This window comes from Bidens hawaiensis, unplaced genomic scaffold (genome assembly GCF_021521415.1).
Source record: "Bidens hawaiensis isolate Kalapana, Puna unplaced genomic scaffold, B.hawaiensis_p1.1 tig00014140_1, whole genome shotgun sequence".
Lineage (NCBI taxonomy): Eukaryota > Viridiplantae > Streptophyta > Magnoliopsida > Asterales > Asteraceae > Bidens > Bidens hawaiensis.
In genome coordinates, this window is record NW_027492217.1 from 235,402 (window position 1) to 307,490 (window position 72,089).

General features: G+C 35.7%; 2 protein-coding genes and 1 pseudogene across 3 annotated transcripts; all 3 read right to left on the reverse strand.

The window, feature by feature from the left end:
• Positions 1 to 14,118: 14,118 nt before the first annotated feature.
• On the reverse strand, positions 14,119 to 26,894 carry LOC143545979 (uncharacterized; annotated as a pseudogene). Its single transcript, XR_013137536.1, has 4 exons — positions 26,849 to 26,894; positions 26,639 to 26,728; positions 16,338 to 17,389; positions 14,119 to 15,769 (listed from the first exon to the last, which is right to left on the reverse strand). The product of XR_013137536.1 is annotated as an uncharacterized LOC143545979 (transcript).
• Positions 26,895 to 27,789: 895 nt separating this feature from the next.
• Positions 27,790 to 53,064, reverse strand: LOC143545994 (vacuolar-sorting receptor 1-like). The gene is made up of 12 exons (XM_077037753.1): positions 52,730 to 53,064; positions 50,845 to 51,528; positions 50,646 to 50,734; positions 49,988 to 50,057; positions 31,020 to 31,103; positions 30,789 to 30,865; positions 30,607 to 30,688; positions 29,355 to 29,437; positions 29,208 to 29,274; positions 28,910 to 29,038; positions 28,657 to 28,763; positions 27,790 to 27,965 (listed from the first exon to the last, which is right to left on the reverse strand). Exons 1-12 carry the CDS (start codon positions 53,028 to 53,030, stop codon positions 27,867 to 27,869), a joined length of 1,872 nt encoding a protein of 623 aa, XP_076893868.1. The 5' UTR covers positions 53,031 to 53,064; the 3' UTR covers positions 27,790 to 27,866.
• Positions 53,065 to 60,943: 7,879 nt separating this feature from the next.
• On the reverse strand, positions 60,944 to 68,841 carry LOC143545993 (phospholipid-transporting ATPase 1-like). The gene is made up of 7 exons (XM_077037752.1): positions 67,225 to 68,841; positions 65,453 to 65,768; positions 64,197 to 64,857; positions 63,452 to 63,575; positions 63,155 to 63,374; positions 62,076 to 62,534; positions 60,944 to 61,234 (listed from the first exon to the last, which is right to left on the reverse strand). Exons 1-7 carry the CDS (start codon positions 68,564 to 68,566, stop codon positions 61,042 to 61,044), a joined length of 3,315 nt encoding a protein of 1,104 aa, XP_076893867.1. The 5' UTR covers positions 68,567 to 68,841; the 3' UTR covers positions 60,944 to 61,041.
• Positions 68,842 to 72,089: the final 3,248 nt, after the last annotated feature.

Here is a 72,089-nt window from a genome sequence, read left to right on the forward strand (position 1 = left end):
ATACTATAAGGACATCTTCAATGGAAAAGAACGTCGTCATCCCCATAACACATTTGTTAAATAAGCCTACAACCGCCCCCCCCCCCCCCCCCCCTCCGTCTTCCTCTTTCGTATGATTTTATATATTAGAAAAACGTCTTTCTATGATTTTATGTATTAAAAAAAAAGTCATTCACCTCCTCCCCCTTCCCTTGTCTCTTTCTTTCAAATCAGCCCACTCTCTCTTTCTCATTCACATTAGCTCAAAAACATTAAAGTAAAATAATGTGCCTTGGAATACTGTAATATGCTAACAAGATTAATTACCATGCAGTTAAAAGTTAATCGATATATCATCAAGCATGCGAATTTGGGTGTGAAATCACCAAGCACAAGTGTGAAAATGTGAGAAATGAGGCATGGCAGTGGAGTAGTAGTAGTTGGGAGTCGGGGCCCGACTCTTTTATGTAAGCATTTATGAGACAATTATTTCATAGGCCCTACGAGTAGTGCACTGCCTTCAGAATAAGTCCACACCTAGCCTTCCCATTAATGTAATATTTCTTTCCAAAACAAAATAAAATGATAACTTTTTTTTTTTCGAACTATAAAATAAAATGATAACTAGATCCATATATAAGATTTGCTGTATGATATTAATAACATGCTGTAACACCTTATTAGCTTCAATTGGTTCATTTCGTTTGCAGTGACAGTTGATGAGAATAGAATAGGTTAAGTCATTTGGGGATAAGTTGTAATTTGGTAAATTGGAGTAGAATTTGAAGGCGAGATCTGTTTCGTTAGCTGAAACCATGGTCATGAAGGGTGATTGAACTCTGTTAGGGTTTGTATTTTATTACCGTGTTTGATTTTTCCGGCGAGTTTTTGGGCGATTGGGGTTTTGGTTGGTGGGTGATGGGTGAGTTTTGGATAATGTTTTGGTGGGATTGATGGGGTTGAAGGAGGGAGGTTGCAGGTGAAGTGGAGGTCTTGCTGCCGGAGAATTCATGGTGGTCGGAGTGCGGTGGATTGAGGGTTGAAGATATGTTTTAAGGAAACTGATACATGTTTTTGAATTGAACATGAAAACATAAAACGAGGACCCGTACTGGTTCTCATATTGCTGATATCGGTTCTTTACGGTACATTAGGGATGAGCAAACGATACTAATAACGGTATTTATCGAATTTTAGTTTACATTATCGATACCGAACCAGCCATTTTTGATACTGGTAACAAATTTTTGAAAAAATCAAGATCGGGATTTTTGGAATCGATGTTTGATACCGAGCTCATCTCTACAACACATGCACTTACATCATGACATAGATAAAAATAAACATTAGTGACAATTAAAATATTTTAAAAATAATATAATTTTAAACTTAAAATAATATTGCATTTATAGTTTTCACAATGTTCTATAAAAGATTATATAAGTGATTGTTTCTAAACTAGAACTAAATTGATGACTCTTATTTTAACCTGCACACAATGATTCAATGAATGTTATAAAAGCATAGTAACTTAATAACGTCTTAAGAATTAAGATCTCAAACAATAATGTAGAAATACTATCCTATTTGAGCCAAAGCCAATACGTTAGACCTATAAGCGTTAAGTTCGTATCCCTACACCTACTGTGTATAGAGCCATAGAGGACTCTCGAATAATAGGGGTGGATCGAAGGAAGTTCCCCTTTAGCCGAACTCGGATTAAATAGCTCATCGGCATATTTAATTTGATTCAATGTCTCTTTAATACGTTTTGTGTAAAGAGCAAAGTCTCATTAAGAGGCTAAGGGCGCATTCGTTTCATAGAATGGAATAAAATTGGAATTGGAATTTGCATAGGATTTCGAATTGGAAGAAACTGGATTTGGAATATGAACATGCCAATATGAATTGAAATTTGAAGGAATTGAAATTTAATTTCATTCTTGATATGTTCGTTTCACAAATGAATTAGAATCGGTTTTTTTTAACGAGAATAACGGCAGAAACATTTTAGTTTTTTTAGATTTTTTGTTTTTTCTTTATATTTTGCGTTATGATTTTATTATTATTATTTTTTTTTGAATTTTTGGGTTTTCTATTAAGATCAAAAATCACTCAAAAAAATATTCAAAAATAATAAAAAAAAATTCACAACTCAAAATATAAATCGAAAACAAAAAAAACTAAAAATGTTTTATTTGTTTTCTCGTTAAAAAAAACACTCAAGAGAAGATTCCAACGAATTAACTTGAAATCCTCCATCTATTTGAAGGATTTAGAATCCCTTTATTTTAAGGAATTTGAAGGAGTTGAATTCCAATTCCAATTCTAATTCCTTGACAATCGAACACATCAAAATGAAATTAAGATTCCAATTCCAATAAAACGAACACGCAATATCATGGAATTTTAATTTCAATTTCTTTGAATTTCCATAAATTCTGTGAAACGAATGCAACCTAAGAGTTTCCATTGAGTAGCTGGCCTTGACAATCGTTATTTGACATACAAGGGATGTCGTGGTCAATGATAGAATTGAGTTTTAGTATAAGTAGGTGGACTTGCGTTTAATTCCAACATGGGAAGTAAGGGTGGCAAAACAAACCCATTTGGGTTGTTTTGGGTCAATTTGGATAACTTTTAAAATTGAGATAGGTCGGAATGGATCAAAAAAAAATTTGCAAGAAGGTCAAGATAGGTTGGAAAAATGCTTGTGACATTTGGTTATAGGTTATATATGGGTTTGTTTATGGGTTAGAATGGACTAAAACAAGTTTTATCCAATTTTATTTCAAACAAAACCCAAACCGAATAGAAACCGAGAATTCAAAACCGAAATCATTGAAACCGAACATATACCGAAACCGACCGAAATGGAAAAAAAAAAAAGCAAAACCGAAGCGAAAAAAAACCTGAAAAACTGAACCTGAACTGAGACAGAACCAAGGTTTTTTTTTTATGACGAGGAAGACGGGGGAAACATTTTAATTATTTTACTTTTTGCGTTTTCGATTTATATTTTGAGTTATTAATTTTTTTGAAGTGTTTTTGAACCCTTTGTATTTTAATCTTTACTTAGTTCAAGATATGGGTTAACTTTACCAGTCTTGACCCATATTCATCATAAACCGAATGAAACCAAGAAATTGAAACCGAACAAAAACCGAAAACATTGAAACCGAATAGATACCAAAACGAAAAAAAAGCAAAAATGAACCGCAAAAAAACCAAGCCTGAACCGAGACAAAACCGAGTTTTTTTATTTTTTTTTATTTTTATGAATCAAGGACAATGGCGATGACATTTTAGTTATTTTACATTTTGTGTTTTTGATTTATATTTTAAGTTATTAATTTTTTATTAAATTTTTTGAATATTTTTTTTGAGGGGTTTTTGAAACCCTTTGCATTTTAACCTTTATTTGGGTCAAGATGGATTAACTTTATCCATTTTGACCCATACCCATCTTAACCCTCTATTTTAAAAATCCATCCTCACCCATACCCATCCTGACCCATCACCCAAATCCAACCCAACCCACTCATATTGCCACCTCTAATGGAAAGTATAAACTTACGGGCCGGGCCCCAAAGGGAACGTGACCCAATTATGAGAATTTGTTTTTAGCATGGAGAGGTTGTTATAAACTTAGTGAGTTGCATAAAAGTCGTGCATTGTGATATGTATTAGTTTGTAACTAGCCTATTATGCACCCATTGGTGTATTATACTCTGGTTTATGATGGAACAGTCATATGCCATCTTACATGTTGTAAGGCAATTTCTTTTTCTTTTTTTATATGGTTGTCTCATTTAGCTTTATGTTGATATTGTGTGACTTTCATAGGGTGTTTATTGACTTTCATATTGTGTGATATGGTTCTACCACAGAGGCAGTACACATCATAAGAAGATTGATGGAAAAGTATAGGGAGAAGAAGCGTGACCTTCATATGGTGTTTATTGACCTAGAAAAGGCGTACGACAGTGTGCCACGCCAAGTGCTTTGGGAATGCCTGGATGGTAGAGGGGTCCCGAGGAAATATATAGAGATAATCATGGATATGTATGCCAGGAGTGGTACAAGTGTCTGTGCACCCGTGGGGGATACTGACCTCTTCCCCGTGGAGGTAGGCTTTCACCAGGGGTCAGCGTTGAGCCCATTTCTTTTTGCAGTAGTCTTGGACGAGTTGTCAAAGATGATTCAGGAGACACTCCCGTGGTGCATGATGTTCGCAGACGATATTGTGTTAGTTGCCGAGACAAAACATGAGACTAGAGGAGTGGAGAATAACCTTAGAGAGAAAAGGTTTAAGGATCAGTCGCTCTAAAACGGAGTACCTCCACTGTGTTTTCGGTGGAGTAAATGACAATGAGGACATCCAGATCACCATTGAAGGGCAAGTAGTACCGCAAATAACGAAGTTCAAATATCTAGGATCGTTTGTCCAGAGCGATGGGGAGTTAGACAGTGATGTGGCCCATCGAGTTCAGGTAGGATGGTGTAGATGGAGAGCAGCCACAGGTGTATTGTGCGACCGGAGATTCCCAACTAAACTAAAAGGAAAGTTTTATAGGGTCGCAGTTAGACCTGCAATGTTATATGGAACAGATTGTTGGGCCATCAAGAAGGCACATGAGCGGAAAATGGAGGTAGCGGATATGAGAATGTTATGCTGGATGTGTGGGCACACAAGGCTAGACCGAATAAGAAACAGTGTGTTTCGGGAGAGATTAGGTGTAGCTAACATATCAGACAAAATAAGAGAGTGGAGATTGAGATGGTTTATACATGTGAAGAGAAGGCAGACAACGAATCCTGTTAGATCCGTAGAAAACATTAATATAGAGGGGAGGAGGGGTAGAGGCCGACCAAAATTGACTTGGGATGAGAGGATTAGACATGATTTGCTAGAACTAAACCTCTCTGAGGACATGGTTGAGGATAGGAATTTTTGGAGACGTAGAATTAAGGTTAATGATTTTTAGGAAGAAAGTAATACCTTAGGGGCTTCTCTTTACTTTATTTTTGTTCACACGCCATTATGTTATTTTCTTTTCATATATTATGTAGTTTCTTTGTTGTATTTTATTTTTATTATTTCACTATATCTATATATTATTATCATTATTATTACTAAGTGTTATTATTAATTATATTACTGTGAATTTTGATTGTTTTTATATTCTCTCATACATATGACTTTTAGAGCTGAGGGTCTCTCTGGAAGCCACCTCTCTATTATATTGAATAGAGGTACGGTGTGCCTATATCCCACCCTCCCCATACCCTACTTATAGCTTTGCTATTGGTGGGATTTTATACTTGGTATGATTGATTGATTGATATTGTGTGCATTTACATTATTCGTTTTTAAGAAACTTTTTTTTGCAAAAGGATCTGCAAGGATAGCTCAATGAGTAAATCGGCATTAAAGCCTTTTGGCCAAGTTATTTAGACAATTTGAGATTAGTTGAGTGTGCGGTGTTATAAAGTGTTCAGACGAGTTAGTATTATCTAGCATGTTAGACGATTTAATTTATGAACTATTGATAAGACCGTATTGATAAAAAGAAAAAAAATGTACTATTTTGCTTGGCAGTTTCTATTAAATGAAAAACGGAAAATTGGATTTTAATAATCCCACTTAATGTCATTAGCCGATAATAATCCCAACTGAAAATATTCCTACCGATGGTCCCAAGTTTTAAAAATCTACTCTCATTGGACCCTGTTTAAAATAACTTAATGTCGCTAACTTTTTTATGAATTTCAACTGATGTTTTAGGAATTTTGGTTGGAAGTGGAATATGAATCGATTGATGTAAAGTTTGCTCGAAATGGTGCTCTAAACGACGAAACAGTGCTTCAATCTGGGTGTTTGAACTTTCGATTAACAAAAATTAAGCCTTTTAAATCACCGTTTCAATATAAGTTTTACATTAGTTGACTCGGAGATCAAAGACCCTAAAACATCAGTTTGAAATTCGAAAAATGCTTAACGTTTTAAGTTTTTTTAACAGAGTTCCAATGAGAGTAGGTTTTCCAAAATTTGTGACAATCAGTGAGAATATTCTTAGTTAGGATTATTATCAATTAATGGACATTAAGTTTTATAATCCAATTTACCAATGGAATACTTATAAGTGAAATGATCAATGTTGTATGGGGGTACAAACTCTAAAAATATATTACTTGCATAGTTGGTAGAGCCATTGATTGTTGTAAGGACATAAAGGCATTTCAAGCAACATTGAATAATAACCATCATTATAATCTTAAGAATTCCAAGTAGTGATTATGATGTTTGAACAAATGTTTTCATTAGAAGTAAACATAAAGAATTGCCTTTTCCAGCATAAACATATTAACAAACAATTTTCGAACTAAATGATTTTATGTTTCATTATTTATAAATTATTAAAGTTGTATAAGTTTATCAATACTTTTGACAAATACACACACACATTTTTTTGGATCAAATACAAATTAATTTAACGTGATAAATATGCGAATCAGATAGTGTAATTATGTATGCAAATAGTGTAGGTACACTACATACAAAACACCGAATACAAAACGAGTATTATACATAATTACACTACTTGTATATAAAATTATGTATACTATTTGATTCGCATGTTTAGTACGTTTTTTTAGTTTGTACGTTAACTTTTCCCCACACACATGTTTAGTACGTTTTTTTAGTGTGTACGCTAACTTTTCCCTACACACATGTATGTAATGTCTGATTCCTCTATAAAGTGTGTTTTCAATGTGTGAACCGTAGGATATCACCAACATGCAACACAAGTCTTTTGATATATTTTGATGTTTTAAGTAAAATATAACTCTAGTTATGAGGTTTGAGATTTGGTTTTACTCTCATAGGTTAGACGCACACATTGAAATCTTTATATTTTCAATGTGTGAACAGTAGGATGGATATCACCAACATGCAACACAAGTCTTTTGATATATTTTGATGTTTTAAGTAAAATATATCTCTATTTATGATGTTTGAGATCTGGTTATACTCTCATAGGCTAAGTGCACACATTGAAATGCTTGAAATTATCATGGTTACCAGATTCACAAGTCACAAGGGCGTTAATACGGGACGTTAGCCCCTTGGACGGTAGTCCCTTAGCGCCCTCTCACCCAAAAAGTGGGTGGGGTCAACTTCTATCCCCCGATCACATGCAAACACATAAATATTTTTCTTTTATTTAAATATTAGTTATTAAGTTATAATACGCTTGTTAAATGAAGAGTTATTTAAAACCAAGTGTCTACATGACGGGACGTTATACTAAAAGTTAATGAAACAAATATAGAATGCACCTCTACTTTGGTGTTTGAATAAACAAACTTATGCATCATGTGAACTGTATTAATAATGAAGATAGAATCACAGTTAATTCAAATATTTAATATTTTGAATTAATATTATGCTCAATTTATGCAGAAGATCAAGATTCTAAAATAAGCATTTGTTTATATTTATTATGTCATTTACTTTTACATATTCTTCTTCTTGATATTAGCTTGTAAATGTTATAAATCTTCACTCATTGTTATGAATAAACTAAGACTTTTGAATTCATTACTATCCAATTTCTAATATGGTATCACAAGCCACGATCTAAACTACCCTCCTTCTTCCTCTCGTTGCATTACATACATATATTTTTTTCTCCTCTGCTTCTTCACATTCAGAACATCACAATCCCACTGTCTCCGTTTCATGACTCATGGTGAAAGTAATAACCGTTCATGGGTTGGACGAAACACCACAACCCCAATTCTCTCAACCTCACAAGTTACATCCATTCCCTAATGGTAATCGGCCTTTCCTCGGCAAATGCCAATGGTGTCATACTAAAGGTCACACCCTTACCATTTGTCCCGTTTTCAAGAAGTTAATGCCCCACATTACCGTCCCACCTTTTATTTATAATCCCCCCACTAAAACTACACAACAAGCCAACATGATGACCATGCAAAATGATTCAACAACTAAATGGCTAATGGATAGTGGAGCGAATCATCATGTGACAAATGACTTAAATTCGTTGGTCAACCATGCACCATATGATGGAACCGAGGAGCTTAAAATTGGTGATGGTTCGTCTATTAAAATTACTCATATTGGTTCACTTCTTATACATACACAAACTACTACTCTCATACTAAAAAATGTTCTTTGTGTTCCTTCCATCTCTAGAAATATTATTTCCATATCTCGATTATCTTATGATAATAATGTTCTAATTCAATTTCTTCATTCTACTTTCTTTATCAAGGATCCAAGTTCGAATCTCTTACTTATTGAAGGAAAAGCTAGCCACGGGATTTATGAACTTCGTTCTACTTCTCGTAATCCTCCATCTACCTTCACAATCCACAAAACTAATTCCAAGTTTTGGCATCATAGATTGGGACACCCAAATATTATGATTCTAAAATATTTATCTTCTTTTGTTGATGGCATTTCTCATTCGGAAAATAGTTGTACCTCTTGTCACATAAACAAGAGTCATAAACTACCCTTTCATAAATCTACTTTATCTTCAAATGCACCTTTACAATTAATTTTTTCTGATGTTTGGTCCTCTCCAATCACCTCAATTGATGGTTACAAATATTATATTATTTTTGTAGACTATTTCACAAAGTATACATGGCTATACCCAATTAAAAACAAATCTGATTCTTTATCCACCTTTATCCGTTTTCAAAAATTAGTTGAAAATTTTTTTCAAACTACTATCAAACAATTTTTCTCCGACAACGGCGGTGAATATATTAAACTCTCTTCTCATCTTCAATCTCATGTTATCTCTCATCTTACTTCACCACCGCACACTCCCGAACACAATGGATATGCTGAACGTCGACACCGTCACCTTGTTGAAACCGGCCTATCTTTACTTACTCATGCAAAAATGCCCACCACTTATTGGCCCTTTGCCTTAACCACAGCCGCTTACCTCATAAATCGCTTACCCACACCCACTTTACAAAATACTTCCCCATTCCATAAACTATTCAACAAACAACCAAACTATGAAAAATTGCGAAGCTTCGGTTGTCTTTGTTTTCCTTGGTTACGACCATACTCTCCCCATAAACTACATCCAAAATCTAAACCGTGTATTTTTGTAGGATATTCCTCTTCTCAAAGTGCTTACTATGTACTTGATCCTATTTCTAATAAAATTCATACTTCTAGACATGTTCATTTTATTGAAAACCAATTTCCATATGAAAAACTTACCACCACTAAAGTCTCCTCACCCAATGCTACGGAGTGGCTTCCAATTGCTATTCCCATTCTCACTTCTTCCATAGACTCAAATTCTTCATCTTCTATAGAACCATCTTCTAATTACATCATCCCTACCCCTAGTCTAATAAGCCTACATACACAATCCATTCCCTCACCCGACCCCCACCAAAATTCCATCCAAAACCATTCCCAACCCATTACCCCTTCTGAACCAAACATTAATTCTCCATCTAGTCCAACTACTTCTTCACCACCCGACCAACATAACACCTCTAGCCAAACCACTGTTGTCCAAAATAATCAAGACCAAAATCCCCTTATTCAACCTACTGTTGCAAATAATACCAACTCAAACACCACAAATAATCCATCAAGCACCACAACTAATACTAGCACCACAACCACTGAACCTATACCTCAAACTCGAATACGTAAACCAAACCCGCGTTATTACAATCCTACTTTTCAACTATATACCGCCATCAACGGTCCAATTACCGAACCTTCAACCATTACCCAAGCCTTAAAGAACCCTCTTTGGAGAAATTCTGAGTGAAGAATATGAGGCCCTAATAAAAAATAATACTTGGACTCTTGTACCTTCCAACCATGCTTCAAATATTGTTGGCTCCAAATGGGTCTTTCGCACCAAGTATAAATCCGATGGTTATGTTGATCGTCTCAAGGCTCGCCTTGTCGCCAAAGGCTTTCACCAACGTCCCAGAATCGACTATGACGAGACGTTTAGCCCGGTCGTCAAACCCGCTACCCTTCGTCTCATTCTTTCCTTAGCCGTCTCACAAAATTGGAGCCTTCATCAACTCGACATCAACAATGCCTTTCTACAAGGCACGTTGTCCGAGAATGTTTACATGGCTCAACCACCCGGCTTCATAAACCCATCATTTCCGTCTCATATATGCAAACTAAATAAAGCCATATATGGGCTTCAACAAGCATCTCGTGCTTGGTATGAAGAATTAAAATCTTTTATCTCAAAGGGTTCCAACCCACCATCTCAGATCCTTTCTTGTTCATGCAAACTTCTAGTTCATCTCCCATATATATCTTGGTCTATGTTGATGACATCATCACCGGACCAAATTCCCTACTCATTAACTCATTTATTTCTTCTCTTGCCACCAAATTCTCCCTCAAGGATCTTGGCACCCTATCCTACTTTCTTGGTGTCAAAGTTCTTCCTCATTCTCACAGAATGCTTCTCTTCCAAACTAAATACATCTATGACATCTTACAACGAGCCAATATGAGTGAATGTAAGCCGATGATGACACCAATTACTTGCTCTGAGCCCGTCACCTTACATAGTGGCACACCTATTCCGTCACTCACAGAATATAGGGCCTTGGTCGGGGCTCTACAATACCTTTCCCTTACACGACCTGACGTGGCATTCACAGTTAATAAGTTATCACAATTTATGCATGCTCCCACCACTACTCATTGGAATGCCCTTAAACGTTTACTTCGGTATCTTCACGGGTCGATAAATAAAGGAATTTTACTTTGCTATAAATTACCATTACAACTTCATGCCTTCACTAATGCAGATTGGGCTAGTGACAAAGACAACTACCGCAGCACCACAGGTTATATTGTTTACCTAGGCTCTAATCCAATTGCATGGAGCTCCAAAAGACAACCCACCGTAGCTCGCTCTTCAACCGAAACTGAATTCCGGGCTGTTGCGTCTACAACCATTGAGGTTCTATGGCTAAAATCTCTCTTACATGAACTTGGATTCAAGTCTACCATCACCCCAACCATTTTTTGTGATAACCTAAGTGCCACTCAATATTCCGCCAATCCTATTTTTCACTCCCGCATGAAGCATCTTGCAATTGATTTTAATTTTGTACGTAAAAAAGTAGCCGATCAATCCGTTCGTGTTACTCACATTGCCGGGGATGATCAACTAGCTGATGCTCTTACAAAGCCGACTCCTCGTTCAAGATTTGATCTCTTAATGACCAAGATTGCACTAACTTCTAGACCGCCAATCTTGCCGGGGCATATTAATAATAAAGATAGAATCACAATTAATTCAAATATTTAATATTTTGAATTAATATTATGCTTAATTCATGCAGGAGATCAAGATTCTAAAATAAGTATTTGTTTATATTTATTATGTCATTTACATTTACATATTCTTCTCCTAGATATTAGCTTGTAAATGACATAAATCTGCACTCATTGTTATAAATAAAGTAAATGTTATAATAAATATAAACAAATGCTTATTTTAGAATCTTGATCTCCTGCATGAATTGAGCATAATATTAATTCAAAATATTAAAAAAATTTAATATTTTGAATTAATATTATGCTCAATTCATGCAGGAGATCAAGATAAATTCAAATATTTAATATTTTGAATTAATATTATGCTCAATTCATGCAAGATAGAATCACAATAAATTCAAATATTTAATATTTTGAATTAATACTATGCTCAATTCATGCAGGAGATCAAGATTCTAAAATAAGCATTTGTTTATATTTATTATAACATTTACTTTTACATATTCTTCTTTTTGATATTAGCTTGGAAATGTTATAAATCTGCACTCATTGTTATGAATAAACTAAGACTTTTAAATTCATTACTATCCAAATTTCTAATAAATTGGTCTTGTGCATGTTTATTCATTAGGCCCCTTTCCATTTAAAGCTTACAATACCATTTAATTGTACCAATGGCTTCAAATTTAAGCAACAATTATTACACCAACAAAAATACTATCCAAATTTAAGAGTACTGTTGTTAATTAACACGTCATATACTTCTAAATAAATATTTCATTTTTCTTTTTAAAAAAATGCGGATCCTAACTTTGTCGCATCATAAGGCATTTGTTTCGTTAACATTATATATAAGTTTTAAGCTACTCCACGCCACCTTAGAGCATCCTCAACCTATATTCTATCCTCATTCTTAAAATATAAGAAATTTATCTTAAAACACTAGTCCGTCCTATACAGGGAGCCACTAATCCACTATTCACCCTCTATACTCATTTCTTATATTTTTCTGTTTATGAGTATGTGTGTAGAAATGTTAAAAAAAAAAGCAATAAAGAAAAATATTTCTTATCTGAATAGAGATATGTATGGAAAATCTGATGTGACGTTTTTTATATGTTAACAAAATTTTAAAATAAAAGTTTATTTTATTTATATTTAAGGGACGGAGATGAAGATTCAAATGTAAATACTCTTGATGGGATATTAACATGAAAAATATCCGAAAACTAGCAAAGTGTACACTATTTATCTCACTATTATCCAAGTAACTATAAGTCAAGTGTACACTATATATTTATCTCGTTAAAACTCAAATATTTTTATTTTTAACCATGTATACTGTTTACATTTGATGTATATCTTTTTTATGCTGATTTGCATTGCTTAAATATATATACCATGAATATATATAAAAATTAGTGTATAGGTAAATAGTATATCTTCAATTTTAATATAATGTTCATGCATCATTGTTATTACATAAGTTTAAACTTAGTTGCTTTCTTACATAGAGAAAAAGTAATTTTTTAACGTGATTCACACACTTATCTATTTCCTACTCCTAAACAACTACAAGAAAACAATATACATCAATGTTAGGATTTGAATCATGGTCTTCTTCATACAAAGGCAAGAATCTTACCACTCCACCAAATCTGACAAGAAAAAGTAAATATATTAACGAAAATATGTGAGTTAAATTAAAATCGTTTTTAAACATTTATTATAATAAAAATACTTACTCAAAAGACGCAAGAGGGATGCAAGAAAGATGTGAGTATGCATTTAAAGTTCTCTAGTTGCGATGTGCAATGACAAAAGAGATCCTCACTTCCAACAAATTAAAGTTAGATTTGCTTGCGTTCAAATTCAAAAATACATTCATCAATTATCGAAATTATGGGACCAGTATTAAAGTTAAGTGGTCAAATTTCATATAAAACTAGAATTTTTTTAAAACAACTGTTTTTGAGTTTTTTCACATAAAATCTACCTAACGTTGCAATTGTAAGAATTTGAACACATCATTTCATTTTTTAAGGACAAACATCATACCATTTGACCACTCGGTCACGGGGAAAGCAGTATGTCTGTTGTATGCTATTAATTTATGGTTAAAATGTTAAATAATTAGTTATATTTAAATTGTATTTTTTGTAAAACTTTTCAAGAAATATGTATTAGTACGTACTTGAAACCTCAGTATTAGAGGGCATGATTATATTCTCTTCCCAAACCAAGAAAATATAATAAAACTATAACGATATATTTTTTGATTTATTATATCTAATTTTGTGACAAATCTACTCTCAAAAAATATCAAATGTATAAATGAAATTATTGTCTGTTAAAGAGTTTCTAATTATTTTTAGATTATCTGGAATTCGGAAATTATCTTGATCCTAAATATATGTATGTTTTATTGTTTGGTATTTCTATATTAGTAAAAGTCGATATAGAAAATTGATAAAATATAATATTTTCTTAGAATTTATACCGGATATTTCTTCCCTTTTTGTTCTTTATCCTTTATTTCCGGTCCCAGTAGGGAGTCAATAAAGAAGAGTGTACAGAAAAAGACGATGTTGCCCTTGCGATATTTAAACGAAAAAGAATAAAGATTAAAAAAAAGGATGGCGTTAATAAAAGACGAATTAGCCCTTTAAGTTTGTAACCTAGAAGTTAAATAGGAACAATTATAAACCGACAAATATTTTCTTTTTTCACCAATACAAATCACATAAAACATTAATTAAAACCAAAAAACAAACTTAAATAACACAAGTATGATATGATCCTAACCTATATCAAACAAAATCTACCACCTTGCCTTCAAAACACTTAAGGCAAAATGCTCTCACCAAAGACCCCATGTCATGTGTACCCTTTTAGATCACATACAACATCATACCACGCATTGATCTGTTGTACTCTCCGCATTAACAATCATACCCGAGACCGGTCGTCTTTGCCAGCAGCATTTTACCAATTTACCCTTTTCATTCTATCTCCTCTTGACCTTCAGAAGGACACTGAATCAACTCCAAAATCTTCACCACTTCTTCCATGTCGGGTCGGTTTGACGGTACCTGCGATGCGCAAACCAACCCAAGCTTGATTACCGATATAGCCTCCTCTGTCGGGAAGTCACCTTTCAACTTTCTATCAATACATTCATCAGCCCGACCGTTATCCAACGCTCCCCGTACCATATCGCACAAAATTACCACATCGTCCTCCATATACTCCACTGGCTTCTTCCCCGTAACGACCTCGAGCACCAATATCCCAAACCCGTAAACATCACACTTTTCGGTTATTTTAACCGTTTGACACGCGAACTCGGGCGCCATGTACCCGAGAGCACTTTGAATCTTCCCACTTAACACGTGTCGGTCTAACGACAGTAGAAGTCCCGCCAACCCGTAATCTCCGACTTTCGCTTCACCCGAGCAATCGATTAAAACGTTAGTCGATTTAATATTATAATGAATGACCTTCATTTGATGCAAATGAGCCAAACCCTTTGCGGTCCCGAGTATGATCTCAAACCGTTCTCTCCACGAGAGGGTATTTTCGTCATTTCCTTCGTGCAAATGCTTATACAAGCTCCCACTCGACACATACTCGTTTATCAACAATTGCAACGTAGGAGTCCAATAATACCCTTCAAGCAACACGAGATTCGCGTGTCGAATCGTCCCGAGTTTCTTAACCTCCCGATCGAAATCCTGTTGGCATTTTGACATGCTTGAGACATTTAACTTTTTTATCGCGACCGTCCGCCCATTCCTGAGAGCAGTCCAGTACACAACCCCGAACCCGCCCCGCCCGAGCTCGCACTCCTTATTAAGCAACGCATTGGTCCCAGAAACAAACTCGGCATCACCAGTAAACATAACAAGTTTTCCATAATCCGAGCTCGGTGAGCGTGTGTGACTGAACTCGTCTCCACCAGAAAACGTGAGCGCTACCGCAGCGGATCGGGACATCGAGTTCCTAACATGGAGGTTAAGAATTGTGACCACAATTACACCCAAAGCTATAAACACAGCAGCTGCAATAGCTATAATTGCAGATATACTAAGAATGATTCTTTTGTGACTCATGTTTAAAGCGGTTGACCCGTGGTTTGACCGAGACGGGTTCGGGTTCAGGACTATTGGCTTTGGGTGTGCGCCGGGGCACGATTGGTTGACTATTGACCCGCATAGAGACGGGTTATCATAAACCACAGAAAGTGGGATCGTGTTGAAGAAGCCACCAAGCGGAAGCTCGCCTTCAAAGTTGTTATGCGAGACGTTAAATGTCACGAGGCTTGAGAGGTTTGTTAGTTCTTTTGGTAAAGTTCCTGAGAGACGCTTGAATGATAAATCAACATACTCAAGCTCGGTTAATTTCGCGATGGATACCGGGATCGTACCGGTAATGTTGTTTTGAGATAATATCCTGCACGTGAAAAATAAAAAAAAATCAGTTTAATTAATTTTGAACACACTTTCAGATCAGAGGTGTGCACAAAACCGAAGTAACTGAACTGTAGCCCGAATAACTGAGGTAACCAAACCGAAATAATCGAAGCATTACCGGAATAACCGGCATTACAGAAATAACCTACCTAATATAAAAACCGATGATTTGTTTTTATTTTCTTTTTAAACTGACTTTTCGGTTCGGTTTGGTACAACTACAAATCGTAAAAACTGAACAGAAAAATCGTTTTAAAGTAATTTATCTAAAAATGATAATAAACTGAACCAATAAAAATCCGATGGTTTCGTTTTATGTTTTATAAAAAAAACATATTTTTTTGGTTTTTCCATCAAACAAAAATCGAAAAACCCAAACCGAATGACACTAATCGACTTTAAGTAATTTATAAGAAATTAATAAATTGTGCAACTCAAAATTTTTCACCCAAAAGATTTCAACCCCAGATGTTAAAACCAAAACCGATCCCATTGTAAAAACGGAACAAACCTAAACAGAATCATATCAAGTAATGATCAAGACTTACAGAGTGGTTAAACCCGAGCAGTTCTGGATCTGGTCCGGGATCGAGCCAGTCAAGAAGTTACTCTCAAGCCATAATTCTTCCAACGAACCCACACCACCAATCTCATTAGGAATGCTGCCATTGAGCCAATTATGGCTTAAATCAATCACACTCACACCTTTCAATCCACCCAAACTCCCCGGAAGCGAACCGATCAAACTGTTTCTCGACATGTTCAAAACCACCAACCGACTAAACTCACCAATCGACGACGGGATCGGACCCGACGACAAATTTGCAGACAAATCCAAAACTTCAAGACTGTCAAAACCACCACCAGGTTCACCAAACTCAACATTCCCCGTAAACTGATTACCCGAAAGAAACACACCCTTTAACCTTAAACCAAAAACCCAACGCGGAACATCTCCGGTGAACAAATTAAAACTAACATCAATAACCGAAAGGTTAACACATTTCGCCAACGAATCGGGTAAACCCCCGGTGAACTGATTCAACGAAAGATTCAAACTTTTCAACGATTCAAGATCACCCAACGCGTTCGGAACCAAACCCGTGAAATTATTAACGGAAACATCCAATATTTCCAAAACTTTTCAAACTTCTAACCCACACGGGTACGTCACCGGCGAAGTAATTCCCCCTCAGATTAACCACATTGCATAAACTAAGCTTCTGTAAAGACTCAGGCAATGTTCCCACCAAATAATTATTATTAAAATCAACAGATAACAAACACTCTCCAATTTTATCAGGCAACTCACCACTGAAATTATTGCTGCTTAAATTAAAAACCCTTAAATCAAATAAAGTTTCAATCTTTTCAGGTGGGATTTCACCATCAAGAAAGTTATTAGAAACATCAAGTGATCTTAACGAAGTTAACGACCAAATGTCACTGGGTAACACACCTGACAACTGATTTGACGAAAAGTCAACGTTTTGCAAAGTCAGACATGACGAAATTGAACTGGGTATTTGACCGGAGAGAGAAGAAGAAGAGAGGAGAGTGGAGACATGTCTTTTTCTTTTACTTTTTTCTCTTTTTATTTCTTCTCATATGGTCTCCTTTATTTTTACTTTAAAATATATATATATATATATATATATATTGTTTTTACCTTTCAAATTAGAAGTCCGGTTTGGTTTGGCTCGATTTGGTTTAACAGTTTTTATCCTTAACCATAATCATAATCATAACCGCTAGATTTGGTTATGAGATTCTGTTAAGCATAGCCATAACGGAACTTTGGTTTTGTTTAATTGGTTATGCTGCTTGATTATGGTTTGGTTTTGGTTTTATGTGGTTAATTAACCAAGCAAAGTTTGATAAACAATTAAATTAAATGAGCATGAAAAAATAATTGATGATATTAAATGAGAGTTGAATGAAGGTTAATATATACATATACTCAAGGTTTTTTTGTTATAATATTGACACATAGACTCAATTCACATATATACATGTAAATATATTTTCACCTTAACGTAACAATGTTTGAATTTCTTCGGTTTAATTCGGTTAATATTCTGTTATGAGATGTCCTTAATCATAACCATAGCGGTCAATAGGTTAAAATGCCTCTTTCTTATATTTCTTTCACTCTATAAATAAATATTATTTTTCTTAGTTATTCATTACATGATTAAAGTTTAAGAACTTATTACTTTTGGTTAATAAATAGTTAAAAGTAAACAGTATTTAATAACATGACAAATTGATACGTTTATTGAACTTTATCTTCTAGCATAAAAATTATGTGTATTTTTTTTTTGTTCTTTAATTGTATTTTAAAACTTTTATAACTAAAATATATTGTATTTTATAACTTTAACTTATAAAAAAGAACTAACATGCGGCCATTGTTTAAAAATAAAGTGGGAATTTGATTTTGAATTCATTTAAGAAAAAGGGTTGGAAAAAGTGAAGAGGGAGTAATGAGCAATGAGCGTGTCTGGTGGGACTGCATTAACTCCACCCCATTAAACTTTACTCAACCTCATTAACTTTTTTATATTATTTTCTTTTTTTTATTATTTTATTTACTCAAACCAAAGAAATACAACATGATTATATTTTTGGTTCTTTACACCCTCATGCCCATGCCTATTTGATTATGTTGTCAAAATATTCGACATAACATGCTTTCTATGTTTTATAATCCAAAAGTTACATTTTGTTTTCTATTTATAAATATTAAAAAAAAAAACATAACCATGAAGACAGTCTTATCCTGTGAAAACAAGGTTTTAAAAATTTAAATGAATGAGTTATATGTTGTGATGGATTGCCAGTTTTTAATGTTGTCACTCTTTAATAAATGTTTGATTATTTTGTGCCAATTGAGTATGATGCAACACATAAAAGAAGCCATTATTCAGATGAGTTATAAGTTTATTTTAAAGTATAAGGTTTGTAATAAATTTGTTCGTGCTTTTATAACTTTTTTAAATCTTTTATTTATCAATTTGGCATTTTAAATATAACACTCTGTGCTCAAAATTTTATGATAATTAGCTCAAAGTCTCAAACTCCCCATTTTTTTAGGAAACTCAAATGGTAGTTAGGCTATCAGGTGTTGACCTTGTTTTGTCGCTGGATTGATGATATGGCGGGCGGTGTCGGCGGCAGACATCGCCCCGCTGTTGACGGGCCGGGCTGCCCGGCGGTAAAATTATTGTAGAGAATTTGTCGATCAAAATGCCGCTCATCTTCTCCCCTTTAAAGCTTCTGCTTTCTTTTATTCTCTTTATAACAAAAAATTTAAGATTGGAAAATTTTAAGATTAGAAAAGATATAGGGAATTTTGTTGGTGAAGATAGATGGCTGGAAGAGTACAGGAAGAGAGATTGAGCTTTCTTTTATCCTTTTTATTATTATTATAAAAAAATAAGTCTTTTACACCTAATGTTATAAATTTAGTTTTGGTTATATTAAACTAATTATATATATATATATATATATATATATATATATATATATATATATATATATATATAATTTTATTTAAAAAGAAGTAAAGTGATAAATTGGTAACCATTTCCTTAATATTGTGGAAGGGAGTAAAGTAAAGTAATGTATGATGTGACGCTGACGTGGCTTTGTAGAGTGATAGACAAAATGGTATCCACATCCATTAGCCTTAGGCTGAGGGGTGTGGAGCGCGAGAAAGGGCGCGTGAGGCCATCCGCTCGCGCCCCGGGGCGCGAGAGGGGCGCGAGAGGGGCGCGAGCGCGGATTTCAAGGCGGGCGCAAGGGTGATCGCGGGAGAAGAGAGAGGAAAAGCTGGTGGGCCCACCCAAAAGAGCCGTTGAGCTCGGGTTTTTTTTTAAAAAAACCTTTACAAAATCCTATATAATACCCCTAAATCAACCCATTTTAATCATATCAAACACAACTTCAATCTCCAAACTCATATATAATATCCCAGACTCCTTTATAAAACCCAAAATTTTTTTCCTATATATAACCCATTTCATATAAATCAATTACCACAACTTCAAAAAAAAATCCAAAAACAACCCATCGTCCCAATTTTTTTTTTAAAAATAATGTCGTCGTACTCGTCTGATTCCGACTCCTCCGAAGAGGAAGATTTGCTTCTTCATGTAGGGGGAGTTTTGACCGCAACCGTGGTCAATCTCTTGCAAAATCAAGCCCATCAACCCCGACTCCCGAGGGTTAGAGCACCACCTCGTGATCGTGATTGATCGGGTGCTAACGATACTTTGATGAGGCATTATTTTAGCCCTCAACCGGTATACGCGGAGTCGGATTTTCGAACTCGTTTTCGAATGAGCAGGCAATTGTTCACGCGTATAGCGAGTGATTTAGAGGCACGGTATCCCTTTTTTCAACAAAGGGAGGATGCTAGGGGTCTTCCCGGTTTTACCTTTCTTCAAAAATGCACGGCTGCTATCCGTCAATTAGCGTACGGCATCTCGTCGGACGCTTTGGATGAGTATTTACAGATGTCGAAAAGGGTTGCACGTGAATCCCTTCATTTTTTCTGCCAAGGTAAAAAACATTAATTTACTTTTTATTAAATATTTATTACATTTTGTAATATATATTGTACGTAGGAGTCATATCGACTTACGCTCGGAGATATCTGCGTAAACCTACAACGTATGACATCCAACGCATATATGAGGTGCACGCAGAAAAACATGGTTTTCCTGGGATGCTAGGTAGCATCGATTGTACGCATGTTGGATGGGCTATGTGTCCAACGGCCTGGCGAGGTCAGTTCCACCGTGGTGATCATGAAGGGCCGACCCTCATACTTGAGGCGGCGGTGTCACAGGATCTTTGGTTTTGGCATGCTTTTTTTGGTGTTGCTGGGTCAAATAACGACCTTAATGTTATCGATCAGTCACATTTGATCAACGACCTTATCGACGGGGTTGAACCACCTCAATCTTTTGTTGCAAATGGAGAACTCTTCAGGTACGGGTACTATCTGGTCGATGGTATTTACAACGAATGGGCTGTGTTAGTTCAAGCTTTTAAAGATCCAATCGCCGACAAACGGAAGTATTTTACGAAGAAGCAAGAGTCTGCTAGAAAAGATATTGAAAGAGCTTTTGGAGCTATAAAAAAACAATATTATGTTCTGGCGAACCCGATACGTTATTGGACTCGGGAGAGGATAATGGACGTCGTCTACACGTGTCTTATCCTACACAACATGACGTTAGAAGACGAGGGCAAATCTATATGCCAAAACTACCAAGGTGACATTCCGCCACAACCGTCCACAATCAGTGATCAACAAAAACTTCATAACATAGCAAATATCAAGAGCCGTGAGATACACGGGGAGCTTCGACATGAGTTGGTTGAACATTTGTGGGCGAGGCGACCAGATGATCTTGTATTAGATTAGTTTTATTATTAAATATTATTGTTTGTTTAATTTTTAGTATGTTTTTTTTTTATTATGAATTTTCAAAAAAATGTGTGTTTTTTTAAATAATTTCTTGTTTTTTTAATAATACGTTTTTTTAATACATTTATAAAAAAATAAAAAAATAAACCGCTCGCGCCCCCTCTCGCGCCCCTCCACACCAGGGCCAGGGGCGCGAGCACCACAACCAACACCCATCTTATCAAGTTTCTCTCTCTGCCACACGTCACAATATTATTGGCTGGAGCCCCCACTCGCGCCCCCCACACCCCTCAGCCTTAGTGTTACATCTTTTTTTCTACAATAAAGTGGTGTATTTAATATTTATTGGTATTATTTACATTAATTAATATTATCTTTATTATATATATATATTAATCAATTATCTTAATTTTTTTTTGGCATTGTGGATTAACATTTTTTAAATGTTGATTATAGCAAGTAATAACTTATTAAATTTCTTGCTAAATTAATCAAATATTGTAATTAACTTGATTTTTTTTATAACTGATAGCTTAAGCATTTACTAATTCTACTTCAAAATACGTTATTGTACATTAATGGATTCGAACCCACAACCTTATAGGAACGGAAACTGCTATTTGAAACCTCAATCTTGTATCCTAGAAACGCTTTGATTAATTTTGATTTAATCGAGCACAATATTATATAACCTCAAATGAATATTTCATTACTTTCTTAAATATTCTTATTAAAAAAAGACTATCCAAAATAAAATAAATCTTACAACAAAGTTGTATTTTCATAGATGGAATTATTGGATGATGTGTGAAACATAAAACAAGAAATCACTTTGTTTAACATGATCCAAAGGGGTAAAAGACACAAAAGTGACAAACACAGTAACGAAATTACCAAAGCTAAAGTCAAATATAATCTCACTGCACATCTTTTGGTTGTTTCCTAAGTTACACCTTACCTTGATTCAACTATACTAGAAGCACTGTCAATTTTTTATTAACTCACCACAGTCTTATATAATCTCAAATGAATGTTTCATTACTTTCTTAAATGCTCTTGCCAAAAAAAATAATAATAATAAAAATAAAAACGAAACGAATATCTGAATTAAAATAAATCTTATAACAAAGTTGTATTTTTATAGATGAGATTGTTGGATAATGTGTGAAAAACAAAACAAGAGATCACTAACATGATGCCAAAGGGGTAAAAGACAGTAAAATGACAAACACAGTAACGAAATTACCAAAGCTAAAAGTCAAATAAAATCTCACTGCACCTCTTTTGGTTGTTTCCTAAATTACAAACGTATTTGTAAATGTGGTTTTTGTTTTTATTTGTCATTTTTTTCTTTGTGGTTGTTGTACTTGTATCTATATTCCTCCTATAAACAAATCACACCTTATTTTGACTTTTTTTTATGTTTTCAAGTACTCTTTGCCCCCCTTTTACATTTTTTATTTTATTTATTAGTTAAATTAATATTATTAAGAATATTGGGTTAGAACTGACATAGAAAATATATTAAAAAGCCTTTCTTGAAAAAACATTTAAGCCTATGTTATATACCTGTGTAAGGGAAAAAGTTTTATTTATTATCTTACTGGATAGTTATGTCTTTATCTAAACGAAATGTATATGTAAGAATTTTGTTGCATGGATGTCTAATTTAATCATAAGTCTCTATATAATGATAAAAAATAAAATCATGAAAATAATTGTTATATTATACTACTGCAGATGTTTATATTATTTGTGTGATCTTGGCTGCAAAAATACGAGTTTATGAAGTGTGCAAATTCAAGCGGTTTAGTGCTTGATTGTACATTGTCTATTTTCAATATGTTTGTGTATATATAATTTATTGTTTTGTTCTATCAGTGATGATTTTCACTAAAATTTCCTATGTCTTTTGTTTTTGTTTTTAATGTTGTCATTATTTTGTTTCTCTGTCAAGGTTTATATTTTGCTGCATTTTCTTATTTTTGTAATGTGTATATGTTATGTTCTTATTTTGTAATACTGTTTTCATTTACATATTTAATTCACGTATATTCTTGTCACACATCTATGTTGTTTTGGGAAACATGATTAAATATATTTTATTCTTAAAATGAAGCAGTAAGAACTAATTTGTTGTTATTATTATGTTTATTTTTATAGGTGTTTGTTGTTATTTTTTTGTATTTGCTAATTTTTTATTATGAGACATTATAAGTATTTGCTGACTTATATTTTATTGTTATTATTAAATTTTTTCTTTTGTTGTTATAAGTATTTGCTGTTATTATTTTGTTCTTGATTTTGATTCTTTTGTTGTAATTTTTAGGGTTTTTTTTTATTTTAAATCATTGTTTATATAGATTGGTATTGTAGTTGATATTGTTTTTCTTACGTTCTCATTTTTTAATAAATTATTATTATTTTCTACGTTCTCATGTATAAACCTTCCTCGTTATTTTGGTATACATTTATTTCCTAGTATTCTCTATGTTCCTTTTTTTATTTATTGTAGGTCAACCAGTCATGCTATTGCATTTAATGTAGTGCATTTATTGTTTCACTCCTGCCAATGGGACTCTCTTCATGGCATTGGTTATTCATGCATCTTTGAAGTATTCACACACCTTTTAACGTGGGGTTTCATACTATCGTATAACCCCTATACGATCGTATGTAGGGTGTGTAGATAACCAAAAGGTGTACGAATATCATATCCCTTCTTCATTTGATAAGTCATGACGTTATCTTACAAACATCATGCAACTTGTAAGCTATCCAAGAGGATTAGATGATGCAAATATCCTAACACGACAAGTGTTTGGGATTTCTCAGGACCGTCTCCGAGAATTTATATGCCTTGGCCAAGCCGAAATAAAAAGGCCCATAGACCCTAACAAATAACGAAATAATATAAGCAAAAAAAAATAGGCCCTATTTAAATGGTTTTTTTTTTGTTTAAACAATTAAATTTTTATATGAGCTTACTTGGTTATGATTTAGATTGTGTAAAAACTTTTTGTATAAAAATAAGCTTAAATTTGTATCAAGTGAAACTAGAACCTACAACCTTTTGGTTGGGAGTCATGCCTCTTCGCCACTAGACCAAACTAGTTATTGCATAATTAGGGTAAACATTAAATATACATATTTTTTTCATATATATATATATATAAAGTTTTGTGCCCCTGAAAACTAAGTACCCCGGCCGGTCGCCCGCTTTGCATAGTGTCCCAGCCGGCCTTGGGATTTCTTATGTTTATCTTCTTATGACTTATTTATAAGTCGCATTCTTGTGACTTATAGGAACTTTTTCACTCGTATATTAAGCAATTCCAAACAACTTTTTAACTTATTGATATGCTACAAGTTATAAGGAGGCAAAAATAAGAAATCGCGAACACCTCCTTAATGTGCCTAATATGTATTGTATTCATTTTTAACCAATTTACTCAATATTACACCTTTTGCATAAACATAGATAGCTATCTCGAAATTTTAAATAGTGCGTCTGGTAGTATATCGTTCTATCTAATCATCTTATACCGCTGTCAATAAGAAAATCATATGAGCGTATTTCATTAAACGGTTGTGAAACATATCAAGTTTTTTGTTTTTAAACATCTGACTCACATATTTAGAAGAAAACATCTAGTGGATTAACGAGTGTGACTTGGATCTGTGATTCATCCGTATGAACTAAAATACGTATTGTTACTATTTTATTATAACGAAAATGTTATAAAAAGATCATTTAAAGAGAAAATAAAGCCTTTTGCATATCATCACAAATGTTATTTTATTGATATATGTAAAATATGGGTGGGGGTCTCGATAAGTACATGGGGTTTTAGCGCAAAAACCGGTGACAAAGAACACAAGAAAAACAAACAAATTAATTGCGTCGTAACGTTGCAGTTCATTTGGTTTTTAATGAGACCCATCTACACACGTAGTCAACATCTCTATTCTCTATTCCCACGGTCAACTTCCCAAATATATTCTCTTTTATTTTTTAATAGCGTTTGGAACTCCCTCAATGTTTGGGTAAGCCCTTTTAGACAGATGTAAATTGTTCGTATTGATTTTGATACTTCAGACTTCACTAACACCATCAAAGAGGATACCCATTACTGTGAGAAACCCTATTGAGTCAAGTTTCGAATCTAAGACATTCAAATCTCAAGCGTTAACCATTACTCCTGCTATTAAAGTATTGAACCATAAGCTCAATTGCCCGAAATATATTATCTATTAACTTAAGGGCGGTGTTTCAGCTATGACAAAACTTAAATTTTTAATCTCATATTACATCTGTAGTTATATTTGCCGATCTCACATTACATCAATGTAGTTATGTTAAAGATTGATTATTCTTGTAAAATGAGTTATCCGATTGGTTTAACAACTGTTTTTAAATATTATGGTTTCAACTTTCAAATTCAAAACCAGACTTAAGGAGTTTTCACACAGTGGTAGGTCCTCTATTTGATGGTGTTTCTAGGTGATTCAAGTCAGTAATGATAAAATTAGTATGGATGACTGGTATCTCGTCTCAAGAAAACCCATTCAGGTATACGAGGTAAGTTTCAAAAAAAAAAATTAATAAAATCCTATTTACACCTGACCCAATTACAACTTGACGTTTTTCAGCTAAACTATTATTACCATAAAAGTGCTCCTTATTCTCAAGAATTAAAATTTTCCTAGTCTCAGTTATTCACAATCAATTCAAAATGTTAATAAAAAATACATAAGAAATCAACGCAAGTATTGTATGATATTGAAATCAAACACCATTAGTGCAATGCATCCCACTAGTTGATTATTGTTACTAGGGGCGAAAATTCATGACATGATTCAAAACCCGGCACGAAAAAATAAGGTTTTGAGTTATCTGACACAACCCGTTTTCTTCAACAGGTCATCAAACCCGAGCTGTTTAAAAAGTGGGTTTACCTGTTCACCCGTTTAAGAATTTTAGATAAGTTAATATTTTGATTTTAAAGATAAGAAGTGTTAAATTTTAAAGTTAAATACTTAGATTTTAATTTTTCATATATCTATTCACTTCCAATAATTTTTTTTAGTTTTAATTGTCTATTCTCTAATTATTTTAATTTGCTTGTTCTTATTTTGAGCTAATTATGTGAACCTAAGTTTGTTAATTGAAAATGAGAGATTAATACATAAAAACAATTAAATCTATCACAAATTATTAAAATGTTTTATATGCATATAACAGTAATTAATTGCTTAATTTATAATTGAGTCACTAAGTATTACCCATATTCGTAAATGAGTGTAAAATGGGTTGACCCGAACAGTACAGCACAAATTTAAATGGATCGACCCGACACGAATAAATATATGAGCTGGGTTAGGGTTGAAGAATCTTAACATGCAAACCCGCCAACTCGAAACCCATCAACACGTCAACTTGACCCCTACTTGTTTCCAACTGTCCTACAGCATGTTCTTCAGCATCCTCAACTTCCACTACGAACAAGTACAACTTATATATTCATATAAGATTGCTGCAAATGTTTACCGTACATCAGATGATTGTTGCAAACCTTTACCGTGCATCAGAAACATTCGGCTCGTACTCTTATATACTCAATCTCTTTGGTTGTGAAGTTCTTAAAGCCTTTCCTACTTCCATTAACTTGAGCAGTTGGTGATAGTGGCAACTTCTCAGTAGTACTAGTAGTATGTGTCAAAGGCAACTTCCCTAGAGTAAAAACCAAGACGATTCTTGAAAATTATTCTGTTTTCATAGGTGCATTCCTAGTTTATGTCCATTCAAAAATACATGAAACGCACACTCATCACATATCATCACTTGTAACGCATCGAATGCTTCACAATATAGTTAATTTACAAGCATCTTTAATTTATACGGATTCCAGCTATTTTCATAAATTCTCTCTCAATTCGCTCGTAATTCCTCAAAAGACATTTTTTGTTTGCTCATTTGTCGATTCTAACCTCAGTTATCAACCTACTGATCCTTAGTTATAGACCACAGAGACTAATCTAACTCGAACTACAAAAAATGTATCTAAAATCATACAAACTTTTAGATAAAGATAAGCAAATAAATCTCCTCCTTAGCCTCCCTATGAGATCGTCCTTAGCTCACCGGTTTATGTAAACAAATTAGGATTAACATGTCAACTACAACTTGACATTTTCAACTACACAATTATTACCGTAGCATAATCCATGGAATACTTGGTACCCTCACATGGCATCTTAGGACATCCTACCTAGTGGATATCAATGTAGGAGACAAGGTGATCGATGGAAAGACGTTGAGCACATTAGTGAAGGTGCCTTAATAGTAAGAAATTGATGCATTTCAATGCATGCATATCATATGCTATAGTCAGATTTGTTGCCTAAAATGCTTTCATGTCAAGACATACATATACATATTCTAGCAGTAATTTTTGTTGATTCTATCAATGGGAAATAGTTAATATCAACCAGCCCATACATGTATATTACATACAGTATAGATTCAACACCATAATCCTACATTGTCCAAACAAATTAAAATCTCAAAACCAACAGTCATATTTACATAAGATAGTGTCAAACGTGCATGTCATCCCCGAGTGTACGATATCGTTTAGATTTCTCCATGAGACCTGGTAATAGGAACCTCAGCCTCATTATCCAATGGCATATATTGTGCCATGATAGCCCGGATCTCTAAATCCATGTATCTCTGCATGAAAAGTTCACACAAGTCAAATAAAAGAACACAATGCGCACGTACAAACATATTGATTATATATCGATGTTAATACAAAACCAAAAGTAAAGAACCACAAGAACCAAATAACACATACATACTATATGTGATTCTTGTCTATTCACACTACTTATAGTGGTTATATGGTTCTCATAGTTTTTACATAATGAGCATGTTACATCTATTTCATTATTTATCATATAAATTGACTATAACGCATTTGGAATTTTGGATTTTCTTACATAAACGCGCGCGCATTTAGGGTTTATTTAGCCCACATGCCCAAGTTGGTTTCTTTATGGTTTGTTTATGGTTTATATCGATCGTTTGCTAGTCTAGTTAATAATGCGATTCAGTTTCATAACTTTACAAATTTTGATATGTTGGTATCAATAGTATTTTGTCTAAATGCATATATGCACATAGACTTCATGTCATGTGCATATTGTTAATTGAAAAAAAAAGAGGGGGGAGAAAAATAAACCATTATTTTCAACTTTAATTTATTTTATTGAAACACTATGTATATGTTATACTTACGCGGTTTTTAGTATAAGGTTGGTTTTGGAAAAATATAAAGTGCTATATTCCAACCAATTTAAATTAGAGAATTGCGAGAACTGTACAAAAAGGGGGGAGGGGGGGGGGGAGTTAAAAGACGTACCCGAACTCTGTACTTGTAGAATATGTATCCAACAACTCCAATAGCAATCAAAACAAAAAATGCCCATCCAAAACCCCAGCCATCGCTTGTATTAATGTCTTTAGTACCTGCCCAAGATTCATTAATCAAATCTAGAATCATTCTACAAATTTTGTGAATCATAGAATTACAGATCTGCCACAATCTCTTTTCAGATTAACCAATAAATCTTTGAGTTTGGAAAGTACCAGGAAACATATATAATAATACTCACTTGTGCATATATCATGTTCTTTAAGGTAGAACAAGTTGGCTGCACAGCTACACTCATAACTTCCCCATGTATTCTTGCACTTGCATTTAGAACACTGGCATGCCCTTTTCTCTTTGCATTCATCGATATCTAAGACATAACAAGGTAAGGATCATACAACAAGTAGCAAGTTTGACTTTTGACCCGAAAAAAGAACAACCCAAATTCCAAAATAGACTCATTTCATAATTAAATGGATCAAAATTGTCACTAGTCGTTAGAAAGTTAAGTTCGCAATCCTGAAAGAATCTTGTAGTACCTTCACAACTACTAACTCCATCTCCCTTGAAACCCGTTGGACATGTGCAACCTTTTGTATGACCATCCTTAAGGAAGATGAACAATATACATTCATACATATACATACACACATATACAAGCAAAGAGAGATAGAGAGAGAACTAACAATACAGGCAGTGTAGTTCCTGCCGTCGTTGGTGCCTTCCCAACAACCTCCATTTTTAACTTCACAACGGAGGGCTGTCGAAGCTACAATGTAAACAATAAGGGGCGTTTGGGATTCCTTATTTTACCTCCTTATAACTTTTTTAAAAGTTAGCAAGTCACAATATTATGACTTATTAACTTATCCTCTCACAGCATAGGCAATCCCAAACACCCCCTTATCTTTCATTATGCTAAATGCTTAATTATTGGTTAATACCATTAAAAAATATTATACTTATTCTCTATGAGAAAGTCCCCCAACGTAATATTATAGTATATATTTAAGTCCCTCAACTTGAAAAATTGCACGAAAAAGTTACCAAGTGTCATATATTGAACTCCCTAAACTTGTATGAAACCCACGTTCTTCAAAATTTTTTAAAACTAATGATTTGTTCACACTTAATTTGATTAAAAGAAGAAAGTGTAAGTTTTTTTTCCCCAAGATATTAAATATCACTTTATCAAATTTGACGAATTCAGAAGTTAACACGTTATTATGTTTAAAAAACAAAAAATCTCATGTACATGCATTGCATAACTTTAGGGATTGTATGCAAAAGTTTGTTTTATGACCTTTTGTGTACTTTTTACAAATTGATTGACTTTTAGAATATCAAAATTAAGCTCGGGAGTTAAGGGTCGTGCGTTTGAGAGGGAAGACCAGAGCTTAAAACTTAGCATGAGGATAGATTTTCTCGTGGAGTAATTAATTAGGAGTAGGACGAATAGATAAACGCGTGTGCAACAGTTAAAAATAAAAGAAAAAAACTGTTTGCGTCCCTGTGGTTTTAGGCGGAGACACAATGAGTCCCCGAAAAATCTTTTGAACTAGCTGAGTCCCCGTGGTTTTAGAAGCGAACAATTTGAGTCCCTGTGGTTTCAGAAACGAATAATTTGAGTCCATGTGGATTCAGAAACGAACAATTTGAGTCATGTGATTTCAATAAAATCTAAGTTTACCCTGAAAGTTAAGTAACGGCAGGGACTCAAATGGTTCATTTTTGAAACCACAGGAACTCAACCAGTTCAAAAAAATTTCGAGGACTCATTGTGCCTCCGACTTAAAACCACAGGGACTCAAACAGTAATTTTCTCTAAAAATAAAAAGCTCGGGAGCATTTCATGAAAAAAAAAAACAAAGTATGTTGGTATTTAATAATATAAAAGTAGTTAAACACTACATTTATTCTTAAATGGAAGAAAACTACCTTCACAATGTGTATAACCATCACCAACATACTTCACACCATTCACAATCGGGCATTCACACACTTTCCCGCGAAAAGTATCCTACATCATATGAATTAAAACATGTTTCAAGATGAGTCATAAGATAATCTAAACCATGGATCAAAAGTGGGACCATGTGAAAATAGAATTATCGCGGTACCTTGCAAGCGGTAATATTAGCAACTTTGTCTATCCAGCAGCCACCGTTGTCGATCAGACACTCGTTTGCTTCTATTTCTGCAAGCATTATATAATACAAAATCTATGGGTTGACCCGATCGAACCAAATTGATAATTTTGCAAGTGTTATTTTGATATGAACTCATTTTGATCAGAACCCGTTTTGACTTGTTACTAACCCAACCACCCATTTTCCAGGCTTAATACTGACCATTGCTTAAACATAATGTTGGTTCTGTGGTCTCCTTAAATCCCGAACAAATAGCTTTCAAAACGGCCTTGTTATCAAGTCTACCTGCACCAATTAATTGTTACTTGTTACGAATAACACCAACGAATAGTACAATTGAATATCAAGAAAGAAGAATTGTGATTGTATTAACAGATGAAAGATTACAGAATGAAAGAAAAACGAAATTATAGAACTTGGTAATCTAATTGAGTCTAAGAGCTTATAAACCCCAATCCCCAAATCTGGTTGTTACAGGTTAGTTAAAACCACTAACAATATTGACACTTTAACCCCTCCATCTTCCAGAAGCAGTAAAGATTGACCCGAAACTTATTACTTTATGAAATGACTAAACAGCCCCTGTACTTTCAAATTGCTATTTGCTGACAATTACTAACTTTCATATAACAATCTCCACGAAAGTTTCAATTGTCATATACCAATACCCAATGTTTCAACACAGTAATTGAACTTATGTCCTGGAAGTACTTTAGTAAGCATATCAGCAGGATTTTCCTCTGATTTAACTTGCTCAACTTTGACTTCTTTTGCATTCACAATTTTTCTTATAAAGTGCAACTTCACTTTAATATGTTTGGTTTTCTCATGAAACATACTGTTCTTAGAGATTTGTACAGCCCCTTGGTTATCACAATAAACCACAGTATCATCTAACTGCACACCAAGATCAGTTAAAAAACCTTTTAACCACAGACCTTCTTTAACAGCTTTGGTTAAAGCTACATATTCAGCTTCTGTAGTGGACAAAGCCACTACTTTTTGCAGCTGAGCTTTCCAACTTACCACATTTCCTAACACTTGAAATGCATATCCTGTAATAGACCTACCCCTGTCCATATCTTTTGCAAAAACAAAGTCCACATACCCAATGACCAAATTACCCTTAACCTCACCCCTTGACCAAAGACTAATCCAACATCCAATGTACCTTTTAAGTACCTTAAAATCCATTTTACAGCTTCTCAATGAACTTTACCTGGATTAGAAAGATATCTACTTACCATACTTACAGCATATCCAATATCTGGCCTTATACAAACCACTAAGTACATTAGACTACCCACTGCATTACCATATGGCACCTTCTCCCCATTTGCAGATAACTTGAAATGTGCACCTATAGGAGTAGAAACACACTTTGTGTTACCATCTAACATTCCAAAAGTTTCCAAAATTTTGTGCACATATGAACTCTGTACCAACTTGAGTTGTCTAAGATTTCTATCCCTTATGATTTCCATACCCAAAATCTTCTTTGCTTCTCACAACTCTTTCATATTAAATTCCCTTTTTAATAACTGTTTAGTAGCTTCAATTTCACTTCTGTCTTGACAAGTTACCAACATTGTAGGTTCCCAGCCGGATCTACACGAGATATCGCGTTCTACGTAGGTGCGGAATCCCTACGTAAGACGTTACGAGTATAGAAAACAATACGAGCTAACACACGATACGATAGCCAAACACACGTTGTATTCCAACCGTAAACACGTGATACTATGATCACTGAATACAAAACTCTCTGACTCGAATACACAAATAAAACCTCTATCTTAACTTAATGTCGAATAAGCCGTAAACAAATAGCTTATATAGACACGACAACTTCGCCTGGCATGTTCAGGCGAAGTTGTCCCTAACTTCGCTTGTCTAACAAGTTCGCCCATATAAGCGAACTTGTTAGCAACTTCGCTTACATACAAAACTCAAATCTAACTAACACGATTACAGACACTCGACACTGAACTACTGACATCATGCACCAACAGACTCCCCCTTGGCAGTAGCTTCATCTCTTTAGCTTAAAACACGTGTCTAGTAATCTTCAATCTTCTATCTTCAAGCATGCACTCCTTCTCGAACACAAACCGATACTATTCTCTGATATTTCCTCGCTTCGTCTTTCCAAGCAGGAATATAAAATATCTTCTTATCATTCAACACCTGCAAATCAGCTTGCGATAAGTTTACCAAGTGCATCGGATCATAAACTCTTAGCACCTCTTGTTCATCCTCGTCTTCCATCACTGCCTCAGCTGTCTCACAATCTACAAACCACCACTTCAGGTCTTTAAGCACATCCTTGGGCATTAGCTTCATCGGTACTTCTTTCAAACACCGGATCGGTTTATACTTCATAATCATCCAAGGTTTTCCATCAGCTCTTAAACCTCTATCCTTGTCTTCAACAAGTTTTCCCTTTTGTGGTTTCAATAGCTCAAATTTCTTCTCTTTTATACTCTCTTTCCACACAATCTTCCCAATGACTCTAGCCATATTATCGTCACTTCTGTTTATCAATCCCAATCTGGCTAAGTCTTTCACTTCACATTCTGGCAGTGTATTCAACGATCTCAACATCCTTCTAAAGTACTGAACACCGTCATACCTTTTAATCACGAAGAGCCTCAACTGCTCATCATATATCCAGCAGATAATCCCTTTCTTCGCTTCAGTATAGCCTTTAATGTTGTAACTCTTCTTAAACATTGTAGGGACCGCCGGATTCTTCGTTTTGACGAACCACTGAGCATAGCCTTATTTCCATCTAGGCTGCTCTTCCCATTCAGTCTCATCACTTGCCATCTCTTTACTCATATCTGCTTTCTCAACATCTGGAATGTCATGCTCAATATTTTCCTCAACTATCTCTCCCTCTTCAATCTCTGTATCAATCACTATCTGTTCACCAATCTTCTCTATCTCATCCACCGGTAGTACATCATCATCACCAACCAAACCATCATCCATCTCCTCTACGTCCAGTACCACCACATCATCACCACCAACTGCAGTTGTCGACTCCCCATGAGTTGTGGAAGTTCCAAGAGCTTGATCAGTTCTTGGCAACTCACCACCTGCACCTTTCGATGCATTGGGATCATCGTCTCTTGGTCCTCAACTCATCGCCTTTACAGCTCGTCTCCCCCTGAGATGCCAAGAACTCCTTGAAAGCATCTATGATTTTTCCATGTTGTACCAGCAGGGACGACTGCATCTGATTCTCTGCAACTAGGCGTTGAATAGCCTGGGTCTGGATAAGATTAATCCTTGACTGCTCTGCCACGATCCGTTCCAGTGCTGCTATTCGTTCAGAGCCTGATAGGGTTGCATCGAAATCGAACCTCATATGTGATATATCTTGAGTGTACTGAGTAGGGATTTCCGATGTCACCGGGACCTCAGAAGTAGAGATAGACGTAACCGCAGGTGGTATCGTCACCGATATCCCTGCAGTGGCCACAACAGTCGACTCGATAAATTGTGCCACGACCTCCGATGGAGTAACGGTTGGAGGCGGCAATGAAACGATCTCAGGAGCCGAAAGTTGGAAAGTAGTGGGTGGGAGGCCAAATGTGGATGAGGTAGCCACCACGGGAACAACCGTAGCGCTTGGCCCTGTAACCTGTAGTGATGAGGGAACCATTGTCATACCGGATAGTGCTGGTGGAGTGAAACGTACCACCCTAGAGCTCTCACCGGCTCCCGATCCTGCACCTATCCGTTCCCTTCTTGACCTCCGGATCAACTGTTGTACCTCTTCCTCATAATCTGACTCGCTGTCATCATCTGTTCTCTTTCTTTTCCCATGTAGTGTTTCTCGAGTTACCATAATCCTTCTTGCCTCTGCCACTTCATCATCAGAATCAGAACCAGCCACCGTAGCAGCTGTCCTAGTAACATTCACACCCGAAACACGTTCAACCGGGACCTGTACGTTCTCCTCTGTATCCACCTGATCCATATCAAAGAAGCCTTGACCACCAAATTCTGCATCAAGGTCCACGTACTCCTCCGGTGACACAACAGGAGCAGCAAGTATAGCTTGAGGTGCTCCTGCCTGTTGTGATGCCGGGTCCCTAAACTCGTCCCCTCGAGCAGGTACATACCCCGGGTTGATTAAATACCCAAACAGTGGAGTATGCCGAGGACGGAGCTCAGGTTTGCTCCTCGCACTGGAGGATCTACATTGGGCAAAGATCCGTTTGTTCACACTCTCTACATATCGGATCGGACGGCGCTGAGGAAGCGTTGGAGCAACATGATTCAAGATCATTTGAAGAAATCTTGGATACATGATAAATCGCTCACGCGCCATCGCTCTTCTTTGATGATCAATCTCATAAAAGACCATCTGACTAAAGCTGAATCGCTTGTTGTAAGTCAGAGCAGTCATCGCTGACTGCATGGTCGCGCCCATGCCATCAGTGCCCGCCTTTCTCCCTGACATGCAAACGATCATAACATGCATGAGAAAGCGCCACTGATCAAGTAAAAATCCTTTCCTCCTCTGCGTATCCCCCAAGGGACCAGAGTATCCCATTCTCAAAAACTCTCCATCACGGAAAGGAGCTACAAACTCTGTCGGGTCATCCCTTGTCTCATTCCCAAATCGTAAAGCCGCCCGGATTTGTTCAGAAGAGAACTGAACAATCTGATTGTTGACTGTTGCGCGCATCACCGGGGGCTCGACTCTACAGTCGTATTCCACAGTCTGCCAAAAATCCTCAATATTGGGCAAGGATATTGGCAGAGTTGTTGTAATCGCGTGGAGTATCCGCGAGCGTAACAGAAATGTGATGATTTCGCGGAAATCATCAACTCCGCTCGCCTCCGGGTCTAATGTAATGTACATGTTATGACCCGGGAAGAACTGTCTCTGGTGATCACCTCCGTCATCACCGCCTGCACCACCTGCTCCAGCTACAGCAGCCATATCTGCAACAAACAGGCTAAGTTAGATAAACGTCAAAGCGAATCACAAGTTCGCCTGTTACCATGAGCGAAGTTGTGATCAATTCTGTATAGGCGAAGTTAAAGGTGGGGAGAAGTTGGGAAACAACTTCGCTTCAACTTGAACTTCGTCTGATAACAGTTAAGTAAAATGGTCCAGGCGAAGTTAATGATAACTTCGCCTAATCACAACATCGCCTCATAAACTGTTTCAAAATCTATAATCAGGCGAAGTTACGGATAACTTCGCCTAAACTGTAACTTCGCCGAATTTGAATCGGCAACAGTTAGGGATGTCGAACGACGTGTAGATGATGATTTTGGAGATCGAGGACTCCGAAATACATGATTTTATGAAGTTTTAGACGTTCAAGTAGTTTACTATCACGTAATAACAAGTTTGAAATCGGGTGTTTAAGGTTCGAAAGAACGAGGTCGAGAATCGAGTCGAAACGACCGATGATCAACCTCAAAAACATTGATTATACGATACTATAAACCCTACACACCTTTAATCGACTTTGAACAGAGAAAGAATGAACACAGAAGATTCGATTGAGAACTTCGCTTAGGGTTACGGAGAGAATAAGTTCGCTGGATTGAAAAATAATGAACAGTCTGACCTTTAAAACTTCTTTATATAGGGTCAAAATTTTACAGGCGAAGTTATGGATAACTTCGCCTATTGCAGGCGAAGTTAAGAATAAGTTCGCCGGTATATTAAACTTTTCAAAACAAACCCCTATAATTTGAACAATTTGCAATTAAGTTTTAAAACATCCTTTAAAACGTTAAATGATACGATCAAGACCAAGTAACCAGGTATAAAATCAAACAATTACAAAAGTAACAAAAAATTTGAAAAATTAAAGTACAAGGGATCAAATTTCAGTCTCGACAGGGACTACCATGTTTTAGAAAAGATCCGAACAGGAATCATACTAATTACGTGACTGTCACATAGATCCGTGTTCAGCTGTATTATGACATAAAGAAACAGGTTGTAAGCAGGTAATCTACTTAAAATGGTTTTCATTGTTTCTGTGATACAGGTTAGGTTCAATTAAGCTCAAAACTTAAGTGGGCAACAACTCAGAGATTATGATGCCTCCTATCTATTCTTAAAGCGTATTTGGCTTTCCCCAAGTCACCCCGAATTGACCTTGACCCGTAGTGTCTGATTAAGTAACAATTACTCTTCGGTCTTAGACTCTGCTTCCCGTTCACCTTCTTGCGTCTTGATTGATAATCATTAACATTATGAACTCTAGAAATATTTTTTTTTATTTTTATTTAACATGTATATACACAACTTCACGTAGAAAACAACTGCAAGTCCCGAATCTGGATCACTGCAGCGTCTTGACACGTTATCTTCACGGGAATCAGAACACTCACGGGCTCGTGTATGACTGGGTAATCGCTTTTCTGCCTATCATTCGGAAAGATATGTATGAAGACATGCACAACTCTTAAGGAGTTTCCACATAAAATCGAGTAGATTTAGTTAGTATCACTTCTACTTTTACGCACCATAAAAAGCTACCATGACATACAATGACTGTTCTAAAGTCTTTTAAGCCTAATAACTTCACTAGTTAAGCACACAGAATCAGAATATCTATCACTTTCCAAGGTTGGATCAATTTTCTGTTAAACATAGTAAAGGTACTTCTTACGAAGTAGTAGACTTGAAAAATAATTTCATCTCCCTAAAAGAAAAAAAATTTAACTTCAATCGCCCCGACCAAATCAAAGTCTTCAGGGAAACGGCTATCCCGAAGATCCAATGGATCAGCTGGACCGACCACATACTAGTATGTGTCCTTCTAACTAAGTATGATCGATTAATTTTCAGCGAAAGAATAAAAACACATCATAAACCGCCCCGGTCACTTTCAGTCATCTGGTTAATGGCTATCCTCATATTCTACAAGTAGAAATGAGGACCAAACATATTCGAAGACATGTCCTTCAAACTGAGTTTTTTTTTTTTTTTCAAACACAAACATATGACATGGTTACTCGGGATTGATCATCCCATTCAGCTCAACAAGGTTTTGAAATCTAGTTTTGTCAAACGCTTTCGTGAACAAGTCAGCGAAATTATCTAACGTGTCAACCTTTTCGAGCTCAATCAGTTTCTTCTCAGCACAATCCCGTATAAAATGATGACGTATGTCAATATGTTTAGTTTTACTGTGCTTCACGGGATTGTTAGTTACTGAGATAGCAGCAGTGTTATCAATACAAATAGGAGTAAGTGAGAAATTCAGACCATAATCGCGCAACTGTTGTTGAATCCAAAGAACCTGGGAGCAGCAGTTGGATGCTGCCATGTATTCTGCTTCACAGGTTGAAATTGCGACTGAGGTCTGCTTCTTGCATTGCCACGACACTAGTCTGCCACCAAGAAACTGACATCCACCAGTTGTAGACTTCCGACTCTGATTGCACCCTCCATAATCAGAATCTGTGTAAGCGACTAGCTCCAAGTCTCCTCCTCTCGAGTACCACAACCCCAGCTTCGGCTTGCCTTTGAGATACCGCAGTATCCTCTTCGCACCCTTCAAATGAGATTCTTTTGGGGTTGCCTGAAAGCGTGCACAAAGACAAACATCAAACATTATATCAGGCCTAGAAGCAGTTAAGTACATTAAAGAACCTATAATTGCCCGATATTGGGTTGGGTCCACGTCTGCATCGTTGTCTGAATCAGCACCCAATTTGTGATTGACGCAGACTGGAGTATCATATGGAGTGCTGTCCTCCATCTTGAAGCGTTTGAGAACATCATGGACATACTTCGTCTGATGAATGAACATCCCGTCTTTCTTCTGATCAACCTGCAATCCTAAAAAGAAAGTTAGTTCACCCATAGCACTCATTTCAAATCTTTTCTTCATGACGGCCTCAAACTCCTGACACATGGAGACTTTTGATGCAGCAAAGATAATGTCGTCCACGTAGACTTGCACCAGCAGAAAGTCGCTACCCTTTCTCTTGAAGAACAATGTGCTATCAATCTTACCTCTTTCAAACTCATTCTCAAGTAAGTAATCTGATAAGGTTGAATACCAGGCACGAGGTGCCTGATGTAGTCCATACAGCGCTTTACTTAGCTTGTACACGTGATCGGGAAAGTCAGGGTCAGGAAAACCCGGAGGTTGCTCAACATACACAACCTCGTCGACTTTCCCAGTTTAGGAACGCACTCTTCACATCCAACTGAAAGACCTTCATCTCCTTATAAGCAGCAAATGCCAAAAACAGCCGAATGGCTTCCAATCTTGCCACAAGAGCAAACACCTCATTGTAATCAATCCCCTCTTGTTGATTAAAGCCTTTAACAACCAGCCTCGCCTTGTTCCTGATAACATTCCCTTTCTCATCTCTCTTGCATTTGAAGACCCATTTTGTGCCAATCGCATGCACATTCCTTGGTTTTGCAACCAAGTTCCATACTTCCATTTTCTTAAACTGAGCTAACTCTTCTTGCATGGCTTCGACCCACGAGCTGTCCTTAAGAGCCATTTGATAGTTCTTTGGTTCAATCTGGCTGATAAAGCAAGTGTACAAGCACTCGTTGATTATGCCTGATTCTTAAATGCTTGTGTAAACACAGGTGTGCTCATTCAAGCTTTGTCTTGTTTGTACACCGGCGGACAGATCACCTATCACGTTCTCCAAAGGATGATCTTTGTGAATTCTCGTAGTCGGAACCGAACTGACATTCAGATTATCTTCCAAGTTCGAAGATAGCTCGCCAATGGGTGATTGATGTTGAGAGTGAAACGGATTGATGAATTCCTCTTCAGTAGAGGCAGCAGGGGTATTGACAGCATTTGACGAGGAAGGCTGACATTCATCATACTGTGGTCGTTGCACCAAAGTGTCTTCCTCATCGCATATCATCTTCGTAGCAATTCTTTCCTCAACTTCTGCAAAATCCAAATAAGGCATGTTAAAAGATTTAAAAAGTCTATCATAGTCGAAAACCCCAGCGGGTCCCGAGCTTGGTTTTGGTGATTTGTAACTTGTGATATCAGTGTTACACACCACCTCAACCTTGCTGTTCGATGTATTAAAGACCCGTCTGTTGGGAGTCCCAACAACGTATCTGACTAAGATTCTTTCGTCGGCTACTTCACCAAATTTAGAATTGGTCTTTAATATCGAACACGGGGACCCAAATGGTTCAAGACCACTCAAGTTGGGCTTTCTCCCATGCATAAGTTCATAACAGGTTTTATTTAATCTTTTAACAGTTAACACTCTATTAAGGATATAACAGGCTGTTGCAACAGCTTCAGCCCAGAACACCACGGGAAGTTTCGAATCAGCCAGCATGGTTCTGGCTCCTTCAATTAAGGATCTGTTCTTCCTCTCAGCCACTCCATTTTGTTGTGGTGTATACGGTGCGCTGTATTGGTGTTCTATCCCCTTTTGTAAGCAGAAGATCTCCATCTCGTAGTTCTTGAACTCAGTTCCATTGTCACTCCTGATGAATTTAACCCGTTTCCCCATGATATTCTCAACCTTGGTAACCAAATTCTTTACCATCTGCACTATTTCATCCTTTGACTTCAGGAAATATACCCAGGAATATCGAGAGAAATCATCAGTGATCACCAAGCAGTAAGATGTTCCTCCTAGACTTCTTACATTCACGGGACCGAAGAGATCCATGTGAAGTAATTCTAGGGTACTGACAATTGAATTGACCTTCTTGGTGAGATGGGATTTCTTGTGTTGCTTTCCCTTTTTGCATGATAAGCATTTGTCTTCAAAGTTGAAATTCTTCAAGGGAACACCCAGCACAAGCCCATTTTTGACAAGGTAGTTCATTTTCCGAAGATGAATGTGTCCCATTCTCCTATGCCACAACTCGGACTCCGATTCAGTTGCTTTTGACAGAAGACACGATTCTTCTGTGGCCATCTCAGTCGACCTCATATCCATGATATACGTATTCTTCACTCTTGGAGCCTTCATAACAATCCAATCCTCTGGTATCTTAAAACCAGGATACAACACAATCGCTTCATTCTTTGTAAAATGTACGGTGTAGTCTTTGTCACAAATCTGCGAAACACTCAGCAGATTGTGCTTCAGTTCTTCAACAAAATTTACTTTCTCCAAAGTCATCTTTCCATTCGACACCGTCCCTATTCCTGTAATCCTTCCACCGCTCTCTCCTGCGAAACTCACTCTTCCTCCTTGAACAGGTTTCAAGTCGTGTAACAATTTCTTGTTACCCGTCATATGCCGGGAACAGCCGCTATCCACAACCCATTGATTGTTGGCAGCCCTGTTCAACTGTTCCTGCACGATTAAAGCAGATGATTAAAATCTGGGACCCAAGACCGATTGGTCTTGGGTCGATACATTCCATACCTTGGCTGTCCAAAGTTAGTATCATAATAATTTCTGTGAGTCCTAACAGGATACCTTCTTGTGGATTGACTATGAGGCCATCCAAACCTTCGTGAATTAAAAGAATTATACTTAAGGTTTGGTTGTTAGCAGTGAAAAACTGAGATCTATTTCTTTGAAAACCTGGATTAGTCCATTTTCTGAGATGGGTTTTCATTTTTACCATTATATTGATTAATGTTAGTTCTTTTCTCAGATTTTGAAGTCTTCACACCTCTGAATTTCTGCTTCAGAGGGCAATCAGCAACAAGGTGTCCTAATTGATTACATCTAAAACAACTCATGTGTCCAACTTTCTTATCAAAAGTTGTCTTAGATGTTGAGGCTGTATTACTGCCCGTTTGTCTCACATATGGTGGGACATACGGGTTTAGTGGAGACTTCTTTTCAGGTGTTTTATTTTTCTCTCCACTTTTTGGTAACACTTCCTCTTGCTTTGTCTCACTCGACTCAGAGGACTTGTCTGAGTTAGATGAGACTGGACTCGGAGCATAAATCTTAACACTTGCAACAGGCTTACTAACTTCTGGTTCTTTAATAGTAACTTGAACTGGAACTATCTGACCATAGTCAACATCGACAGATTTCTGATTACTAGGGTCATAAGTGTAATTATGATTGAAAGGTGGTGGAACTTCATGATAACCAATTCCTCCCCTTTTTGTGGAACCTTGATCACTAACGAGGTGATCAAGTATAGCGGAGGAATTTCTGAATTGCTCAAGTTTCCTGTTAAGTTCCACCATTTTTACCTGGTGATCAGCTATCTGTTTTTCCCTTTCAGCTATTAGTTTGGTTTTCTCTTCTAGAACCTCATAGCTAAGATCAATCACTTGAATTTTTTCAGCAAGCTTTGCTTTAAGACTTTTAATATCCTTCTCACTAGCTTTAATTTTTACTTTGTAACTATTTTCTCTAGCTTTAGTGAAATAATGATCTTCTTTTAAAGTTTAAATTGCGCATCCAAACTAACAAACTGATCAGTTATAGTTGTCAGTTGTTCAGACAGATGTTCACACTTAGTACAAGGGAGTTCGGTACTTACCTCGGAGAGCTGGTGTAACACCCCGACCAAAGGCGGATTATACATCGGGGCGCCACATATTGCTTCATTACTCGCGACACTATTGGTGTCAATATTTATTAATACACATTTTATCGCGCACACGCGCAGCGGGGAAAATATAGAACATAAATCAAACATAAATCAATATATTATAAATTATAACATTCAAACATCATTAACTTGTCCTGATACATTTTAATTCTAGGTCCAAAAGTAAAAACGTCCTACGTGTCCACAAGCTCCAAAACAGCTACTGCAAACCTGAACATGTGTTAAAATAAACGTCAAACACTTGCGTGTTGGTGAGGAATCAAGTTTAATACAGTACATAGATAACAATAAATCTGCGCGCAACAGTGTATGTCTGGTTTTCAACAAGGGTGTAATCTGATCGGGACCAACTCTAAGAGACAAGACTGCCAGTGCTCACAATTGAGCTCACAAACAAGACTAACTGTGCATGTGTAAACAAAAGAGAAAATCATAAACGAATGTTCTCCCGTGTTCATCTAATGGTACCATGAAAACTGCGGAATAGACCGACAAGACGGTTAATGATCCACACATACAAATAAACAGCCAAGTCTACGTCCTCAACACATGGGATACTGCGCGACTAAAGTTCATAAACAAGTTTGAGACACTAAGTTTGTATGAACACATGAACATCCCAAAATATTAAAAGCAAAAAGGGATTAGATACGAGATAACTCACTTGATAAACGATGCGGTGTAAGATAAAGCAAGAACCAACTTTAAACAAGCACAAGTTAACCTATAAATAAGATTATTGTTTTAATGATCTGTTTTAAGTCTTGATTATAAGTTAGCATAATTAATAAGTAAATTATTATATATAATATATATATAGTACCGGAAAAGCAGGGAAGAACAAGGAGGAAGACGGAGGCAAGAGAGGAGACGGCAGGAGGACAACGGCAGAGAGCAAAAAGGGAGGAAGAGATAATGAGAGAGATTAAGTGTTTTGTGTGTGAAGTGTTAGGAAAATATTATTATTACTTATAGAGAAACCCTAGGAGACATAAACCCTAGAAAAAAAAGGGGAAAAGATCTCAAAAAGTAAAAGAAAAGATATCAACGGTAAAAAGTTCTGAAAAGTAAAGATATCAAAAGATATGGCAGCTGCAGGGGGCAAGATAAAGCTGTCAGGGAAACAGTAAAAAGCATGGGCGGATCAGATAAAGGTACTGGTCAAGCATGGCAAAAGCAGATCTCAAAAGATAATGTCAGTCACTTTTTCTACCAACCAATGGGGGTTGGTACGCATGCTGCGCCGAAAGTAACTATTCAGACATAAAGCAGATTAGGTCAACAGCTCAAAAGATAAGACAACACAAAAGCAAACGGCTAGATTTAAACAGAAGATACAAGGGTTAAGCGCGGGAAGGCTGAGTGCGCGAGCGCGAAGGCTGGCACAACAATCCCTAGCGCACTGCGGGAAGAATCACATCCTTAGCGTGCTGCGTGAACTAGAATTCTAAGCGCATCGCGGGAAGAACATACATTCTTAGCGCATTGCGGGAAGAACATGCATTCTTAGCGTGCTGCGAGAAGAGTTCTCTTCACACATCGCAGGAACAAGATGTCTTCACGCAGGCTTCCATGTAAGGAGTCTGGCGCGTGGAGCTGCAGACATCCTTAGGCGGGAAGAAGGCGGAATGAGAGAAGGAAGAGGGAGGGGACGGCGGAAAGAAAGAGAGAGAAAAAGGCGGAAGGAAATTTATATTATTATTAAAAGTAAAATATAAGTATAAATAAATATTAAATCATAAAAGAAAGAGATCGGATAAGGGAAACGGGTACCTGGGTCGGGTCGGATCGGGGCAGATGTTACAGCTGGTCTGCCACATCTGCCATGTAAGCTTCATTTTCGCCAGTTCCCTCTCACTATCTGCAGTTTCGATTTTTGCCAAATTGGCCTGTTCAAATACTTCTTCAACATGCAGATTCCAGTTGTACTCCTCGTTCTGTCTGGAAATCATGGCTCTATAGTCATTACCACTACCACTCTGCTGTGTAGATCTGTTTTGACTGTGTTCTACACGTTCATTTTTGCACTCTTTTGCAAAGTGGCCATTCTGCTGACAGTTGTAACAGCGTACCTTCGACTTATCAAACCCCCGGCCTCTCTCCGACAAACTTCCTGCCAGTCTTCTTCATGAACCTCTTAACCCTTCTGACAATCATAGCCATCTGCCACTGCAGATCCATCTCCTCCAGATCATCAGCATCGATCTGATCATAGTCTTCATCCAAAATTGCAGGATCAACAATCTTACCCTGAATGTAGTTCTCATACGAAGCAATAAAAGATGCATAGAAAGCAAACTGCTGTTCAGCAGATTAACACTCATGGGCATCTTCGAGTAGTTGTTGTTTGACACACTTGGGGAAAAACTACTCTTGGTCGCTTGAGGTTGAGAAGCATTTGATCCTCCAGCTACAAAGCACACATCACCGTTCATGTTGAGAGATACATGTCCTTCGTGTGTTGAGTTAGCGCCTGACTCTCCCTTAGAGTAATAAGCAGATAATTCAGTTTTCAAACTTGATCCAGAGTTAACCTTTGCACCATACATACCCGGATCTTGAACCTGATCGGTAGTGTCTCCTTTCGTACCATGTTCAGTTCAAACGTTCTTAGCTTGTTAACTGCTGTCTCCAGGTCATAGTCAGCAAAGTCTTTGTCTTCTCTCATCAACACAGTATACATCTCCCATTTCGGTGGGAGAGCATCAAGAAGCTTTTCAACAATCTCATCTTCTTTGTAAACAATTGAATAGTTGCTGAGTTCAGTCATCAGATGATAATATCTAGTGATGATATCATCAAGTGATTCATTCTTCAGATACTTGAAGACCGAGAATTGGGTTTTTAGAAGTTTAATTTTCGAGGCACGAATTCCCACATTGCCCTCAAACCGGTTCTCAAGTGTTTCCCAAAGCTCTCTAGCAGTTTTATACTTTCGGAAGGTGTGAAGTATCTCTTGTGGAAGAGCCATTGTAATTGCTGCATGAGCTTTGCTTTCGGCCTCATACATTTTCTTCTCTTCTTCTTCCATCTCTTTGTATTTCTTGATCTGATCACGACCCTCATACTCAGCAGTAGGTGGAATGTAACCATCTTGTATGCACACCCCACATCTTGCATCTTGATACTTGACATATTGTTCAAAACGATCTTTCCACGCTACATAATCAGTTTTCTTAAGCATCTTAGGTGCCTTTGTAGCCGAACCCGCTTCTACTTCCATCTTTACCAGTTCGGTAATGTTTATCGAAGACATCTTTCACAAAACTCAAAGAAATCCGAAAATCAAAAATTTTATTTTCAAACAGCACTGTAGGCGAAGTTGTGGATAACTTCGCTTAAAACTTAACTTCGCGTGAATTTGTAACTTCGCTCACTTTCTTAAATTCGCCGGATTGGCGAAGTTGAGAATAACTTCGCTTAAGTTGAGCGAACTTGGGAGGTAGGCGAAGTTGTGGGTAACTTCGCTTGAGGTAAGCGAACTTGAAGAGGTAGGCGAAGTTGTGGATAACTTCGCTTAACCTTATATCTTCGCCGAAACCCTACTAACAGTGACGGCAACTTCGCCTGATGAACACGAACTTTCTGCAGATTAGATTTCTGGGTTTTTCGAGGTTTGTGAAGGTGTTATGGGTTGTTTATGATTGTAGGAGGTGAGTATAGCACAAAAACTCAGAAAACTCGTCTCGCGAATAGTCGAACGGAACGATTTCTACACCCGCGTGATAATCCCGAACCACACAATCGAGCAAATGCTCTGATACCAATTGTAGGTTCCCAGCCGGATCTACACGAGATATCGCGTTCTACGTAGGTGCGGAATCCCTACGTAAGACGTTACGAGTATAGAAAACAATACGAGCTAACACACGATACGATAACCAAACACACGTTGTATTCCAACCGTAAACACGTGATACTATGATCACTGAATACAAAACTCTCTGACTCGAATACACAAATAAAATCTCTATCTTAACTTAATGTCGAATAAGCCGTAAACAAATAGCTTATATAGACACGACAACTTCGCCTGGCATGTTCAGGCGAAGTTGTCCCTAACTTCGCTTGTCTAACAAGTTCGCCCATATAAGCGAAATTGTTAGCAACTTCGCTTACATACAAAACTCAAATCTAACTAACACGATTACAGACACTCGACACTGAACTACTGACATCATGCACCAACAAACATATCATCAACATACAGAAGCAAATAGACGAATTTGCCCCTGCAATATTCTTATGATATACACAACAATCATAAAGACTTCTTTTAAAATCATTACTTATCATGTAATCATCAAATCTCTTGTACCGTTGCCTTGGTGACTGCTTTAGACCATACAAGGATTTCTTTAACAAACATACCATATCTTCACAGCCTTTAACTTCATATCCCTTTGGCTGTTTCATATAAATTTGTTATTCTAGATTACCATGTAAGAATGTTGTTCTCACATCTAACTGATCTAACTCCATATCATATGAAGCAGTTAATGATAAGATCACTCTTATAGAAGTATGCTTTACAACAGGCGAAAAAATTTCATTGTAGTCTATTCCTGCCTTTTGTGTAAAGCCTAAAACTAACCTTGCTTTGTACCTAGGATCTCCACCTTTCTCTTGGCTTTCCTTTAATTTGTAAATCCATTTACAAGACACCAATTTACTGTTCTCAGGCTTCTCAACAAGTTCCCATGTCTCATTCTTTTATAATGAATCCATTTCCTCATTCATAGCTTTCAACCACTTAACTCTATCAACTGAATTAATGGCTTCTTCAAATGTAAGAGGTTCAAACAAATTTTCATTCTCTGAAGCCATAAAAGCCACTGCAGAGATATCATCACCTTGTCTATACCTCAATGGTTGCACAATGTTCCTTCTTGGCCTATCTTTTGCAATACTGGGACTTCTTTCATTAATGACAGAATTACCCCTGTCATGTTCTTCACCAGTTTCTACTTCTTTAGGCTCCACCTCAATTTGAACACCATCACCAATCATTAAATCCTTACCAGATGTGCTTGCACCATTCATAAAATCTGATGCTTTCATTAAACTTCACATCTCTACTAACTATGACCCTTTTACCCTTGTTTTCCAATTTCCACAGCCTGTACCCTTTAATACCTTCAGGATACCCAAGAAACACACATTTAATAGCCCTTGGTTCCAACTTACCTTGACTAACATGTGCATATGCCAATGACCCAAATACCCTTAGACAACTATAGTCTTGTTTCTCGCCTGTCCAAGCTTCCATTGGGGTCTTCGTTTCAATAGCTGATGAAGGAGATCTATTGATTAAGTACACAGCAGTTGTGGCTGCTTCTGCACAAAAAATTTTTGGTAAACCTGAGCTAATGATCATACACCTCATCCTCTCAGCTATAGTCCTATTCATTCTTTCAGCTAGACCATTTTGTTGAGGAGTACCAAGCACTGTTAAATACCATTAGCTCTACAAAACTTATCGAACTCTTCACTACAGAACTCTAATCCATTTTCAGTTCTTAGCTTTTTAAGTTTCTTATCAGACTGATTCTCCACCAGTGTTTTCCACTCTATAAACTTTTCAAAAGCATCACTCTTATTCTTTAATATGTATATCCATACTCTTCTAGAATAATCATCTATGATTGATAAGAAGTACCTAGCACCACCAAGTGAATCATGTTTAGCAGGCCCCCAAAGATCAGAGTGAACATAGTCCAAAATACCCCTGGTAATATGTTTAGCCCTGCCAAACTTCACTCTTTTGTGCTTACCTAAAACACAACTTTCACACATGCTAATTTCACAACTTGTTAGTTTTCCCAAGACTTGTTGCTTGTTTAACTCAACAAGTCCTTGTTCACTAATATGACCAAGCCTCCTGTGCCATACCAAATCTGCACTTTCAGTATCTTCTTGAACATGATCTGCTGCACTAGATAAATCAACACTACCCTCTAACAAATAAATGTTATTATTTTTCCTAGTACATGTCAAAACTAACATAGATCCCTTAACTATTCTAGCTTTCCCATCTTTCAAATTCACATGATACCCTAATTTCTCAAGAGTACCTAATGACAAAAGACTTTTTTTCAAATTAGGAATATACCTCACATCTTTAAGATCAAATGATACCCAATTCTTCAGTTTCAGAGTAATTATACCTGTCCCTAGCACCTGACAAGTCCTATCATCACCCAACTTTATAGTTCCAAGATTTTCCTCCTTGAGTTCTCTAAAAAACTCTTTGACAGGAGTCATGTGGTATGAGCACCCTGAGTCCATTACCCACTGATTTTTCATATTATCATGACTATCAATGCAGAATACATCTGCACTGTCATATCCATCTGTATGTTCATCTGACATATCTTTGCCCGTATGACTATTATACCCTTTTGAACTACTGGCTTCTCCCTTCTTCTTCTTTAACTCTGGACAATCTCTCTTAAAGTGTTTCTCAAAATTACACACATAACATCTCTTCTTGATTTTTGATTTTGATCTTGAATGAGTCTTACTCTTTGAACCCCTCTGATCAGTTCTTCCTCTTACAAACAACCCTTCTCCACCATCTTCACCATGATCAGATCTTTTCTTTAATTCTTTGGAATTGAGAGCAGCCAAAACTTCTTCCATGGTTAATGTCTCTCTTCCATACATTAAAGTATCAACAAAGTATTCATAGGTTGATGGTAATGAAGTCAGGAAGATTATTGCCTGATCTTCATCATCAAGTTCAACCTCAATATTCTCAAGATCCAAGGTGAGTTTGTTAAACTCATCCGTATGATCTTCAAGGGACTTACCAGTATTCATATTAAAGGTATACAACCGTTTCTTCAAGTGCAGGCGATTAGCTAGTGATTTTGTCATATACAGAGATTCTAACTTGGTCCAGACTCCGGCAGCTGTGATTTCTTTTGACACTTCTCGTAACACTCGATCACCCAGACTCAAAATGATCGCACTATGCGCTTTCTCGAGAATATCCTTCTTTTTTCTATCCGTTAATGCCTCCGGCATGTTCGGTTCACCCAACAAGGCATCGGAGATACCTTGATGAACAAGAAGAGCCCTCATCTTCACCCTCCACAGTGAGAAATCGTTTCTCCCATCAAATTTCTCCAATTCGAACTTAGTGGACACCATCTTGATCTTCGTATTGCGGAATTAAACGAACGAAATCGTTAAATCAAGCCAACGTGGCTCTGATACCAATTGTTACGAATAATACCAATGAATCGTACAATTGAATATCAAGAAAGAAGAATTGTGATTGTATTAACAGATGAAAGATTACAGAACGAAAGAAAAACGAAATTATAGAACTTGGTAATCTAATTGAGTCTAAGAGCTTATAAACCCTAATCCCCAAATCTGGTTGTTACAGGTTAGTTAAAACTACTAACAATATTGACACTTTAACCCCTCCATCTTCCAGAAGCAGTAAAGATTGACCCGAAACTTATTACTTTCTGAAATGACTAAACAGCCCCTGTACTTCCAAATTGCTATTTGCTGACAATTACTAACTTTCATATAACATTACTAGACAGATTTATTTAAAAAAATGTGAGATGAAGTTTAACATCAAAATATTTGCTGTTGTAGAATGTAATTGTAGACAACATACCTCTATATTGTCTGTTATTTATTACAAGAGTCGGTTGCATTGTCACATCCCCACAGGTACCATCCCCTATCTGCAGATTTACAATAACATGAAAGACCAATAGACCATGCAAATGAGAAGTTAACAATGGGCCGGGGACGAAGCCCAATTAGGCCCAAAAAGCCTAATCCCATAAAATCCTATAATGTGTGTAATTTTAGTTTATTATTTGGGGTATTATCGTACAAAATGATTTATATTATTATAATTTTGTTATATTTATAATTTTTGTTTGAAGAACTTTATGTGATAAGTTTAAACCAAGTGATAAGTTTAAACCAATGTTAAACTTTTTATAATTTATAATCGCTTTTAAATAATATTATCATACAACATTAAGTTTTGGAACAAGCTTGGGCCCAATTAAAAGTTGCACATCTCTAGTTTCGTTCCATTTATTTATAAATTGGTCATTTTGGGTTACATTTTATTTTGAACTTGAACTTGAACTTGAACTTGAACTAGAAGTAGAACTAGTCCATTGGTATAAAAAATTACATTAATAGAAAACGTCTCAGTTGGTTGATTGCTAATGTCCCAAGTCGTTTAATTTACAGAATCAGATCATTAGTGATATAATAATTATATTTGACACTAATAGTTATAAATAATAACAAACCTGTGCCTCCTGCTCAGCCTTGAGGACTGCGTTTTCGGTTTCTGCTTCTATATTACCCACACATTCATTTATTTTCGCAATCTCAATTCCTGTTTATAGCACATATATAAAGTCAATATTAGCTAAAGAGTAATTAAGCATAAACCAAAAAAAGAGATGATTAAAAGAAATAACCACATTTTATGACACTTTAACTTACTAAATGTTGCGATAACTTCATACGCGCATTCTTTGTTAAACTTCTTCTCTTTCATTTGACAACGATTTGAAAAATCCGTCACATAGTCCCACCAAAACCATGGTTTCCCGTCTTCACTCGCCACTTTATAAAAACAAGCCTGAATCAAATTTTGAACAACAACTTCTTTCCCAGTATACCCTTTACTAAAATCTCCCTCAGGATCCGGAGCACAATATCTCCCATGATTAATACACTGAGACTTGCACCTTTCGCTTGATTTATAATCCTCCGGACAATACCAAGTTATATAATGTGGGGTGAATTTTGTGTGACCTTGTTGTTCAAACATTTTTGCAACATGTTTAAACGTTTTAACAAAGTTTAACTGAGTGTCACACTTGAGCCCACATTCGTCGTTGCTGTTGGTCCAAAATGCGTATTCAACGCGCTCATCTGGATGAGGGAGAGCTTCGGTCCAATCAAGAATTACAAGGACAATGTCATTGTTTTCTAGGGATTGTTTTATTAATGTCCCAAGTGATTGTGTGATGAGGACAGATGAGATTGTTAAGTTTTGCAAGTAAGTGGCTCCTGGATCTTCTGGCATTTCCATTGTTATTAATTTATCGGAGTCACCCTCGACGAGAATAGCATCAGCCCCGGCATTTTGTGCGTTCCATGCCTTCTTTGAGAAGTAGCAGCCTATCAAATAGATAGATACGAATGACTTATGCCTTGTATGTCAAGAAACGGTTTTGTCGTTTTGGACAAGTGGGACAAAAGGAAACATGACAGAAATAGCCCAAACTTCAGACGAGGGTAATTTGGTGTATAAGTGGAGTTAGGTAAGGTCTCAGCAAGCCGGATCATGTGGCAAACTGTCTTAGTCTCTTAGGCATTTTGACCCGACCGTCAGGCCCAAATTCCATCAATTAGGGCTTCGGTTTCGTCACCCAAGATTTTCCACAAATTTTAGCTTACTTGTATTCTTTTCTTTTGGTGTAATTGATTGTATTAAGCTGCACGTTTATTTGTGTCGTTAATCTCAGTATATAAATATTAGCTTGTAATTTGAATATTTAGCAAGAGTTTATAGAGTTAGGGGTGTTCATAAATCGTCAAGATTGACCGAACGGCGCAAACAAAAAAAATTACCTTGGTTTGGCCGGTTTGATATATGTACGGTCTGGTTCACAGTTGGTTTTTTATGTCAGATGGTTTACGACTTGAAACTTTAGACCACTTAAACAGAACTAGGCGTTTAACATTAACTAAATTTTTTTAATAATAAAAATATGAAGTTAGGTGTATATATTAATTAAAATCAAAAAGGTGGTGGTTACGTACTTATATTGAAACAAAAGACAAGCGAGCAACAAGTTGTGCTGCTACCCATTTTTAAAAATAAAAAGTATTCATAAATTAATACAAAAGTATGCTTCTAACTTTTTATTTATATTTTATTTTACCTTTTTTTTTTGTGTGTATAACCATTTTTTCAAATGAGTGATTTAAATACCTAATGATTCTAAAAACCGTAGATCGATCGGAGCTTTCAATTCATGGATGCAAAAAACAAACCGAAAAATTGTAAAACTGTGAAAACCGGTCATTTGAGAAAGTTCAAACGCAAATTTTGGTTTACATCAATCTTTTTGAGAATTCTTTCGGTGTTTATTTTTGTTGCTTGCACTATGCATCAAGTTTTAACTTGAAACTCATATTTCCACAAAATCACTTATTCACTTATTATAACAACTTTAATTCGATCAGATCGAAATGAATGAAACCAGCAATCCCACAAAACATATAGAGAACTAAACCAACATAATTCATAGTCAAGATATCACTAATTCATCATGCATCAAAATAAACCACAAATAACTTAGCAAAGTGTTCTTACCACCGCGATCCGCAAGAAGAAACACGGGAAGGCCGCCAGGCTTCTTCGGCTTGAAAGATATATCATCGGTGAGTTCGTGGCAAGCTTCATGATTCGCCTTTCGATATCTAACCACACCGGTTAATGTTCCTCCGTATCTAGGAATACCAAAATTAGCAAGTGCACATTTGTAAGTGTCCTTCAATTTCTCAGGTGATGTCACCTTCAAACTGATGTTTTCCACCACAAATCTACACAAACAAGATTCAATGGTGAACAGAAACCAAACACAAATCACAAAAACCAACTTTAATGTTCTCATAATATCAAGTTTTGATCAAAATTCAACACCCAAATTCAAAGGGTATGCATGTAGCTAAAATATGAAGTGTCGCTTGTGATGTTTGATATGTACAAAGTCGGAAACTACGATGATGTCGTTTTTACAAGGCCGGCAAATTGGCGATTAGTCAACGGGCCATAAAAATCCAATAGCTTCGGAACAATACTTTTAAATAATATATTATAAAGTAAATGCAGTTTTCGTCTATTTGGTTTGTCAAAATATGTGATTTTAGTCTAATAATTTTAAATTTGTGATTTTTGTCCCTTTAGTTTCATTTCACTTACAATTAAACCTGAATTCACTAATCCCGTCAAGTCTGGTCGTTAAACCCAATAGCGTGTCCTTCACGTGAGGGGCAGTTTTGTCATTTTCTCCCAAAATAAACCCTAGTCCTAATTCACAAGCCCCCTCACGTGAGGGGCTGGGGTGTATTTTGGAGAAAAAAAGGATACCCCTCACGTGAAGGACACGCTATTGGGTTTAACGACCAGACTTAACGGGATTAGTGAATTCGGGTTTAATTGCAAGTTAAATGAAACCACATGGACAAAAATTGCAAATTTGAAACTACTGGACTAAAATCACAGATTTAGACAAATCATAGGGACGAAAACCGAAATTCACTATATATTCTAAGTTAAAGTATAACTCATTAACGAATAATATTCTTACAGACAACAATGTAAACAGTGACATTCTTAATTTTTACTTTGTAGTTGATAAGGACTCCGTCTGCTCATAACTTTCAACTTTATTTCATGTTGTTTCATAATATCTTATAACATTATGATTCATATAAAAATTAGTCGAATGTTTGTTCACGGCCTACAAAGTTACTTTGTCGTTAGACTAAGCTTAATGGGTGACAACAAGTGGCGCTTTTAAAACAAGACCCCCCCCCCCTCCTGACGATAAGAGGGGCGATGGGGGGGCATGAACTTGTCGCCGGTGAGTGAGAAAGAATATTATTATTTTAATATTATGACCATTGGCCAACGGTCAAAAATAAATAAAAAAAATAGATCAAAACAATACACACACACAAACACATCCTCTTCTTCTCCAAAAAAAATACATACTTCATCTCCAACATTTTCAATCTTTCAAATAAAAATACTACATCTCTTCTCCAAAATACCTACGAAAATGAATCCTAGAAACAACCCGAACTATCAATTCCTCGCTTTCGGGCAATACCATACTTTGCAAAACCAACCGAACCTAAACTATACATGGTTTAGTTTCGGTCAACACCCTACTCCGCAAAACCAACTTCCCGAACACCGGAAACCAACCGAACCTAAACTATCCATTTCCTTTTCCTGACTGAACTTAAGCATGTACGCCAACTTGCTCAACCCCTAAAACCCCATGCCGGTGTTCGGGTCTAGCCAACCAGAGACGGTGTTAAAGACTCAATCGGCGCAGGCCTCAGGTTCAACCCGAAAGGTGGGCCATAACACAAAAGGAAGGAATCGGGGGAGCCGGTGGCGCCACATGAGTACTTACCGTGGACGAAGGAGGAGGAACTAGCTCTCACACGAGCTTGGATCGCCATTTCGGAGGATCCCGAAGTTTGTAAGTTATTAATATTAAGTATTATTTAACTTTATTTAGTAGTTATTTAAAATTAATTTTAATTGTAGCAAACTTTCTAACCGTCGAAATTTGTTGGAAGAAAATATTTGAAGTTTGTGTCCAGCTTACGGGCAAACCGGGTGATTACGGGGGTGAAGAAGCGGTTCAAGCCCATTTGAATGTCATAAACAAATAATGCCAAAAATATAGTGAGATATACAACCGAGTGAAGCAAACCGGTTGGAGTAGCGGCCAAAATGACGCTAACATCCAATCTCAAGCGTTAACCGGCTTTCGAACTCAAGGGCGGCAAGGGAAAGCATTTAAGTATTTAACTTCTTGGGGGAAACTTTGGGTTTGCCCGAAATGGAACGGGGCACCCGCCGTTCCGGTCACTCGATCAGGCGCATCATCCCGGGCTCCAAAACGGTCGAAGACCTCGTCGAAGGTCTTCGACAAATCCGAGCACACCTACAACACTCTCCGATGCTCATAGCTTCAACCTTGTTGACGAAGACGAGGAAGACGAGGTTAATTTAGGGGACGATGACGTACAAGAGTTGGCTTTACCCCCAGAAGGAAGAAAAAAGAATGGAAAAATGTTGAGGGTTCATCATCGAAACCCAAAACGTGAAACCTTTCGCTACCCTTCGTGCTAGCACTGAAACCAACGATCGGTTTGTTGGTCTATTTGAATTGCGGCAAATGGAACGAGACTACGAGTACCTTGTCTCAAAGGCGTTTACCGAAGATGTCGCATTGTTGGAAAAACGATGATTACAAAAAATGCGTGAATTTTACAACCTACGAAAGTAGTTGTAAACGATGATTACAAAAAAACTACGAAAGTAGTTTTTAGTTTTATGGTTTTTTTTTTTGCTATGTATTTTTTCGGCATTTCTTTTTTTAATTTTAATGTATTTATTTATATACTTTAATGAGTTTTTATTTGTTTAATTTAATTATAAAAAGAAAATAAAAAAAATTGGCGTGACGATGTGATGGGGCTACAAAGCCATTAGAGCATTCTCAACCGATCCCCTATTATCATCTCTATAATTACACTAAAAAACACTGCATTTATCTCTTCTGTTTAATTAAATGATATATTTTTATACTTTAATCATTACAGTTTTTATCTCTATCCTATAAATTACAAAAAATCACTACATTTTTCCCAAATTTACAAAAAAATCACTACATTTTATCTCTCCACTCTATAATTTACACTCACAACCACTCAAAACCCCACCATATAATTTACAAACTCCCCTTACAAAACTTTAGGGAACCAGATGAGAATACTCTTACACTCCTACTCAATCTTATTGTGTGACTATCCTTAGACACACCGAAATTAAAAGTTAGGTGTGCCATCGAGTTCGTTGTCAAGTTGGATTGTTATCTGCTAAAGAGCATTCACATTATGATATCTACCTCCATCAATATAATTTAGGGTAAAGTTAAAATGCAAATAGAGATAAAAATGAAAAGTGTGAGAATGATTAATGCCCACACAAAAAAACCCTTAAACAAAATTTCAAAAAATATAATAAAAAAAGTATTACTCAATATATAAATAAAAAACGAAAAAAATTTAAAAACCAAAATGTTTCTCCCGTCATTCCTATATAAAAAAAAGGAAAAAAAACGACGAAAAGACACAATGTCGAAAATGAACAAACAAAACAATGATAAACAAAAAAAGACACAATAGATCGCAAAATATAATACAATGCCGAACAAAAAATGACACAATGTCGAGTAATATAACACAATGTCAAGAATAAAAGACACAATCAATGACGACAATAAAACACAACGATAAACAAAAAGACACAATGTTATTTTTCACTCAACATTGTGTTTTTTTTAGAACGAGAAAGAAAAAAAGACACAATCAATTACGAAAATAAGCACAAAACACAATGATAAACAAAAAGACACAATGGTCGTTTTCCCTCAACATTGTTCTCTTTTTAAGAACAAGAAATACGGTGGAAACATTTTTGTGTTTTTACCTTTTTTTTAATTAAATTTTGAGTTATGTTTTTTTATTAATTTTTTTATTTTTTTAAGGTTTTTTTTTTTGCTACAAATTCTTCTCATTTTTTTTTATTTTGTCTCTCTTTATAGAATAACTTGACAAAAAATAAATATTCAAAAAGTGAATTCCGGTCCAGTTATGCATTCAAAATTTACACATTTTCAAGACTAAGACACTTTTTATATGATCCAGTTTTCCCATAGAAGCTTTAACCAACTACTTATGTTCATCATCAGAAATCCCCAAAATGGATGAGCATCCCATTCATCCTCTTGTGTCAGATCAATACAGTCATCTACCGGACACTCATTAGCATCGATCTTGTCCATATCGACTTGCTCATCATGATGAGAGAAGTCTTCTGTCCATTCAAGATTCACGCGTACAAACTCACCGTCGTATAAGGCTTTCTTTATTGAATCGCCAAGCGATCTCCTAATGAGCGCTGAAGGGATGGTCTGGTTTTCCATATCATAACCGTCTACTACTTCAGGAAAATGCATGGTGGTCAACAACTCACGATCATTTACAACAAGAATGCCTGCAGCTCCTGCATCTTGTGCATGCTTTACCTTGAAACTAAAGTGACAATCTGCCATGCAGATTAAGAAATCAATATAAATAATATGCATGACATACAACCAAAAAAACAATAAGTTTTTAATTTGTTTTTTACTGTTTGGTGGAAAGTTTGTTTATGTTCGTTTATTTACTAAACAAATATGAACATGTGTCTTATTCGTTTATATAAGTTCGTTCATTTACAAACCTCTATGTTCGTTAATTTAGATTCATTCATTTACATTTCCTTTATTTGATTGGATTAATGGGCACAAAATGCATCAACCCATTAACTCAATAAAACTTTAGAATCAAGTAACAAATTGAAAAACATCCTAGCCTTTTTCTTGGTTTACATTCGTTTATTTTGCTCGTTCAGTTATGCTCGCTGACATTTATGTTCATTCACATACGCGTGTTAAAATATTCACGAAACAGTCATAAAAGAACACGAACTCTCCCATTGTCTTAACACACAAAGATGAACAAGAAAATATGATTATTTAAGTGTTTGTGCTGGTCCTTTTAATTCGTTAGAGTTAAACAAACGAACACAAACAAGCCTCGTTCTTGATAGTATTATTATTTAGGGGCAACTTCATATAATAGTAACCACTTTCAAAAGTGTTCCAATTAGGTCACTCAACTTTAAAAAGTGTTCTAATTAAGTCACTTAGTTTTCATGTTTGATTAAATTAAAGCTTTTAACATGTTTTTTTAGCTTTTTTCGTTTTTGTTTCACATAGAAAATCTTTTTTATCTTTTTTTTTTAAGTTGACGAGTGGCGACGTGAATTTTATTTTTTATTTTTAAATTTTAATACAATTAACGTTTTTTAAATTTAACTAAATATATTGCAAATTCCGACCCCACGTCTTATCTTCCATTTCTATCTTGACGCACAAAAAAATCGGTGAGACTTGATTTGAAGATTTAGTGACCCGATTTGAGGAAAATATGCATAAGTGACTTAATTGAAACACTTTTGAAAGTTGGTTACTATTCTATGAGATTTTCCTTATTATTTATTACCTCCTCTTTCGGCTAGAAGAAAAACTGGAAGGCTACCAACATGAGTCTTGGTTTTGAATGAAAATTCATGAGTGAAACTGTTGCAAGCTTTTTAATTAACTTTTGGATAAACGACAACACCGGTCAATGTTCCTCCATGTTGAGGAACACCAAAACTACTAATTGCACATTCGTATGTACCTTTTAGATTTTCAGGTGAAGATACCTTCAAACTATTGTTTTCCACTACAAAACTGCACAAACAAGATCCACACATGAAGAGAAACCAGACACAAATAATAAACCTTAACTTCCCCACCGTCATTCTTTTAGTTTAAGTTTTAAACATAAAACTGATCATAAGAATAGGTTTGAACTTTATAGAACTCATAATACTGAGAGTGACAAACTTAAAATATTGTCCCACGGTTATATCAAATTGACAAGGATTTAGCCACATATCATTGGAATTGTCTAAGTGTTTGTTTATAGATTAACATTGGAGACTACGTACGTTAATGAATTTATGTCACTGTCTAGTGTCTGCGAATGAAAATCGGTCAAGGTGACTTGTTCAAATTGTATGTAAACAAGTCAAGCCCGGCCAAGGTAAACTCGTTTGTTGGCTGGCTCGTTTAAATTATTCGCAATTTTTAATTGCGGTGTGATGTTGAAAATAAAACTTTTTTTTTATTTTTATAATTGTCAATATGTGTAAATATACAAAATTTTGAAAAAAATAAAGAGTTGGCTCAAGGCTTTTACGAGTCAAGCTCGAGCTCAATGCTTGAGCTTGTTAAAATAAAGGAAAGAAGACGAGTTGGCTTGTCAAACTTCAAGCATGAATCCAACCCGGCTTAACTTGGTTCATTTATATCCATACACTTAATTTGAATTATTTTATTCAAAGGAAGTTGTAGCGTCCCCAAGTCTAACTTGGGTTGAATCCTACGATGTGCATATTTGATGGTATTAGAAGCAGTTAATAATGGCCCAGATCGAATTGAACACGAACTAAACTTGGAGAATACTTTGACATAACTCACCAATTTTATTAATCAAGAAAATATCTCAAAACTTGATCACTTCTCCAATAACCCTTACATGAATTCTTTGGGTTTATATAGAGGCTCGATTACAATTAGAGTAAAACACAAACTCCTATTTATCTATTAAATAAAATTTCATCTCTATCTAATAATAAAATAGATAATTATCTCTAATTATAATAATTAATTAATTAATAAGATCGATCCATTACCTCAAACCGGCCCCACCTTCCCGACCCATAACTCGGTTCGGGAATTAACTCCAACAGTTAATAGGAATAAATTAGGTGGTGTTCAAAAAAATATGTTTTTAATATGCATTTCATATTACTACAAATATATTTTCACTATAATAACTATATCAGATCATAGTTTATTCGTTTAAACTCGTACCTAAAAGAAATAATATGGCATCTTAATTAATCAGGTGAGCAAAATTATGCAAGTTACATGGGCGAGACGATGCTGCTGAAAAGATAATGATGCTTTAAAGTGACGTGTCATCTTCCATGAACACCTAGACCATTCTTTCCCATTTACATCAAACCCATGTTTTTTGATGGGAATTCCTTAGTCGGTCGTGGCTAGAAGCATGGACCAGCTAGGAGACTTGGATCACTTTGTGTGCAAATAAACATCAATAATTAATTAGTTTGTGAGCACTTATCTTAGAATCCTAATTGAGATATGATAGGATATGTGTTAGATAATTATTGTGAAACTAATTAATTGAGTCATAGTTATAGTCAAATGTATATAAGTTTGTTATATATACCATATTTAGGGTAGGGACAATGTAGTCAAGTTTTAGAGTGGATTTCTTGATTAGTAATGAGTATACCAATTGGTAACTTGAGATTTATAAATCATAGTGGAGGTGAAAGCTCATTAATCATTATGGAGTCACCCATGAACAATTATACACCAACATGTAATTTTATGCTATTTATGCAATTTATTTAGTTGTCCAACTTCAAAACAAATATCTATTTGGTTGATTAGTAGTTCAAATAAAGTTGCATGTAGCATCATCTACTTCAATTCCTTATGTGCTAGAATGCATTGGCTTACGTTTTTGGACTTTTTGTAGCTTGTAGGTATGTTTGAATTAATGGGTTGATTCTCACCAACTTGAGGACGTGCTACCAAGATGGTATCAACAAGTTTTAAGGCTTGATTTCATTTAACTCGGATGAATATCGATAACTCTCACCGAGTTCAGAATTCGAAAACCATCTAATCAACTTGAGAACTTGATCACCGCTTGTTAATCAGGAAGATTTATTTGTGATCGAAGGGAGTATACAGCACGGTGCAATTTGACTTGATAAGAGTGACCATTTACATGCACGTGTGAAGACTATATTCCTAAACTTAAAATTGGTTACTATGTGGACAACTTCACCTAGAATGTTGATATAATATTCTATGCTAATAATTTTACTAAGAGATGACGATGACGATGAAGATAATAATCCAATGTTTTTAGCTGCAAAAATTACTTCACTTTCATATTCTCCATATTCTCTTTGAGCAGGTTTCATAAATCATTACTAATTTTCAAGGCATACCAATCAACCAAACACCATATAAGGAATCATACCCATCCCCAATACCCTTCAACCAAACACCATCAAAAATATACACATCATATGGAAACCATGAAGAATACCTACCATCATTCTCTAGATTTAAAAATCATGTGGGGCCCACGAACGATGAACCTTTGATAACGGTTATGCTACCTCCATTTCCACGGCCCATAGAATAATCGTTTTTTTCTTAATATCTCGGCTTCTCTAGCTATCTGGATATCCGAAGCCCAAAACATTCTATGCAAGGATTTGGTGATGAACCGAGGAAGCAATGCCGCCACTATTATAAGCAAAATTGAGAGCCAATATGTAGGCTGCTTTGCCAATTCATATATTGTTCTGCCAATGTTTGAATATAACATTAGTAATACGGGTGTTCAAAACCGTTGAAACCGACCAAACCGAAGCACGTTGGCCGGTTTGGTTCAGTTTCGTTTAACGGTCTCACAGACAGTTTAAAATTTGGAACCGGTAGTTTAACCTTATAAAATTTTATTCTCGTTTTAAATATCTAGTTAAGGGGTGTGCACGAAATCGAAATAACAAATTGTAACCAAAATAACCAAAACCTATAGAAAAAAAATTATGCCTATAAAAAAAAGCCGATTTTTCAGTTCGGTTTCGGTTTTGCTATCAACAAAAACCAAAAATATCGAACTTACCCGATTAAAAAACCGCATACACCGAGTTTAAGTAATTTATAAGAAACTAATGAATCGTGTAGCCAAAAGTTGAAGTCCAAATGTGTACTAAGCCATTAATCATTAACTAACAAAAAGAAATTAGACCTAAAGTTTCATGCCCAAATTCATTATTTTGGGCCATTTTTCGGCCCAAATTTTCCATGCCCAAACGGTAAAACCAAAAACGAACGCTTATCAAAAATCCAAAAACCAAAACTTTGGTCGGTTTGAGCCCAAAACTGACCCATGTGCACACCCCTATCACCTATGACTAGTAGTTATGTATATGTATCAATATTAAATTATTAATATTCATAAACCATATTTATCATTTGAAAATTATTAATACAACTAACAATTTTGCACCAAGGACTGAACTGTTAACCTTGCTAAAACCAGCCGGTCTCGTTTGTAGTTTTCCAAAACCGATCATAAACACCTTATTGATACTATCAACTTCTAGACCTACCAAAAATGTGACAAAGTTGAAAACTAACCCGTAATTAGGAAAAACAGGAATCGAATCCAAAACCACCACACAAGCAAACGTCAGTGCAACCGAGCCCCAGATCGAAGCATGCGTATAAACAACCCATCTTTGAACATCCATCGCCAAGTGTATGTTCACTAATATCACCACAGCAACCGTCCACAAACTACCCATACTCCAAATATCAATCGTGCTTTCCTTGTAAACAAATCTGGGAACACAAAACAGAACGAGACTTTGCCATATTGTGTCGGCCATCATAATCCAAAACAGAAAACTGTTGTAGCTTTCATGTCGATGACCCGCTTCATATAATTTAGGGTATTTGAGAAGGGTTTTGTGACTTAGGTCTTTATCCAGAATTCCAACTATAATTGTAGGGAGGGAAGTGTAAATTACTGAGTAAAACACACTGCTCCAATCTGTAAGGGCGGATGTTGTTGAGAAAGCCGCACATAATATGTACCTGAAGATGATAAAATAAGTTGAGACTATATATAAGTTAATTGTATACATGGTGATCATGACCCGTTTTTTCAGAAAATGGGTTGATTTGGGTCACTCAAATTATACAACAGTTCAAAATGGGTAACTCTAATGAAATATTTTTTTTAAACGACCCATTTTGACCCTTTAGTTTACTAGACGAACAGGTCCAAATTGATACTTTTCTTTTTCGAAAACAGTTTTAACCTGTGAGCTTACTCGGCCTAGAAAGGGTCCAAATTGATACTTTTTTAGAACAACCTGTTTTGACCTGTTAGTTTACCCGACATAGAATGGATCCAACTTTATTCTCTTTTCTTTTCGTTTTGACCCGTTAGTTTACCTGACCTAGAACGGGTCCATATTGATACTTTTTTAAAGCAACCAATTACGGCCCGTTAGTTTAAAACAACCTAGAACGGGTCCAAAGAGAGACTTTTTTTTTATCAAAACGACTCATATTGACCTGTTAGTTTACCTGATCTAGAACATGACCAAATTCATACTTTCCAAAAAGACCCGTTTTGACCTGCTAGTTTACCCAACCCGCCGGTTTTTCCTTGCTTAGTTAGTTGTAAAGAAAGATGTGAAATTATTTACCAGAAAAGCATAAAGACAAAGACAGCATTGCGGTAAAAGTTATAGAGAACTAAATAACCCATGCGTTGGTAATTCCAATGACCGTGCACCAAAAGCAGTCTTCTTAAAAACCTAAACTGTCCCATTGCAAAATCTGAAGCCATGACAGCCTGGCGCCCTTCCTGTCCACATATGCCAACTCCAACATCCGCCATTTGGATCATTGACACATCATTAGCACCTAAAAGCATTCTTATTGTTAAGTAGATACTAATTAATCCCCTCAAAGAAAATTATTTATTAAATAAACCAACTTACCATCACCTATCGCGAGTGTCATATCATCGGTTCGACTCTTGATTAAATCAACAATTCCCGCCTTTTGTAAGGGAGCAACACGACAACATAAAACAACACTGCATGAAGTTGCAAGCTCGAACAGCTGTCCATAAAAACACAAATGTCATAATCAGATATAAAACTCAAGTTATCTTATAAATAAACATATTTAACAAAAATTCAAAAACTTGAATTCTTAACACATGAAAGCACAGAACTTATTCAGAAACATGTAATATATTATTGAAATAATAGAAGTTTTGTAAGCATATCAAGCACACTTGTTATCTATTTATTTTTGAATTATAGTTTCTGGATAAAAGTGTTTTGTCAACCCGACCCATTTCAACGCATAACGGGCTGTAAACGAACCGAACGAATACGAACGGAGCATGTTCGTGTCCTTTCTTTTAACCGTAACCGAACAAGCGATTGAACATGAACAATTAAACGAACAGGGTTTCTTGTCTGTGTTCGTTCGTTAAGAAAATGAATGTGTTCATGTTCTTTATGTCCGATCATTAACAGTATAAACAAATGGTTCACGAACGTAAACGAACAAACATAATTACAAAAGAGCATAATTGAGATAAAACCAATCAGAATTAAATGTGAACAACAATGTATTGGACCTAAAACAAAAGTGAATATAGTAACGAACAAACTTATGCCAATGAACATAAATTAACAAACTTAAATGTATTAACGAGACGTGTGTTCATACCTCTGATTCCAAGTCTCTCTCCAAGATGTAAACCAAACTATTCCCGTCAATAATAAGTGCTACCGACCCGTCCACCGTTAATATCTCAGTTTTCGCCTCCGGTAAAAGTGTTTTACATTCACTCTCTGAAGTTCCATTAATGATAATCTGATGCATATCAGGTGTCAATAACTTACAAGAAAGAGCAATTGATATAGCAGTTTCTTGTTTATCTCCGGTCAACACCCAAACTTTAACGCCAGCCTGGCGAAGACACTCAATTGTTTCCGGGACCCCCTCTTGAAGTTTATCTTCAATTCCAGTCGCTCCAAGCAACCTCAAATTAGATTCAACAAATAATGCAGTTTCCCTTAATTTTAAAGATCTATCAGCCAATGAAGTTGTTGCATCTTCATACATTAACTGCCATTTTTCAAGTTCTTCGTTTGTGAGATCTTTAGCAGCGAGTACGAGTGTGCGAAGACCAAGTGAGGAGTATTCGGTTAAATGGTGGTGTGTTGCGAGGGTAATATTGTCATTATCGTGACCTTTTCTCAAAATGGTGAGGATTGATGTGTCTGCTCCTTTAACCAACACTTTCACGTTATTGTCTGGGAATCTGATAACGACTGACATTCGTTTTCGCACGCTATCAAACTCGTGCAGACCTAAAACATCCAACCTACATTTTATGGCAAAAACAAGTTTTATTATTTTACCTTTTATAGATCAAAGAAGGGTGTGCATGGATCGGTTTTGGGCTCAAATCAAATCAAAAATTCGGTTTTAGAGTATTCAAAAACCATTCAGTTCCTTTTTTTGGGTTTGTGAAAATTGTTCGGTTTCAATTTTATTGGTTTTCACAATGGGGTCGGTTCAGTTTTTTCAGTTTTACCATTTGGGCTACAAAATTATGGGCTGAAATAAAATGACCCCAAAATGATGAACTTGGGCCTAAAACTTTGAGAAAAAAGTTACCCAAAACAATTACTTTGGGCCTGAAACTTTAGGCCAACAAGAAAGACCCAAAATAATTAATCTGGACTTGAAACTTTGGGCTAACAAAAAAACCCAAAATGGCTTTTTCGGTTTTTTTTTATTTTGGTTGATAGCAAAACTAAAACCGCACAAAAAATTGTTTTTATAAACTTAAACTTTAAATTGGTAGTTTTTTTATAGGGTTTGGCTGTTTCGATTCAGTTTGTCAGTTACGGTTTGCTTATTTCGGTTTCATTAAACTTTAAACACTAATCAAGGCACAAAAGAGAGTTTTGTACCTTAATTTCTTGCCATTGACATCAAGTGCGATATGACCAGATGTCCTCTCAAAAAGAATATAACCGTAAGCACGTGCAGCAGCTACAAGAGCTTGTTCATCAGGAGATTCTCCCTGATAATCAAGATCTTGATGAAGTTCAGTCTCAATGGAATTAGTTTGATTATTAATAGGAATCACAGTGTTACATGCTGCCAATGTAAGAAAAAATTCATGAGCAGCAATCCTTTCATCACCATCAATTTCTTTATGAAGCAACCCCATGAGCCCAGGATCAACAATAACATCAGACTTTGGATTCTTTCCTTTTGCTGGTTCTGCAGATAAATAATGTTATAAACTGGAAACGGATTCTGAGATTCATATATATGTGCATATGCATATTTGTACTAAATTAATACTGTCATACTAGCTTATTGCATGGTCAATAAATTAATCGTGATTATTTGTAATGACTAAAAAGTAACGATGTGTTTTTTTAGAAGTATATGATTACAATGTGTTATGCATTTGATAAACTAAGATAATATATAGAAACTAGTTAATACTATAAACGTGAAGTGAAAAAAGAATATGATAGTAATGGAAACTTTTTAAATCACTTAATCTCGTGAAGAGAGTAAAAAATATGTAAGCATCACCGGATTTTAATTTAGATTTTTTCAATAACATAGATTTTAATAGATATCAATATAATATATACTTTACTAGGTTTTATCCCCCGTATAACGGGGTTTGTTTTCATTTTTCGTTTCTACTATTTATATATATATTTTTTATTTTAATTTTATTTATTGTAAGGGAGTTGATAATATACTTAGTGTTTGATATTGAAAGGGTTTCACAAATAAATGAGATATTATAAACCGTTTAAAAGTTATCTGGGTTTGGTGAGACCCATGACCCGCTTATTTATTTATTTTTTTTACTATAAAATTGTTTCTTAATTATAAATAATATCAATCAATCAATCAATCATACCCAGTGAAATCCCACCAATAGGAAAGTTATAAGTAGGGTCTGGGGAGGGTGGGATGTAGGCACACCATACTTATATCCAATGGAATAGAGAGGTGGCTTCAAGAGAGACCCTCAATTCTAAAAATCATATGTATTAGGGAATATAAGATAAATTCAAAGTTCAACAGTAATATAACTAATAATAACACATAGTAATAGTAATAATAATACATAAATAGATAGAAATAATAAGAATAAAATACATAATATATGAAAAGAAAATAGCATAATGGCGTGTGACCAAAATAAGGTAAAGAGAAGCCCCTAAGGTATTACTTTCTCCCTAATAATAAATAATATCTTTTTGTAAAAAAAAAAAATTGGATATTAATTTTTAGTATATCCCTATTTTATAGGATTTTTAATATCAAATATTTGGTGAGATTAATTTTTAATATAATGAGATGTTATAACCCGTTTAAGGGTTATCTGGGTTTGGTGATACCCATACCCGTGAATTCGGGTCAAATGCATGAGAAGCCTCCATTTACAAATAAAACAATTTGGTGGCTTGAGAGGATGTAGGAAACAACAAAAGAGCTTTTAAGGGTTTCGTTTATATATATTTAAGATAAGATTTAAGATGTATCAAAAATTAAGATAAATAGATAATACATAGAATTAACACAGATTTGAAAACAGATGGATATAAACAGTAATTTTGAAGCTGTTACAAAATAAGTGAAACGGGTCAGCGAAATTTTATAACTGAATCTATAAATAAATTGCTTTACTGTAAAGAAAGTATCAAACCTGTGATCTCTGCATTATCCTGTGTAGCGCAAGCCACCATAGACGAATTACAATAATTCTTCCCAAAAACCGAAGCTTTTCGAAACTCCATCTTATTCTCGGTAAGCGTACCCGTCTTATCCGAAAACACATACCGTATTTGCCCCAAATCCTCATTAATATTCAAAGATCTACACTGAAACCTAGAATTTGTACTACTATCATACATATGCTTATCTTCAATCATAAAATAAGATTGCCCTAATCTCACCAACTCCATTGTAATATACAAAGATATCGGTATCATTATCTGAAACACAATAATCGAACTTAAAAACGCAAAAAACGTCTCCATTGGTATCCCATAATACTTGTACGGTTTTCCCGGGAACTTCCCTTTTATTGAATAACTTTTTCTATAATAAGGCAGTGTGTCAATTTGCTGCTCGTGTCGAATCAACCATAAACACATCCCGATCGCAACAACGAGACATAAAACGAAGAGAAAAACCGATAACCAAATGGTTTCTTTATTCATTTGTTGTTCCAATTTGCTTCTTTTAGATGGTGAAACCGCACTGTTTAACATCGCTTTCGTTTCTTGGCCTGCATAGACCACCACACCGACAACCCACTCAGTGTTTTTCACCTGACACCCGCGTAAGATAATATTCGACTGGCTTAACGACATTTTTTGCGCGTTCATTTCCATTGTCGCGGTGAATTCGTATATGTTTCTATTGGGTTGCTCACATCTAATAACACCAGATATCAAATCACCATCAAATGGCATGAAACATGTTTCTTGTCTAGCATAACGCGTTTTTAGATTTGACTCACCGTCTAGATTCATGGTTTGGATATACGCAACACCACTTGGATCGCTGGTCCCGAGCAGCACCATGTCACATGGGATCGCCTCATCAGCACACACTTTGACCACCTCGCCTACTTGGATATCTTTCCATCTTTTTGGTCTAAACTTACCAATTTGAAACACGGGTGACTCTTTATTGTTCTCGTTTCGGTCCGACCGGTGTCTTCTCCAATCCTCGTAACCATCTTTAATAGCGGTCACAGTTAACACAAAAAGTAACGGGAAAAGTGAGACGGTTCTACCAAAGACTGCAAGTGGCGGGAGCTGATTTAAGGCTGCGATTACTAGAAAATAAACGTACGCCACACGGTGAAACTGTATGAAAAGATTCTTCGGTAAGAAGCTAAAGATTGTGTATTTGCTAGTAGTAATCTTGTTCCCTGTGAATTCATATTCTTCATTGGTTCTTTGAGGGTTGTTGATGTATACAAGCCTTGAATTATGGCTTGCTGGACCGTTATGAGTATTATGATTATTCAACTGCATACTTTTATAACGAATCTCAGATCGGCTAAACGTATCTGTGATTCGCGTAAAGCATAACCTTTCCCTCTTTTACTCATAAAGTAATCAATTGCATTTCATTTGCCCATGCAGCTAACAAAATCTTGTTCTGTGGCTACAATGGAAACCCTAGACTGATAATTAGCAAAACCCGGGTGCGTTCACCTGTGAAACAAGAGCATAATTTCATTGAGGCATTTATACAAGCAGGTGGTGTGCATAATATAGATCATAAAGTAATTGATTATATTTGGGCAGCTAAACTTAAATGGAAACCCTAGACTGATAATTAACAAAATCCCAGGTGTGTTTACCTGTTCAAACAATAAGCATAATTTCATTGGGGCATTTATACAAACAGGTGGTGCGCATAATACAGATCACACAAAAACTACAAATTGATGAATTATGAGACTAACCCAGATGAGATTACGCCTTGAACACAGTGCTGAACGGATCTGGAGCGTGAAAAACAGAGAGATAGGAAGCAATTTGGGTTTAATTTATGAAGGTGAAAAGGGTAAGCAGCACAATAAAGGTTGCTTCTTTCTGTAGTTCAAAGTGGGTTTAATTTCACGGGTTTTGTTCATTTGAGTCGGCAACAGTTTCACGTTTTCATCATCTCTCTTCATTGCCTCTTTTTTTTATTTTAGGGTGGTTTTTAATTTATCCACCGCAAGCCTTGCCCTTTTGATTCTGGTTTTGATCACGATCTAACTTTATTTTTTCTTCTTTTAAGCTTTGCCTTGTCAATTGTCATGATACGTGACACTATTGAAAAAACCATCAGTATGTGCATACTTTAATGCCTTTATGCTATCTAACAAGTTTCTTTTTTCCTTTCTATATTTGAGTATATTTTAATGAGAAATAAAACAGTGTCGTTTTTATTGCAGAGGTTTAGTCGGTTATGTATCTTTAATACAAAAATATCTTTTTTTCATGTGAACTCTTAAGGTTTTTGAATCTTGTCATTTTCATTTGTTTCATTAGCATTGTTAATTTTTTAACGTTAAATTATGGGTATTTTAGTCTTTTAACATATTTAGATGAAAGTATCAATTATGATTAAACCATGGGGGCGATTTTATAAAATTAATATTTCATATTTAACCATCTCAATATATTTTATTAATAATATTAATAAAATGTATATTTTACTTATGTTTTAATTTAAAAAAATATATAATTGTTTATTTAGCTATTTTTAAGTATTTTTCTTTCTTTTTTTATTACATATTTGATCATTTGTTTTAAGTTTTTTTCTAATCGTTTAACTTTTTGAAATAAAACTAGTTGGTAGTACCGCGCATTGCTCTGGATGAAAACTAATGATGGCGGATAGAGGTTAAAATTTTGTGGCTTTTGGCATGTTTTATGCTGTCTACACATGACAGCTTATGGCATTTTTGCTAGAATGCTACTATTATAAAGTACAAAATAACACTGCATATATATGTTTCCATGTATCCATTCCTTTAAGCTAGTAATTTTTTGCCACAATATATGGGAAAGTTATGAAAATATCCATTTTTAAAAATGAGTTTCGACTTTTAGTCACACTTTGCAAATTATTCCTCAAATACCCATCACAAATAATTCGGGACGAGAAGAACATAACCAGACAAGTAAATTACAGAACCACTTTAATGAAGACACATGGTTGTAAACTACCCGAGGCAAGCACATCGAAAACCAATATACTCACCCCTAACAAAGACGACACAAACATTGAAAACCTCGCCGACGACGACTGCAACATTGCTTTCGTCGCCGACGAGTAGAATTCTATTATTTTCGGAGAACGAGTAAATTACTAAACTAGCAGGCGTGATGAGTTTGATTTATGAAACTAACCGACCCGAGCATTTTTACAAAAAGTAAATTTTTATGACTAGTAGTAATCCTTGGTCAAGAACTATTTTTTCACATAGAGTTTTCGGAGCCGACTAGTTTGGTTTCAAATCACTCATTCCTACTAGCTTTTACTGTCCGATCTACTCATGGCTACTATTTTGTCTTCGAAAAACTACTCACGTGGTCCCCTTTTTCATTCCTCTGAATTTTGAATTTGAATTATTTTATTTTTATTATAATAATATATCGATACAACAAAACATTAAATATTTTTAAGTGTTTTAATATATTACTATTATGGGTATGTTTGGCAAAACTTGCTAGTGGCTGGAAGCTGGTAGTTGTAGTTGGTAGCTGTTAGCTGTAGCTTTTAGATATATTTAAGTGTTTGGTAGAGTAGCTGGAGCTTTTAATAAAACTAGTTGGGCGACCGCGTGGTGCAGCGGAGTGCGCGCGCAACCTGACATCAACCGTATAATCAGTGTCGGTATGTGATTCACGTGATAATAGTGCACACATAACCCGAATGCATACGTGTAATTCGTGCAAAGGCAGTAAGCGTGTAACCGTTGGCGAAAATCAAGAAACAAAACTGAAATATACAGTCATTTCAAATAGATAATTTTTTAAACCAACCTCTCTTGATCTGAAACCCTTTCCAACCCGACACCGTCTTAATCTGAAACATGTTCTGATATGGCCCCTTTCGACTCAAAACCGTACCGACACGAACCGAACTAAATTAACCATTTTTGCGTCAACTCGTTCCGACCCTAATTTGGTCTTACACATGGGCCGAGCTCGTCTGACTCGACTGGTTGTCAATCATAACCGGTAATTACGTAGTATACTAATTTTTTAAAGTTAAAAAAGTATAGCAATATTATACTCAAATTAAAGAAAATAAAATGCTCTTTTTTATGATGTAATTTGTTTAAAAAAATATTAACGTGTGAAAAAGTTATAGTATTTTCAATAGTCATGGAGGTGGTTAGTTTTGAATAAGAGTAAAATATGTAACTATTATATAAATTAACAAAAGTTGATAAAAGTTCATGTACCAAACTTGTAAATTCAGTTGTAAAAGCTTTTAGTTTCTCAAACGCTACCACTAGTAGCAAAGCTTTTTATTAAATACGAGTTTTTTCTTAAAAGCTTCTAAAAGCTTTTTGCCAAACATACCCTATATGTCAATGTAATTTGAAAATTTTATGTTAATATAATATATTACTATTACACGAATACCACAATATCAGTTAGTTTGTTAAAAAAACAAATGTGAATCTATGTTTTTTAGACAGAAGCATTGCAATGTATTAACAGTGAAATATTAAGTGTTCAAAAAGCGAATGTGAATCTTTGTTTTTTAAAATAAAAGTATTGTGAAAAAATCTCGGTAAGAGTGGAGAAAATAAATTCATTTTTGTTAGTTTGCATGTTAACATTAAAGTTAATCTTTAGACGATATTTGACGAGTGAATTTTCGGCTAACGTTATTTGTAGTCTTCATTCGTAAAAACTTTTAACATTGTCGATCAACCATCCGAATTTACATTTTGTATTTGGCAAAATGTTTGTCGGGGATGGTTGATGTTATTGGGGAAAACATTACCTATAGCTAAATGTTGCGATTCCATTTTTCTTAATA

Bases quoted from the DNA above. Each gene is read 5' to 3' on its own strand.
- LOC143545994 (XM_077037753.1), bottom strand. From the start codon at position 53,030: ATGAGAACATTAAAGTTGGTTTTTGTGATTTGTGTTTGGTTTCTGTTC. The intron at 51,529-52,729 runs GTAAGAACACTT...TCTATTTGATAG, and splicing joins TCTTCTTGCGGATCGCGGTG to GCTGCTACTTCTCAAAGAAG. The intron at 28,764-28,909 runs GTGAGTATTATT...AATCTTGGGCAG, and splicing joins AGAACATGATATATGCACAA to GTACTAAAGACATTAATACA.
- LOC143545993 (XM_077037752.1), bottom strand. From the start codon at position 68,566: ATGCAGTTGAATAATCATAATACTCATAACGGTCCAGCAAGCCATAAT. The intron at 63,576-64,196 runs GTATGAACACAC...TTTTATGGACAG, and splicing joins AGAGAGACTTGGAATCAGAG to CTGTTCGAGCTTGCAACTTC. The intron at 63,375-63,451 runs GTAAGTTGGTTT...GAATGCTTTTAG, and splicing joins GACACTCGCGATAGGTGATG to GTGCTAATGATGTGTCAATG.